The sequence below is a fragment of the Ursus americanus genome, chromosome 19 (genome assembly GCF_024610735.1).
Source record: "Ursus americanus isolate L20-20 chromosome 19, mUrsAme1.1.p, whole genome shotgun sequence".
In the NCBI taxonomy this organism is placed as follows: Eukaryota; Metazoa; Chordata; class Mammalia; order Carnivora; family Ursidae; genus Ursus; species Ursus americanus.
The window spans coordinates 57,082,060-57,154,148 of record NC_142145.1 but is presented as its reverse complement, the minus strand read 5'-3'; the positions used below and the strand labels follow the sequence as shown (position 1 = coordinate 57,154,148).

Here is a 72,089-nt window from a genome sequence, read left to right as displayed (position 1 = left end):
CTCCAGCTTGTTCACAGACAATATTATTTTAAAGAACCAGGTAATAAAATTTATTAGAAGAAAAGAAGGCCTAAGTTTTTAAGACATGGTCAATAAATAGATGGATTTTATTCTGAGGCAATCGAGGATTGCCATAAATTTTTTTCCATATTTTTTTAAAAGATTTTATTTATTTATTTGACAGGGACAGCCAGCGAGAGAGGGAACACAAGCAGGGGGAGTGGGAGAGGAAGTAGCAGGCTCCTAGTGGAGGAGCCTGATGTGGGGCTCGATCCCAGAATGCTGGGATCACGCCCTGAGCCAAAGGCAGATGCTTAGCGACTGCGCCACCCAGGCGTCCCTCTATATTTTTATTCCATAAAAAAAATATGGAATAGACCCTATTTCATTGCCCATCAAGACAATATGTAAAGATATCAGATAAAGGGCTAGTATCCAAAATCTATAGAAAACCTATCAAACTCAACATCCAAAAAACAAAAACTCCAGTCAAGAAATAGGCAGAAGACATAAGCAGACATTTCTCCAAAGAAGACATACAAATGGCCAACAGACACATGAAAAAAATGCTCAACAGCACTTGGCATCAGGGAAATACAACCAAAACCACAATGAGATACCACCTCCCATCAGTCAGAATGGCGAAAATTAACAAATCAGGAAACAGATGTTGGAAAGGATGTGGAGAAAGGGAAACCCTCTTACACTGTTGGTGGGAATGCAAACTGGTGCAGCCACTCTGGGAAACAGTATGGAGTTTCCTCAAAAGTTAAATATAGAGCTACCCTAGGACCCACCAATTATACTACCAGGTATTCATCCAAAGGATACAAACATAGTGATTTGAAGGGGCACATGCACCTCGATATTTATAGCAGCAATATCCACAATAGTCAAAATATGGAAGGAGCCCAGATGTCCATCAACAGATGAATTGATAAAGAAGATGTGGTATATACATATACAATGGAATGTTACTCAGCCATCAAAAAAATGAAATCTTACTATTTGCAACAACATGGGTGGAACTAGAGGGAATTACGCTAAGCGAACAAAGTCAGTCAGAGAAAGACAAATACCATAGGATTTCACTCCTATGTGGAATTAAGAAACAAAACAGATGAACATGGGGAAGGGAAGGAAAAATAAAATCAGATAAAAACAGAGAGGGAGGCAAGCCTTAAAAGACTCTTAACTATAGGAGACAAACTGAGGGTTGTTGGAGGGGAGGTGGTTGGGGAGATGGGGTAACAGGGTGATGGGCACTAAGGAGGGCACTTGTGATGAGCACTGGGTGTCATATGCAACTGATGAATTATTAAATTCTACCTCTGAAACTAATACACTAATATGTTAACTAAATTGAATTTAAATAAAAAATTTAAAAAATATATATGTAAAAAAAATTGATTCACAGGTGTAGTAAGGTCTTGGACTTTCAGCACAAAGATCCTTTCTGGGATCAGCATAAATTGTGCTATTAAATATGAAACATAAGTAACAGTTGTAGAAAAGTTTAGGTTAAAACATTATTGCATGACTGAAAAAGGTAGTATAGAGAACTCCAAAACTACCTCCCCCCATCCACACTCCCCACTAAAGCAATGATTAAGCTAGCAAAACCTGTCAGAATTAACACTTTGGATCTCTGGAATATAACTTAAAAATCTAGCACTTGCCCTACTGGGTATTTACCCCAAAGATACAGACACAGTGAAGAGAAGGGCTGCATGCACCCCAATGTTCATAGCAGCATTGTCCACAATAGCCAAATCGTGGAAGGAGCTGAGATGCCCTTCAACAGATGACTGGATTAAGAAGATGTGGTCCATATATACAATGGAATATTACTCAGCTATCAGAAAGAACGAGTTCTCAACATTTGCTGCAACATGGACGGCACTGGAGGAGATAATGCTAAGTGAAATAAGTCAAGCAGAGAAAGACAATTATCATATGATTTCTCTCATCTATGGAACATAAGAACTAGGAGGATCGGTAGGGGAAGAAAGGGATAAAGAAAGGGGGGGGGTAATCCGAAGGGGGAATGAAACATGAGAGACTATGGACTCTGAGAAACAAACTGAGGGCTTCAGAGGGAAGGGGGGTGCGGGAATGGGATAGGCTGGTGATGGGTGGTGGGAGGGCACGTATTGCATGGAGCACTGGGTGTTATACGCAACTAATGAATCATTGAACTTTACATCAAAAACTAGGGGTGTACTGTATGGTGACTAACATAATATAATAAAAATTATTATTATAAAACTCATAACAACTGGGGAATGATTAAAGAAGGGGTAAGCTACTGAAATTCAGTAAGAATTAGTGGTGGTATTTTTCCTTACCTGCCTGTGATCATCTGTGCGCTAGCATGGCGGCAACCAGGAATCCACAGTGCGGCTCGCTAGAACCAGTGGGAGCAGAGTGGGCCTTGTTATCAGAGGATTGTGCTTGTGGGCTTTCATCTGTCTGGTGGCTCCCTGAAGCTTGGCCCTGGGGAGGCTGGGGTGGGGGTCGGTGGAGGTAACCTTTGTTTTCCTACCTTGAAGGTTTCTCAGGGCTGGATGGCCTTCTAGGCAGTATTTGTCAAGTGTATTCAAACACAAATACACTAGCAGAAGCCACCCACCAAAGGGCAAGCAGCAGACCAAAAAAACAGGGAAGGAAAAGGCTAGGAAGGAGACGCCAAGGGCACCGTAGGGAAACAAGGACTTAAAAAGTTCCTGCGTATACCAGGGAATAGAAGGCCATGCTCATGCCCAGTGCTAGATAGATGTTCAGAAAAGACTGAGAAGACCCTGAACTTTCTCCTCTGGCTGACCATTATGCTCTGGATAAGTGGGAAATGAAGGTTAAGACAGATTTGTCAACAGCCGGGCTAAATGTGGAAAGAGTGTCTCAACAAAAGCCAACCTTCAAACTCAGGATTTTTTTTTCCTTTTGCTCCAGGCATTTAAGGAAATCTGTCTAATGACAAAGCTAATGAAACAGAGACATCAGTAACCTTGAGTAACAATGAATACAGTCTTTACAAAATTCATTTATAAAAGTCACTGAGCAGGGGCGCCTGTGTGGCACAGTCCCTTGAGTGGCAGACTCTTGGTTTCAGCTCATTCTCAAAATGGCAATGGGCATTTAGGAAAAACCCCACAGCTAACATCATACTCAATGATGAAGAACTGAAATCTTTCCTGCTAATATTAGGAATAAGGCAAGGATGCCTACTTTTGCCACTTGTATTCAAAATTTTATGGATTGTTTTATCCATAACAATTAAGAAAAATAAAAGGAATAAAAGACATCCAAATTAGAAAGAAAGAAAGAAAACTATCCATATTCACATATGACAAAATCTTGTATAAAATCCTGCAATGTCCTTATAAAAACGATTAGAACTAATAGATGAATTCAGCAAGCTGCAAGACACTAGATCACACAAAACCAGTTGTATTTCTATATACCAGCAATGAACAATCTAAAGGAGAGTTAAAAAGCAATTGCATTTTTGTAATAGCATTAAAAAGAATAAAACAGTTCAGAATAAACTTAACTGAAAAGGTACAAGATTTGTACACTGAAAACCACACAATATTGTTGAAAGAAATTCAAGAAGACCTAAGTAAATGGAGAGTCATTTGTGTCTATGGGTTAGATGACTTAATACTGATGGGGTGCCTGGGTGGTTCAGTAGGTTGAACATCTAACTTTTGATTTCAGCTCAGGTCACGATCTCAGGGTCGTGAGATAGATCCCCAAGTCAGGCTCTGCACTCAGCCTGGAGTCTGCTTGAGATTCTCTCCCTCTTCTCTCTCTTCATTTCTCTCTCTCTCTCTCTCAAATAAATACATCTTTAAAAAAAAAGACTTAATACTGTTAAAATGGCAGTACTCCTCAAAGCAATTTACAGATCCAATGTAATTCCTATCAAAATTCCAAGAGCCTTTTTTTGCAGCACTGGGGAAAGCCAATCCTGAAGTTCATACAGATTTGCAGAGCATCCTACACAGCCAAAACAATATTGAAGAAGAAGGGCAAAATTGCAGTATTTATATTTCCCAATTTTAAAACCACAAAACTACAGTAATCAAAATAATGTGATATTGGCCTAAGGATATGCTATAAATAAAGGTATACATGAGGTCATATTCATATAGATCATGGAATAGAATCGAGACTTTATAAATTACCTATATATCTATTTTTCAACAAGTTTGTCAAGACTGTTCAATGGAAAAAGAATAGTCTCCTTATTGAACTGTGCCAAGACAATGGGATATTCAAGTATAAAAGAAGGATGTTGGACCTTTATCTCATCCCATATACAAGAATTAATGCAAAATGGTCTGAAGACCTAAATGTAAGAGTGTTTAAAACTATAAAATTCCTAGAAGAAAAGGTAGGAGCAAATCTTTATACCCTTAGCTTGGCAATGATTTTTTACATATAATATCAAGAGTATATTCAAGAAAAGAAGAAAAAAAACATAAATTGAACTTCATCAAAGTTAAAAACTTGTGCATCAAAGAACACAGTCAACAAAAAAAGGAAAAGCTACAGAATAAGAGAAAATATTTGTAAATCATATATTCGATCATGGTCTAGGATACAAAATACATGAAGAACCCTTATAACTCAACAACTAAAAGACAAATAACCCATATTCAAAAGGTGCCAAAGACTGGAATAGACATTTCTCTGGAGAAGATGTACAAATGGCCACTGAGCATATGAAAAGATGCTCAACATCAATAGTCATTAGGGAAATGCAAATTAAAACTACAATGAGATACAAATTCACAACTACAGGGATGGCTGTAACAACAGAAGAAGGGAAATGACAAGTGCTGGCAAGGGTGTAGAGAAATTGAAACCCTTATACGTGGCTGGTTGGAACATGAAGCGAGGCAGCTGTCCCGCAATCAGTTAAGCGTTACTCTATGACCTAGCAATTCTACTCCCAGGAAAAAACACAAGATTTGAAAACAGGTGTTCAGACAAAAACTTGTACACAAATGCTCCTAACAGCACTATTTGCAATAAATCAAAGTTGGAAACAACTCAAGTGCTCATGAGCTAATGAATGAATTAAAAAATGTGGTGTGCAATAGAATATTATTCATCCATAAAAAGGAACGAAGAACTGATGTCACAACATAGATGAACACAGAAAACATGCTGAGTGAAGAAGCCAGACAGGAAAAGCAACATATTGTCTGATTCCGTTCAAATGAAGTATCTACAGTAGGCAAATCCATAGAGACAGAAAGCTGATTAGTGATTGCCTGGGACAGGGGGTGGTGGGTAATGGGAGTGACTGCTTAAAGGTGTTGGTGCCCCTTTGGGGTGATGAGAGTGCTCAGGAACTAAATGGTGGTGATGGGTGCCTAACACTGTGAATGTACTGAATGCCACCGAATGTACACTTTTAAGTAGCTAAAATGGAATATTTTAAGTTATGTGACTTTAAACACAATAAAAACCATTATTATTCAAAGGGTAATTTATAGACATTGTCTACATTGAGTGTCACATTTTTCTGAAAGTGAATATCAAAATGCACCAATAACAGCTTGCCTTAAATGAATGTTATTTCTGTTGTTTTATCAATATTCAACTGCAAACACTTGGAAGCCAGAGTCAGTGTACTAATCTCTTTGCATTTTTCACAGTGCTGCTTTCAACATCCTTAAAGTAAAATGTTTCATAGGGAGGAAAGAGGCCCCCAAATGCATCAAAGCCCCAAAGCTCCAAGATGCACGATGACAAGCAGCATGACCACCGTAATAACATAAATTCTTGAGCACCTATCCTGAACCAAGCACAGTCATCATTTCTAATCTTCACAACAATTCTGCAAAGTGGGTACCACGGGTACCCATGCCACGGGAATGGGGGGGATGACAATTGGTCAGCTGATACCAAGAGTACGTTAAAATGAAAATATTCTAGATGATGATCCAAATTTATGCTTGAACATTTTAACTGAAAACATATAAACATGCATTTACTCATTAATCTTTTCATAAGGAACTAGGAACTTTGCCCATTGGTTCATCGACTTTTTTACAGCTCACTTTTAACACATGACCCAGTTTCCTAATTTCCAGTTTGGGTTTCCTCCAAGAGAAGGGAGAATTTCGAAATACTTGTGAAATCATTAGAGCTCAGATTCCGTCTATATTGTTAGGTCCCACCATCCCAGCCAGTGACGTACATTTGTCTTATTTCCACCTTACTCAGCAGGAACATTTTTCATTCCCTTTTCATGCTGTCTTCCCAACACATTCAATGTCAATTTCATGGAGACAACAATTTTCTTTTTAAATTTTTTAAATCATTATTTTGTTTATTAATTTTTCTCTTTTCTATCATTTTATTTTTTAAGACTTTATTTATTTGAGAGAGAGACAGAGATAAGCAACAGAGATAATGAGAGAGAACACAAGCAGGGAGGAAAGGGAGAGGCAGACTCCCCACTGAGCAGGGAGGCCGATGCAGGACTTGATCCAGGACCCTGGGATCATGACCTGAGCTGAAGGCAGACGCTTAACCAACTGAGCCATCCAGGTGTCCCTCTTTTCTATCATTTAAAAAATCAGCTTTGAAGTTATTTATATAATGACGACAAAAAGAAGAGCAAACATAAAATAAGCATGGGAATAAAGCAACTTCCTAATTGGTATACAAGTCAGCTGGTTGCAGCAGAAGGGCAGAGTAGACTAGAGAGCAAGCTAAAGTCAGACTTCTCAAACTTGAATGCTCACGTGAGAGCAGGGATCTTATTGAAATGCAGATTTTGATTTAGCAGGTCTGGAATGGGGCCTAGGATTGTGAATTTCCTTTTTTTTAAAAGATTTTATTTATTTATTTGAGAGAGAGAAAGAGGGGGAGAGAGAGGGAGAGCACAGAGGGAGAGGGAGAAGCAGGCTCCCTGCTGAGCAGAGAGCCTGACTCAGGGCTTCGTCCCAGACCCTGGGATCATGACCTAAGCCAAAGGCAGATGCTTAACTGACTGAGCCACGCAGGTGCCCCTGGGATTGTGCATTTCTAACAAACTCCCAAGTGATGCAATGCCACTGGTTCATGGTTCCCACTCTGAGAAGCAAGGTGCTAAAGCAGGCTGTGGCATCAGCCAGATTATCTTCTGGAGGAAATGGGAGAGTCCATGAATGCAGGTTACTGAGAAGTACAGGTCTGCTATAAAAAATTTCTGTTCCACCAGGTTATGATTCTCATTATATAAAAGCAGAAGCTGAACACAGGGAAGCTGAAGGACTTACCCAAAGAGGGTATGGGCAGTGGGTGGGCGGGAACTCGAACAGGGAACTGTTTGGCTCTAAAGCCTGTGATCTTACCGAGGGATGTCCTGCACAAGACACTCAGGTAAGGACTGTAGGAAAAGATGGCAGCTTTGCCCAACCTGCTCAGAGGAAACAGCAAAAAGGAGAAAACAGTTTCCAGGGCAAGATCAGTGACTTTCTGGACCTCATACCAATCATTAGAAAGGTCAGATAAAGGTAAGAGACCTCACATTCTCTTCCTTAAATTTATGTATTGTCACAAACATTTAGGGCTTGCAGAGTTCCTCTGAGTTTTTAATTATTTTTATTACCATCATTTTCTCCAACATCCTGGTGCTCTTCAAGTGAATTGCAACTGGAAAGTTAACATATTGGCTCTCTGTTGTCTGGAAAAATGATAAAAACAAACTAGGCACAAATGAACAATTGGGCATAATATGGTGATGTTCGTGCTTACATCATTCCATAGAAGAAAGGTTGCTCCAGAAATAGACGGTATTGTTGTTGCTGTTTTTTTTTTTCAATCAGACTGCTCATTTGAATTCATATTCGCTGCTTTATTATGCTGAAAATTGCACATGACTTTTTTGGATCTTTGGCTCAATAATCACTTTGATGTTTTATTTATTGATGCAAAAAAAGGACTTGCCTTTCAAGTTTGTTATCTCTCATGTCTATGGAATTTTTCAAAGTATTAAGAAACTAGCTCCATAGTACTGTCTACCCCCGTTTGAAATTGGCACAAGATTCTAAAGTGTTATTGGTGCCCCTGGGTGTTTCCTGCCATTTAGTTTCAAGCTAATAAGGAAATGCAGAGGTTGGCTACAGTTTGCTATGAATACTGTAGATAGACATTTGTGCTGGAACACACTCAAAGACGTTTCTTCAGAGAATGCATTTTATTGTACCAGGGACTTTGTTTTTTTGGCTATTGAAATAATTTGTATTTGGAAATCAGAGCTATTTCTCATCTTTGACCAACTCTTTTGTGAAGTTTGAACTTCCATGTTTATGGAGTCTGTCTGTGACATCATTCAGTTGTTTCCATGGCAAAAAAAAGTAATTAAAAAAGAAATTTTAGAAAAAGTCAAGGAAGAAACAATATAAAATATAATATTGTTTTTGGAGAAAAGTCCTTTGTCCATTTTGAAAATTGAGTTATTTTCTTTGTGTTTGGCTATTGAGTTGTAGTAGTTTCTTATGCCTTATATTTCTTAGATATTAACCCCTTATCAGATAGATGATTTGTAATATTTTTTCCCATTCTATAAGTTATCTTTTCATTCTATTGATTTTGCTGTGCAGAAGGTTTTGGTTTGATAGCGGCTCACTTGTTTATTTTTCCTTTTGTTGCCCTTGCTTTTGGAGTCACGAAATCATTGCCAAGACCAATGTCATTAAGCAATTCTGTTTTTCCTTAGGAATTTTATAGTTTCAGGACTTTAAGCTTTTAACCCATTTTGATTTGATTTTTGTGTATGGTAAAGGATCCAATTTCACTCTTTGGGTGTGGATATCCAATTTTCCAAGCATCATTTGTTGAAGAGACTTTTCCCATGTATTCTTAGCACCTTTGTCAAAGATCAGTTGACTGTATAAATCTGAGTTTATTTCTGGGCTCTCTATCCTGTTCTATTGGTCTGTGTCTTTATGCCAGTGTCACACTGTTTTAATTACTGTAGCTTCATAATATATTTTGAAATCAGAGAGTATGATGCCTCCAGTTTTGTTCTTCTTTCTCAAGACAGCTTTGGCTCTTCAGAGTCCTTTGTGGTTCCATATTTTAGGATTTTTTTTTCTATTTCTGCAAGAAATGCCATTGAGATTTAAAGGAATTACATTGAATCTATAGATGTCTCTGGGTAGTATGGACATTTTAACAACATTAATTTGTCTTATCCATGAACATGGATGCCTTTCCATTTTTTATGTCTTCTTTAATTTCTTTCATCAATGTTTTCTAGTTTTCAATGTATAAGTCTTTCAGTTTCTTAGTTAAGTTCATTCTAATGTGAAAAGCAAGCTATGGAATTGGTGAAAATATTTGCAAACTATATATCTGATAAGGGGTTAATATTAAAAAATATAAGGAATTCTTATAACCCAAGAACAAAAATAAATATTCTGATTATACAATAAATAATGAAAAGAAATATGCACAAGGATTAATTGAAATTTACTTCAGGTATGCAGGCCTGGTTCAGTATTTGAAAATCAAAAATGTAATCCATCACATCAATAGGGTAAAAAAGAAAAAACACATGATCACATCAATAGATGTGACAAAAGTCTTGACAAAGTCCAGCATCAATTCATGATAAAAATTCTCACTAAACTAAGAATAGAGAACTTGATCAAATCTCCAACTTGATAAAGACTATTTACAAAAACCTGCAGCTAACATCAAACCTATGGTAAGAAACTGAAATCTTTCCCACTAAAATCAAGTACAAGGCAAGCACATCCCCTCTCACCATCACTTTTCAATATCACACTAGACGTTCTAGCTAATGCAAAAAAGAAAGAAAAGGAAATAAAAGGTGTATGGATTGGGAAGGAAGAAATAAAACTGTGTTCACAGTTGACATGACCATCTATGTAGAAAATCTAAGAGAATCAACCAGAAAACTTCAAGGACTAATAGGTGATTATAGCAAGGTTGCAAGATACAAGGTTAATATACAAAAGTCAATCACTTTCCTACATACCAGCAATGAATAAGTGGAATTTAAAATTAAAAGCACAATACTATTTACATTAGCACCCTAAAAAACTAATACTTAGCTGTAAATCAAACAAAATATGTACAATATCTATATGAGGAAAACTACAAACCTCTGATGAAAGAAATAAGGTAACTAAATAAATTAAGAAACATTTCATATTCATGGATAAGAAGACTCAATATTTTCAAGATGTCAGTTCTTCCCAACCTGATCTTAGTTTCAATGCATTCCCAACCAAAATCTCAGCAAGTTCTTTTGTGGATATTGACAAACAGGGTCTGCAATTTATATAGAGAGGCAAAAGACCCAGAATAACCAACACAATACTGAAGAGGAACAAAGGTGGGGGACTGACACTACTGAACTTCAAGATTTACTTTAAAGCTATAGTAATTTAAACAGTATAGTATTGGCAAAAGAAGAGACAAATAGATCAATGGAACAAAACAGAGAGTCCAGAAATAGACTCACATTATTGTACGCAACTGATCTTTGACAAAAGAACAAAGGCAATGCAATGGATCAACAAATGATGTTGGAACAAGTAGACATCCGTGTGCAAAAAAACAAATTTAGACACAGACCTTTCACCCATTACAAAAATTAACTCGGATTGTAGACCTAAATGTAAAACATAAAACTCCTAAAAGATAACACAGGAAAAGACCTAGATGACCTTGGGTACGGCAATGACTTTTTAGATACAACATCAAAGGCATGATCCATGAAAAAAAATAATTGATAAGCTGGACTTCATTAAAATTAAAAACTTCTGCTTTGTGAAATACAATGTCAAGAGAATGAGATAGACAAGCTGCGGACTAGGGGAAGATATTTACAAAATAAACAACTGATAAAGAACTGTTAGCCAAAATATACAAAGAACATTTAAAATCCAACAATAAGAAAACAAACAACCCAATTTAAAAAATTGGCTAAAGACCTTAACAGACACCTCACCAAAGAAGATATATGGATTGGGAAGGAAAATAAGCATATGAAAAGATGCTCCATATCATATATCATCAGGGAAATACAGATTAAAATGAGATACCACCACACACTTATTAGAACAGACAACGCTAATTGCTGGTGAGGATGTGGAGCAGCAGGGACACTCATTCATTGCTGGTGGGAATGCAAAATGGTGCAGCCACTTGCAAGACAGTTTGGTAGTTTCTTTCAAAACTAAATATACTCTTACCATATGCTCCAGCAAGAACACTCCTTGGTACATAGCCAAAGGAGTTGAAAACTCATGTCTACACAAAAACCTGCATGTGGATGTTCATAACAATTTCATTCATAATAGCCCAAACTTGGAAGCAACAAGATGTCTTTCAGTGTGTGAATTGATAAACACAAGGTGGTACATCCAGAAAATGAAATATTATTCAGTGCTAGAAAGAAATGATCGATCAAGCCATGAGAAAAACATGGAGGAATTTTAAATGCCTATCACTATGTGAAAGAAGCCAACCTGAAAACCCTACATACTGTAGGATTCCAACTACAAGGCATTCTGGGAAATGTAAAACTATGGAGACAGTAAAATGATCAGCAGTTGCCAGGGGTTCGTGGGATGAAATGGCGGAGGGGGGGGGAATGAATAGGCTGAACACAGAGGATTTTTGACAATGAAAATACTCTGTATGATATCATAATGATGGATACATGTTACTATGCATTTGGCCAAACCCATAGAATGTACAACACCAAGAGTGAACTGTAAGGTAAACTTTGGACTTTGGGTGATTATGACATGTCAATGTAGGTACATCAGTCCTAACAAATGTACCATCCTGGTGCCCGGCTGTGGGTAATGGGGTGGGGGCTGTGCATGTGTATGGGTATATACCAGCGCGTATATGGGAATTCTCTGTACCTACCCCTCAATTCTGCTGTGAACTTTAAACCGCTCTAAAAACTTAAAGTTTGAATTTAAAAAATGGGCAAAAGACTTAAATAGGCATTTCTCCAAAGAGATATACAAATGGCCAACAGCTATACTAAAATTGTCAGGGAAATGCAAATAAAGACCACAATGAAATTTCACCTTATACCTGCTTAGATGGCCATTATAAAACCACCACCTCCCACAACAAACCAAAACCAAGTATTAGAGAAGATGTGGAGAAATTGGAACCCTTGTATACTGATGATGAGAATGTAAAATGGTGTGTGCAGCTACTGTGGAAAATAATATTGTGGTTTCTCAGATAATTAAAAATAGAATTACCATCTGCTCCAACAATTCCACTTCTAGGTATTTATTCAAAGGAAACAAAATCATTACCTTCAAAAGCTAACTGTACCATGTTCACTGCAGCATTATTTATAATAACCAAGAAGTAGAAACAACCTAAATGCCCATCAACAGACAAAGGATAAACAAAATGTTGTATATGCATACTATGAAATATTACTTGGTATTAAGAAGGAAGGAAATCCTGCAAAATGTGACAGTATGAATGAGCTAGAAGTGCATTATGCTAAGTGCAATTAGCCACTTGGAAGGACAAATGCTGTAGGATTCCATTTATATGAGGTATACGTCATGGCCAAATTCATAGAATCAGAGATCAGAATAGTGGTTATCAGTGTTCCTCTTCAATAGGCATAAGGTTCCAGTTATGCGAGATACATAAGTTCTAGAGATCTGCTGTATGACATCGTGCCTCTAGTTCACAATACTGTCCTATACATTTCCAATTTTGTTAAAGGGCTAGACATTTTAAATGTTCTTACTACAATAAAAAAATTAATAGATATATATTTTAACACATAGCTTGTCTTGGCATTGAACTTCTCATATTGAAAATAGAAGTATCAATTGACTCGACATCATGGTGACTACATAAGTCCTCCATGGGAAGATTAACAGAGAATGCAGACAAATAGAAAAGAGCTTGGGGTAAAACCATGAAATCTGATCTGAATTAAATGATCGGTTATTCCCCTCCCCTAAATGGAAAGTGAAGTTTGTGTAATACGGAAAGTATTTTTCACTCAGCATCTTCTCGTTCATCTTCTCGTCCACGTCTCTCCTCTTCTCGTTTGTCCATTCGTCCTGTCCAGCAGCTAACCTGCCTCCCTGGAAATGCCACCTGCAGTGTGTGAGGGGCCTCCAGGTGTGGGGGCAAGCGCCACAAGATTGGGTCAGGTGAGGAAGGACTTTATTGCTTAGGAAAGGAAGCAGCTCCTCGGAAAGGCTGCCACCAAATCTGCCCAGATGTCCTAGAAGCGCTAAGGTGTCCTCTGAAAAAAATGATTCAAACTCCTATTTCTGTGTTCCCTCTAATAAGATCAGGTGAGCCACAAAGATAGAAAAACAGAGCTGGTCACCAAAAAGGGGAAATGACTATTCTTTATGAAGGAATGTACCAAATATTAAGGACAAACATCAAGGGCTAGTGCAGTACTCCGGGGGTAGGCCTGATGGGGAGCCATGAAGGGTATGGGAGGAAGGGCTTCCAGAGAGAGCAGAGAGGGCAGCTGTCTGAAGAGGACTGTCTGATAGGAGCAGTGGCTCCAGCAGCTGACCTACAGCGACCCAGCAGGTATAGAGCCAGGGGGCTAACTCCCCCACTTGTCTCCTCCTGCCTTGGCTGGGACCGCCTGCCTATGCCCGTGTTGGCCAAATTTAGTCGGATGGTGGAGGCAAGGGAGTGCATGGCTGCAGTCCATGTGGGGTCCCAGATGGGGAAGGGTGGAGCCCGGGTCTGGACCTGGAGAGCCCAGCAGACAATATGCTGCCCAGCTTACCATGGGTGCCTCTCCTGCACTCTCCTCTGGGCCTATTTTGCTGAGCGTGGCTTTGAGTGCTACATCCTCAAGATGTGGACAAGCCTCCCCATCTGCAATGACCGGGTGAGGGCCTGGCGGGTACAACCACAGCACGGATGGGGGCAGTGGCTCAATACTTGACTTGGGTACAAAGCCTGAAAGCAAGTATGGAGAGCTCACGTGAGTGATTGCGTGGGCGGTGCTTATTTACATGCACAGGCAGACGTAGCTTGACCAGACGTTGTGCTAAGCCAGGGACAAGATAAGCGCCAGCCTGTTCTGACAATTCGCTAAAACACACTTTGGCCCCAGAGAGCGCAGACACTCGTACGCGTACTTCCACCCGGAGATCCCTCATGCTGCACAACATGCTTCTTCTCAGGAGTTTCACCAAGTGCTTTAAGTCTCTCTCCAGCTTGACGCAAGCTGCTCAAGTATCTGTCCGTTGAGCTTGATGTATCGAGTGTGTGCTCATGTGTGCAGAAGCCCTTCACTCACTGGTCTGGAGATCTTGGACCAGGACAGGTCTGGATGGAATCATCTTGGCCTGGCTGAGGAACTGAGGGTCACGGAAGCCTGAGGATGCTTGGAAGTTGAAAATGCCCGCTTGTTGCAAAGAGGGCACGCGTTCTTCTGTCCGGACGGTTCCCGAAGACTTCTGGGACGAAGGAGGCTCCCTTGGCTTCCCAGGCCTGATTCAGGGAGTAATGATTGGGAGTTTCGCTCGCAAAGTTAAAAGCAGAGACCGCCGCTGCCCTAGTTTCTATTCTCTCTCCCCTGAACTCAGGGACTAACGTATGCTTCACCAGCTTCGCTGTGTCTCCGCACGTTCTGGAAGGGTGGGTGATAAAGTCCCTAAAGAAAAACTGGCTTGTTTGTGGGGAGTTAGGACAAGGACACTGCAAACCACACCCGGATTTCCCCACAAGAATTCAAAACAGTAAAGTACTAGGTTGTAGTGAAGATGAAACAAGGTAAGTACGTGAAGAAGCAGTTATGAGGCCGTAGACAGTGTGCATTCCAGACACAGCTGCTGTGCTTGAGAAAGTTGGGCTGACATTCTGGGGCATGGAAAGAACAGCTCCATAAAAACTCTTTGATTCCCTAATCCCTGACTTCAGGGAGCACACCTTTATCATCTAGAACCTGAAATTAGTGATGCCTTTTTGGTCTTCTCTAGAGTCGGTCAAAGCTTCCAAGGAATTCAATGCTCTATTCGCTAGCCTTACTTTAAAACACACTTTAACAACCAGTGAGATATAATCTGGAATGTGTAGTGGGAAAGAAGAATTGATTTGTACACTGGCGAAATATACATATAATTAAAAATCAGAAAGATCTTCACATTGACAAAGGGCGGAAAAAGCATTGAAAATGGATGCGAATGTCCACTGGAATTGGATACTGATTGCTCTTTTTTTACATAAGTGGCAGAGAACTCTGTAGTGAGTGCTATTTCTTTTTAACGGACCATAGTACTCGTATTGGCGTGCTCTCCATTTGATATTGGGAAGAGAATTCATTTCAAAATCTTAATTTATGCAAAGGGCTTTTAAGGCAAAGCAGCCTTATGTGTTACTAAGGTGCCTTTTATTTCCAGGGACAGGAAGGCAGCAATAGTGGAAGAGAGCTCTCTTCTTGCCTATGCGAGCTTCCCCTGCCAAGCTGCTTGCTTCTAACACAACGCAATACACTCTCTTCTGCTTTGAGACGACGCTCTTTTAGGGACTTTTTTTTCTTTAAACGCTCTACTTAGATGCTATGAGTTGAGAATACTATAAGGCTGATTAGCTCTTCTTTTTCATGTAAGTGATGCTGGGAATCAGATATAATATAGCTCCTCTTCCCAAATAAGCTGGAGGATAAAACTGCAACATATCTTCCCATTTTCAATGAGCTATCTCAATGTTTCAAACTGATTCCAGGGCAGACGTATTACCCTGGGCTCAGCGTGTGAGAACATGGACTGCGTTGTTTAGGGAAACGGGAAGACATTCTGCAAATGAGCTTTCTTAACACACAGTGTCCCTCACTTCGCTATTATAACCTTGATTTTCTGAAGGTCAGGTCCTCTCAAATGCTGCCTCATCTGCTGCAGAAAAAGCCTGAGCCTCAAATGCTGAAAGTTTTCAGGACGTACAATTCTCAACCTGCTGAGGATCTTTCTCAGCCTTTCATATCACTTGAGATGGAGAGACTTCATGAGGAATAAAGAGGCTGGAGCCATTCCTGAGCAGCGGACAAAGCTGCCAGGTGCCCCTCCAGCTCTGGAGGGTGAAGATGCAGCTGGTGGTTGACGAAGCTTGGATGCCTGGGGCCGCAACGTGGTGCACTCTGTGCTCACAAACCCTCTGGCTTCCAGATTCTAACAGAATAGCTCTACAAGGCTGATTAGGTGAAGGGGGCGTGGAATTGCTCGGGGGGTGTTCCAGGTGTTCCAGAAGGCATAGGGGTTGCACAGGCGGTTGTAAAGTGGATGTCAGAAACCAAGAGACCCAAATGAATCCATGCAAACCACGGGAGGCTGTGGGTCAGATCCTACAACCTGCTGTCCAGTGTGCCGTGCACTTGAGTAGAGATGTGGGTGTGCCCAGTGTGGCACACTTTGTGCCCTACCACTTGGCATCAGTTAGGTCTCCCCTGGAGCAATGTGATTGTGTCAAGTGTCCAGGTCATCAGGTCTCACTCAATGCAGCAGTGGGAGGGCATAACCTCCCCAGCGTTTTTTTTTTTCTCATGATAGTGTTACTTCTACCTACTAAAACCCCAGGGAAATGGGGTTGTGATAAACTAAGAGCCCCACGGACATGCAGAGATTGTTCACCCTGCAGGCCAAAAACTCTTGGGTCATCAAACGGATTTAAAGGATTCAATTAGTCTTTTAGGACATACGATTCTCTTACTTGTAAGTAAAGAATGCTTACACATTTTTCTCAAGAATCCAGAAATCAGTGAGAAACATTTATCCAAGCTACCTTTACTTCTTATTGATACAGATGTATCCTTATGAAAGATGTTTGGACTCAAAAGCTTAAATGTCTCGAAAAGGCCAGAAAAATCTGTGTCAGGTAGAGAAATTCTCTGTTCAGAGTGGGCCCCCTCTCCGTGTATGTCCACCCATCCCTGCTCCCCTAATGCCACCTCGGGATGCTCCACATTTTCCTTTGAGGACGTGTCCAGAAATGCCCAGTTAGATGCTATCTGTTGGTTGCCGCACTCCATTGCCATCGCCTGATAAGTCATATGGATGGGAGGGGGGTTTACCATTTTAAAATGAAGCATTGCAATGTGTGTGTGGACTGCTTTGGACATCATATGTGTTTTCAAGACCTATTTAAGGAGTTGGGATGGAGAATCTCTTCTATTCTTTTGAAAGCTTTCCCTTCAACAAGGAACCACAGGTCTTATGGTCCAGTCATTTTTACAAGTGTGTGTGAAGCCCTGTCGAGGATGCCCTGACTCCTAGCCTCTCGCGCAGGGATCCTGGGTGCTGGGTGCTGCTGAGAGTTACCCGAGTGGGCTGCCACAGCACCAGGATGCCTTGACAGACTGTTCAGGATGGCAGGAGGGACACCACCACCTGGAAGTCACAGACGCTAGGCATCCACGCAGATGACCAGATTTGTCATGTCTGCACAAATTACCTTTGTTCCATACTGGGTGACTGGGGGCTCCAGGAAGCTCCTTTCTGAGTCCAGGTCCCCCTGGAGTTGACAGGATTTGCCGAAGAAACAACTTTCTGACCCTGACCATCATCAGCCTACTACCCAGGAAGAGAGGAAGTCTAGTTCCAGGCCGGGAAGTCGAGAAGAGCCATCGTTTATTTACTTACTTCTTTCACCAAACCCAGTATTTACAAGGGGAGCTACCTGCCACTGACTTACGGACCCTTATTTGCGTTAATATGACATAACCGAGACAAGATGTGATATACGTGATACAGCAAGCCACAGGCATACATCTCATTGTGCTGAGTATTTGTGAGTAAATTACACTGGCCATTCTCTGTAATGATGTATAGTGTGTCAGAAAGTGATGCGACCCCAGGAATGTCATGTTGTCCTAAGACATATACATACACATACATTATATTCATGTTAATACCTATATGTCTGGATACATGTGTGCATGTATGTGTGTGTGGTGTACTTTTTAAAAAGTGTGAATATCTAAGCCTAGGTGAGTGCCTGTGAATTAAATGGTTATAAATCTAGTCACTTTTATAGCAAATTGCTGACGTATTCTTTAGCAGTGAACACAGTTTTTCACATAATTTTATTATATCCTTTAAAGATAGCATTAGTGCTAATTAAATAGATCCACAGGTAAAATGAATTCTGTGGGAGTATTTTTGACATCTTTGTTTATTAAACTTGGCAGACATTAAGTTAGTATTTCATCCGAATAAACCCCCTCAGTGTGCACCACGACTTAAAATATATTCTAAAGATAAAGCACTTTGGTACTCCATGCTATCCTTATAACTTATCACCACACTGAATGCTACAGCATTTCATAAAGTTAATTTTTAAATATAAGTATGACTCTTGACCTCGACTGTGGTTTCCGTGCTCACTCTGGTTCCATCCAGGCTTTCGGTGACCTGCTATTTCCCTCCGTCGGGCTCTACTGGCCACAGCACTTGGTGTTCAGATAGCACCATCTGTAATGATCCAAAGGAATGGGAAGACATGACTCATGCCCCCTCCCAACGTCTGTGAGGAAGAAGCTCACAGACTCTCCAGAAGGTGACCCTGAGACCCTGTGAGCCACAGAGCAAAGGCAACAGCAGGACAGAAACTGAGTCAATCCGGCACATCCGGTGATAAGGCGGCTTTTCCCAAAGCGTGGGTCTCACACATATTGAGCGTCTAGTGCAGCCCCGGTGAGGATGCCCCCACTACACTCTCTTTGAACAGCCGGGCCCCTGAACAGCAAAGCATGGTCTCTGAATAGTCATCATTGAAGGTAGCTGAGGTGGCCAAGCGAGGCTCCATGGCTCACCCCTAACCAGACACAGCATGAGCCAGGACAAGGGTCCCACGAAGAGGAAACTGTGGAATGAACAGGCACTTTTTAACCACTCAGGTGGCCTTTAACGCACTGTCACCGTCCCGTGCATCGCTGGTCCTGTGTGCACTGCTTTTGGTATCTGCTCGATCACCCTTGTCAGCTGAACAGTCATCAGGCAGCGTGCATTCGGCAACCACCCAGAAACCAGCATTTCACCAAGTCTCCTTTCCCCACAAGTTAAAACAACAGTAGTTTAAATTATGTTGAAACTTTAATTACAGATACTTTTCCACTCAACATTTGAAAGCTGTGATTCCCTCCTTCTTTTGCATTAAGGCTGTCAGGATGGTTAAGCTAAAGCCCGTGTCTTTCCCTATATACATATCTACACTCAAGTCTCTTCTTAGAAAAGGTGTCTTCATGACAGTCCCAAACCAACTCTGCACTGGATTCCAGGTCACTACACAGCTTCAGGGGAGGACAGGAAGCGTCCGCGGAACAGTGGCAGGAAAAGCAGGAGCCTGATTTGTCTACATGAAACTCAGAAACAGAATAATGATTCCGAGGAAGAACAGAAGAGGGCTTAGCCATCACCCTGCCCCCTCTACCAAACACACTAGCTCGACACTCTCTGCGGTCTTAAAGTGCAATTACTGTTGAGCAGGCGCCCGGGCCTGGGATCCCACTGGCCAGAGTTCAAAGCAGAAACTTCAAACAGCGCTGCTCAGGACTCAGGCTGGGAGGGAGGGGGCCGGGCAGCAGAAAAGGAGCCACAGTTCTGGGGCGTTCAAGTGCATCACAAGAAGTAGCGCCCTTTCTTTTTTGTAAAGAAAATCTGTCAATTGTAAGGAATCCTGGTTTGGAAAAATATAGCTTTTTAAAAACTTCTATCTGAGGACATTCCAGTGCGGTAGAGTCAAAAGGCCGGCAAGCGCAGCAAGGAGCAGGGGACAAGCGCTCCGCCCGGGAGCCCAGCTCCTGTACTGGTGACCTCGGTGGTCCTCGGAGAAGTCCTCGGCTCTGGGCGCGGAGGACGCACACTGGACTAGGGGCATCTGGTAGGAGGTGGCTCTCTTCTCGGGCCTGTCTGGACTGGACCCGTCGCTGGGCCTCTGGCCGTTGAAGAGCAGATAGCGGCCACGGGCATCCTGCTCCATTTTGAAGATCTCATATTCGGTGTGAGGTAGTTTGATCCCCAGCGCCACGCAGCCGTTGGTGTGTGTCACGTCCTGCTGGACGCCCACCTGCCAGGAGCCCTCGGCCCCACACTCGTTCCCATTGAAGACGTTGAGGAGTGAGGCCGTGGCCGCGTCCATGGGGGTGACCTTCATGTGGTTCACTGCGAAGGAGAGAGGACAGGTCGGTGACTCAGGGGGTGGGGGGCGTGGGGTGCACAAAACACTCCGGCTGCACAGCCACCTACCGGTCGCAGCCAGCACAGAAGCACCCCCAGTGCAGTGTTCAGCGTGCTGATGTGCAGGGCCATCACCCCAAACATACTGCAGGGAGACCTCACTTGGCGTATAAATGCGGAGCCCACGCTGCAGCCGACTGCCTGTCACTGTGAACTCAAACTGTCACACAGAATGTCTCCGAGGAGTTGCCCTTGGTGACACTGACTCTTTGGCATTGACACAATATTCAACACAAACTGGAATTTTGTTTTTGTGAAAAAGTTTTGAGGCTTTTCAATAGTTTTGGTGTTGAACGCCTATATTAGTTAGCAGTCTTGCAAATTCTTACTGGCCCATATATCAGGCATCTAAAATGAATTAAGCTGCAGGCAAGAAAAATATGAGTGAATACATTAAATAAAAATCCCAGCATGTACAGAGGGCTGTTTCTGAAGGACCCCAGGGGACTTTATGCACACCACGACAGCCTCAGGGTGGAATCAGACCAAGATGCCTGTTCTCTTGGCCACATCTAGCAAAGGTCCATCCTTCCTGGAGAAAATCTTCCTTCCTAAGTGGATGATTAAGATGCCCTAGGACTTATCTGGGTTAGCAGAAATACTTCATATTAAATAGACTGGACCACGGGATGCTATCCTAGAAGGGGTCACACCCAGCATCTGGATCACCTCTCTTTTATTTGTCTGTGACATGACTGACACCATCTTAACAAGATACAGAAACGTAAAAAGAATTTCTAGAAAAAGAGGCCATGAGACCTCCCTTGCTGATCCCAGACTGGTGAATTTCAGCCCTTCTGCTCCTCAGTTAGGTAATCATTACAAATCCTAAATCTCCCAGAGCTCCAGGCACAGGACAACTTTCGAGAGCATGACAAACCCAGCGCTGGAAAGGACAATGCTGAGCACCTGAGCTGTAACTAGCACCTGCTCTTTAGTGCCCACTCCAGAAAGCACACTGAATGCAGCAAGTAAGTGCAATGTATGTTATCACAGGGGCAGGTCAGAATCACCCTGAGCTGTGCACAAGCAGGAAACGTGCAGACGTGAGGCTTCACCCCTCGTCACATGCTCCCTGGCTACATCTGACACCGTGCATAGCAGTGTGGGCCCTCCCGCACTGTGGCCCACAGGCTCAGCCACCCCTGTTGGCCCCATCCTGAGCACAGGGGAACCTTGAAGGCTGATGTGAATGATGACCTTGAAGCAGAAAGGAGTCCCTAATTTCTCCCCCAACATCTCTCCCAGGGGAAAAAAAAAAAAAAAGCCCTTTCCCTCAGGCTCTGCCTGGACAAAAAGTCCCCAAACCGCTCAGTTTTTCACCCACTGGGCTGTTACTGTGGGAGTCGAGGCAGGAGCCCTACCTTTGAACACAAACTCCGTGCCTCCCATGACCCTGGAGGAGTGCACTCCCCGGCTGTAGCGGCCCTTGGCGTAGATGGAGAAGGTGGGGTGCTTGCAGACAGGGTCGGAGTAGTGGTAGTAATGCCCTTCCCAGGTGTTATTGTTGTCATGGAAGATGAAGTGGCGCGTCAGGAAGAGGACCTCGGGCCGCACCTCGCAGCGCTGGCTCACCCACTCGCCGTGCAGGCCGACGGTCAGGTCAGCCTTGGGGGGCAGGAGGGGCGGGCGGTGCTCATCTGACCTGTGGATGATGCGGCAGGCGATGCAGGCGTGGTCGTGGTTCTGGGGACAAGAAACACACGCGGAGAGACCTTTGTCTTTATCACAGAGCAGCGCACATACGCTCCCTTCACATGAAGCTCACCAGTGGGATTGGGCAGGGCCCCAAGGGCACCGTCACTTGTTACCTGGGGACCCAAGAGGTACCTGGAGCTATGCCCTTGGGCACGGATGGGACTGTGGTAGGGTGTGTGTGTGTGTGTGTGTGTGTGCAAGTGGGGGCTGAGAAGTGCACATGTGTGTTTGGCTGACATCAGGGACTTGTCTAAATATTTCAGCTGGGATGTATACTGTCTTTAGAATCCTATCACATGTCCCAGACACTTGACTTTGGCAAGGCTAGCATCACCTCATACCCGCTGGATGGCTGCTATGAAAAAAATCTGAAAAGAACAGTGTGGACAAGGACGGGGTTGGGGGGACTGGAACCTGTGCGCACTGCTGGTGGGAAGATGAAATGGTGCAGGGCTGAGGAAAAGAGCTCCCATACGACCCTGCAATCCCTCCTCTAGTTTATGTCCAGAGGACGCAAGGTCTCGAAGAGCCAGCTACTCATCCATGTTTCTAGCAGTGTATGCACACGGCCAAATGATGACAACAACCCGTATCCATCAACGGGTGAATGGACAAACAAGGTGTGCTCCACACATACAATGAAAGATTATTCAATCTTGAAAAAGGAAAGAAATTCTGAGCTGCAACACAGATGAACCCTGACGACATGATGCTAAGTGAAATTAGTCACCAAAGGACAAATCCCAATTGGTACGATCCCAATCCCACTTCTATGAGGGACCCACAGTGATCAAATTCAGAGACAGAAAGTAGAATCGTGGTGGCCAGGGGCTAGGGGAGGGGGGACGGGGAGGTCCTGTTTAATGGGGACACAGCTTCAGGTCAGGAAGATGAAAAAGTTGTGTGGGTGGATGGGGGAGATGGTCACACAATAGTGTGAATGTACTTAATGCCACTGAACTGGACACCTCAAACGGCTAAGATGGAAATGTTACGTGTATTTTACAATTAGATTTTTTTTCACTTTTAAAAACAATTATGAGACACACAAAACTAAAAAAAAAAAAAAAGACAGCCTTCCAATTGCTGGGACGACAAAGGGAGCTGTGTAGAAAAGCAGGGGTCCTTTCAAAGGGGGGCATAAAGGAGGCCTCCGCAAAGACAGTCTGCACACCTGTCATCCATTTATGTCTGCCGGCCCCCAGGTTAGAAGGTTTATAGGCTTTTAATTTGCTTCCTGCTTTATAGCTTTAAGCCATTTAATTAGTGCAAGATAGCTGCAGCTCTGTCTTTCAGGGGCTGTCTCCCTGACTGTCCCCTTGAGAACACTCCCACGGTCCCCGGACAACGACTGGCTGTCTGGGGCTGTGGCTGAGAAACCCTCCAACAAGCAGAGGTGGCCAGAGACTGCCCACCAGCAGTGCACAAATGGGTTTGCTATCTGTAATTTGGGGATTTAGAAACATCATTTGTGGCCACTTCATTTCTGGCCATTCTAAGACAGGAGTCTCCTTCCCTGACAAGATTTGTCTCCTCAAATACCAATCTCAATTCGGCAACCTCCCAGAAAGCTTCTCGGATGGGGCAGAGGACGCTGGGAGAATAGAGGTCTTCATTCTCACTAGAGCTGCTGCATAACATCAGGGATCCAGTGCTCTTCCGTCAGAACAGGAACAGGCTCGGTGAGAGGAAGCGGTGCCATGGTAGTGTGTGGAGTCCTGTGATGCTGTTAAGAACAATGGCACAGAGGCCTGACCTTGGCGATGGGGACCTGGCTGAATCATTTCTGTTCGTCAGCAGAGAAAAGCAAGCCACAAGCAGGGGAAGCTTGCTATCCATCAGCTGGGTCTGTGAGAATTTAGGGACAGAGTAGGAGGAAGCTGGCCCTTAGGTACTGGTCTTGCCAAATTCCCATTTTTTTATTGTGGTAAAATATACGTGACGTAAAACTTACCATCTTAACCATTTTAAGTGCATAGTTCAGTGGTGCTAATAAGCACATTCACACTGTTGAGCAACTGCCACCACTGTCCATTTCTAGAACTTTTTCCATCTTTCCAAACTGAAACTGTGTGCCCAATAGACACCAACTCCCCATTCTTTCAATCGAGCCCATTCTACTTTCTGTCTCTATGGAGTTGTCTACCCTAGGGACCTCGCAGAAGTGAAAGCACACAGAATCGGTCCTTTTTGTGACCAGCTTATTTCACTTAGCATAATGTCCTCAAGGTTCGTGCATGTTGTAGCCTGGGTCAGAATTTCCTCTCGTTTCAAGGCTGAATAATATTTCCATGTGTGTATGCACCACATTTTGTTTATCCATTCATCCTCTGATGAACTCTCCATTTTTTTGGCTACTGTGAAGAACGACGCTACGAGCACAGACAGGCGTACAATCTATTTCAGACCCCACTTTCAGGTCTTTCGGGCATACACTCAGAAGTGAAATTTCTGGATCACACCATAATTCGATGTTTAACTTTTGGAGGAACCACCACCATACTGGTTTCCACAGCAGCTGCACCATTTTACATTCCCACCCACACTGCACAAGGGTTCCGATTTTTCCACATCCTTGCCAACAATTATTTTTTTCTCTTTTTGATAATAGCCAATCAAATGGGTATGGTGTGGTATCACACTGTGGCTCTGATTTGCATTTCCCTAATGATTGAGCATCTTTTCATGTGCTTATGGGCTACTTGTATATCTTCTCTGGAGACATGTCTATTCAAGTCCTTTGCCCATTTTTTAATAGGGTTGTTTTTCTTGTTATTGTTGAATTACCTAGTAGCCTATTATAACAACTCTTGAGCAGGCATGAAGAAACCAAGATGTCATAAACATGGGTGGGATTTTTGGCCTCTCTGTGGATACTGTCACCAAGTGGACAGTTTTAGCCACGGTTAGATAAGGGAGAAACCTGTTATATTTGACAGATTTTGAATAAATCTAATTTGTGCTCTTAATTCCCACCATCCTTGGCTTGAATAAAACTCAAAAGACCTATAGGAACAATTATGCAGAAGCAGAAATTAAGGCCTATATACTGGCTCTAAAGTTTCTTTTTTGGGGGATGCTTTTCTTAAACAGCAGCTTTTCGGGGTGCCTGGGTGGCTCAGTCAGTTAAGTGCCTGCCTTCAGCTCAGGTCATGATCCTGGAGTCCTGGAATGGAGCCCACATCAGGCTCCCTGCTCAGCAGGGTGTCTGCTTCTTCTTCTGCCTGCTTTTCCCCCTGCTTGTGCACTCTCTCTCTCTTGCTTTCTCTCAAATAAATAAAATCTTAAAAAAAAATAAACAGCAGCTTTTCAAAAAGAACAAATGGGAAGAGTTTTTTGACATTAAGAATGATGTGTACTCTGAAATATCATTTGCTTTATGAAATTCCTCTCTTTTTTGGTCCATGCTCTGATACACGATTCTAAGAAGCTATCCTTTTGTGGGCTCTCCCCTTGGGCTTCTACCTCGGTCCCTCCCTGAATCTTAGAAAGGGCTACTTTAAAGTTAGAGTTTCTACACATGGAAGATCTGAAGGTTAAAGCAGAGGGACCAGAATGTGTTTCCTTGTTGCTACTCTTTACACCAACTATAAAAAGCTTTAATTCTGAAGGAGGAGGGGAGAAAAAAAGATCGCCATGTAATTTCCTAAAAGAAAACAATCAAACTCATTCTAAAAATGAAAAATCAACCTCTAACTTCGTAAGTGCTCAATGTTATAGGCAAAGAGTGGGGTTTTGCCCACTCTGCGTTCTGATTCCTGCCTGGCGCCCTGACAACACGTCAGCTACCCACAGCTTGCACGTAAAGCCATGTGAGTCTAAGGAAGTTCAAGTGCACCATGCCCTTAGCTTACAACCTCTCAAAGAGACCATGGGTACACTTTACAGATGAGGCCAACAAGGCACAGAGAGATAGAATAACATGGCCCAGATGATCTTACAAGCCAAGGTAGAGTCTGGAACATAATTTGGTCTTGGGGCTTGCTGAGTGCTATCCCCTGGCCCCAGCCTGGCCCTGAGGCTGAGAACAGATGTCTCCCTATCAAGGACTCTGGTCCCTAGAAAAGGTCTTCTCTGGCTGATGACTGATAGGGATTCTTCAGGCTCTCTCCTTTCCCTGCCAACATTTATTTCTGGAGAGGTGGTTCATCAACAACATTTGCTGAGAGTATCCACTTGTTTCCAGTATCTTCCCAGAATGGAAGAAATTACTTGATATCATCTTGCCGTGAAGAGACCAACTAGAGAAGCAACATGAATGCAACATTTCTTGGGCTAAAAGTTTTGCCCGAGGAGGAGGAGAAATGGGAACAGATGATGGAAACTTCCTTTCACAGAGTTTTCTTCCATGGGATAAAAAACATATTCATGTGTCTCAGGAAGAAACCTGCCAGTGACTGAAGCCGAAAACCCTTTTTTTTTTTTTTTACACTGCAATTCTCCATGCATTTGATTATATTCTGCTCCAGGTATTCCTACACATACAGCCTTCTGGGGGCCTCTCCATTTCACTGGGGAAGAACTTCGTCAAGCTCTTAGAGGTCAAGACCAGAGCACGCTCCCTTTTTCCTAGTTCCCATGACGTCTGGGGGAGCGCGGCAGGTATGATGAAGGCTCACCAGTGGCAGAGTGATTGCTAGAATGCTGTCACTGGCTATTTAACAATATGAATATAGTAGGCCAGCGGTCATCGCAAATGATGAGAGCTGACCGCCTTGTGGAATGGGCCTCTCGGGGTGCTTTTCAGATCTGGAGTCCCAGGAGTTTATGAACTTGGGCTCATTTTGACGACCTCAATGGGTCATGATGATTGCACTTTCAGGAGGAAGTGGAATAGCCTTGGTCACACCTGCTGTGTGTCTCAAACACTAGCTTTAGGAGCCGCTGAAGGTGGCTGGCCATGAAGGGACAGGGGATGAAAGGATGATGGAAGGACACAAGAACGGTGGGCTGCCAACATCTCAGGCTTCACATTTATCTCCTGACCGTTTAGTGACACAAAAGTCAACTCAACACTGCCCTGGAGTTAAAAAGGGGCACTTGGGTGGGGGTGGGGTCCCTGGGAGCAGCCCTTCATTTTCTAGAAAGAGGTTTTCTAAGAAGTTTAGAATCCAACAAGTTAGCTCACAAAGGCCTTTCCAGTTTACAAAACATTAGTAAATCACAACAAAGATAAGCTTGCTTCCACCTTGCCTGTACACACACTGTGTACAGACTCAACGGCCAGATAGGAACGGCTACGAGAGGCCAGTTCTTTAAAACAAAGGACTTCAAGAATGGTTATGGAAAAAAATTTCTGATTGATGTTTTTACTTGTTTGATTGTTTCTTCCACTCCTATCAATTTAAATTCATTTCAATAAAGTAGATTCATTTTAATAATGACATTAACTCTGCTGTAAATCCGGAAGCCCCCCAGGTCTGGCCCTCTCCCCCTCCTCCACGCTCCCCCCAATGCTGACCCAGCACCCCTGCACACTACGGGTCTGCTCCAGACTTTCTGAACAGTTGATTTCCGGCACGCCCAGGCTCTCACTCCGTCCTTGGGCTCTCTTGCCTTTTAAGGGATGAACTGTTTACCACTTATACTGTCCCTGACAACAAGTATTTCCTGGTCGGCTAACTCCTTAAATAAAGCAACCTTGCATGTCTGTTTATCTGCTGAAATACTCTGGAATCAAGAAATATAACCAACTGTTCCTGCAAAAAAAGTGGCTGTCAGCAATCGACTGCAAGACACTTCACACTCTGGCCCAATCAGAGGTCCATGCGGGCAATCCTTTCCAGGTCAAGACCCCATCATCCAATGTGTACCATTTGCTGCTCTATAGTAAACACCCAGACCGGGCAAGCAGGGTCACACTTTTCTTTAGGATTCATCCTTGATGTAAGATGGGCTTTTTAGGTCATGACTCCTTGAACTCCCCGGTCCTCTCCCACCTCTTCCATTCCCTGTCACCTCCACAAACCTCCTTTCCCTCCAGCAGCAGAAAGAGAAGGAAGGCGAATTCTTCCACAACCACCTTCCTTTCCCAGCTCCTTCTGCCGTTAGTCCTGTGACACCCACTCACCCAGCCACCTGGGAGCCCCGCCAAGCACATGCCTGAGGCAGGGCCCCCTCCGTGTGGCAGAGCCACCTCCTGGGGCTGGGCTGAAAAATGTGCTGCCCGTGGCCACCTGGTCCACAGTCCCTTGGATGTCACAGATGTCAGAGAGTCTCAAAGTTCATCTGTATTTCTCACAGACTGTGAAAAGGCTCCGAAAGGCCAGCTTCCTCAGAAAGAAATGCTCGTTCACAGTCTAGCGATTTCTACAGAATTTAAGAGAGAAAGCACATGAGTATCACCTTCTTCATTTTCAGTGCTCAGCTACTCTTGAAAACACTTCGGTGCCTGTCTTCCTCAGATGTGCCGTGAATGCGCTGGGGCAGAATATTTGAGATGCACGGCTTGGGGAAAGTTGTCTGGTTTTAGACAACCCCTTTGATTTATGACCCTGTGGCTAAATCGGTGCAGGATTTTGGAGAAAGACCAATTCCATTTGCTTACAAGTCTGATCCTGAGGCTCTGGCATTTCCAACAACCCGGGTGATCATTTGCTTTTAATTACTATTTGATTCTACCACTGAAAGAATTCAGCTCACTAACCCTTCAACTGCACAAAAATCTAGGCAGAGGGTGATGGCTGCCCTGATGTTAAACTCAATTGAGGGAAAGCATCTTCTTTCAGGGGTATTTTATGTGGTCTTGATTTTTCGCAGTGAATAGCAGCCAATTTCATCCTGAAAGAATCCTCCCAGCACACCTGATTCTCTTCAAACGCGATATATTTGCCAAAGGACTCTGAACCTCACGGCAAAGCTGTATAAAGCTTAGAAAAACAAGTTGATTTAAAGTTTCTATTTTTACATGGTGTCGCGTTTCCAGAGGGGCTGAGACTAGTGGTTTCAAACTCAATTTAGCATTTAAACTAATTTTCAGCCAGGTCTCTATGGACCGGCAATTAGGGGAGGCAAAGAGTTCAAAGAGGCGGGTGGCAGGGGGGAGTGTGGTCTCTCCGGATGTGCTCCCAGCCCTCCTCCTTCCTCCTTCCCATTCCCAGCGGGTGAGGCGACCTGCCACTGGCCAGCGGGCAGGGAGCACCTGGGGCTCTGCCTGCGCCCAGTCTGGAAAGGCACCAATGGTGAAGCCTGCTTCTTCCTTCTCATAGCTGTCCTGGGGAAGGATCTAAAAGCTTCCTGAGGACCCGGCGGCATGCTGCGGGCCAAGACGTTCAATGCCAGGGACAACAAGAGAAGAACGGGCCCTTTCAGCTCCCAGAGCCACGCAGACCTCACTGGCCTTCGAAGGACGCCCGTGGCCATGCGGGCTGGCAGCGGAAGCGGAGGGCAGTGCACACCGGCCCTGGACGCCCGCCTGGGTCCTCCTCCCAGCCCTGCCACCAGCTCCAGCAGTGGCTGCGGCACTCCTCTGAGCCTCAGAGCCCTAGCTTCCGAAATTTATTTTAATTTTGCATGGTTACTCTGTTTGGATAATACAAGATCATGGCACAAGGTGCAAAAGGTACAAAAAAGGTATACAGTGATAAGCGTCGGTCAACTGTCCCCCAATTGTTCCCTTCCTCAGAGGCAATTGTTACGTATCCCGTGTACCCTTCCAGAAATACTGTCTTTGTAAGTTCGTCTTATTCTTCTTTCATTCTGAGTTTCACACAATGGTATCATACTCTTTATGCTATTCCCGGTCAATGTCACTGTCATTGTCATCCCTCCAGGAGACACGTGCCCAGAAGGGCTACCTACTCCATGGGTGAGGAGAAGGGAACTTTGGTGAAGGGTCCTTTCCAGATGGCAGGCACTAATCCAGTCGATTTTTATATTCTTACCACTTTATAGAAGAAAAATCAAGGCTCCCAGAGGTCAGATGACACCACCAACACACACAGCTGATGGCCACAGAAGTGGATTCCAGGATTGGATACCACCTCCAAAGTCCATATTCTCGCCAATTTATCCAGACAGTGTTAAAAAGAAAAAAAATTAAAAAATAAAAAAACCACATCTCCCACTTTTTTGTTCATAAAAATTCTAAGGTCAGCCTTACAACTATCATCCTTAGTCCTCACGCCAATGGTAACAACTCACAGTCAAGACATTTTTCCTCCAGGAACCACAAGTGTGTGCCTTTGCTCTCCCAACAGACAGGCTCTGTTCAGTGAATGGACTGACAGCAGGAGAAATGCCTCCTATAGGCCCGGGGAGGGAGTGGGAGAGAATCTTCCAGAGCTGCAGGTCTACGAATACTGATTTTACCTATCGGGCCTCCTGATGGGGTGTGCCACCAGAAGTAACAGCAGTAAGCTAAGAGTGAGGGAACGGAGCTGAGGAAAGAAAGATGTCATGGTTAATTCTTTTTTCTTTTCAGTCCTAAAACCTGCCTCCGTGGGCATCTGCAGTTGAGGAAAAGGAATCTGAACCTGAGTGTGTGCAAAAACCCAGCCCAAGGTCAGGTGTGGATGGGAGAGTGGTCAGACTCCAGCCCAGGCAGCTCCGGGACTGCACCTGCGCTCTCCTGCAGAAATTCAGCCTCCTCCCTCGGACTGCCTCCTTCTCACTCAGATCCCTGCCTCACTGCTCTTGTCTCTTGGCTGTTCGCTGTCTATTAGTGTCTCTGCACGAGGGCAAGTGGGCACAAAAAGGACTGCGTGCTGAGCAGATCTTCCTAAAGGTTCAGGGTGGGACAGGGTTGGCGCTCTTGGCTGACATAAAGTTTCTGGATTATCTGTGGGCCAGTTTTATTCATGACATTCTTACCTCCCATTACCAGAGATAATTTGAAAGTTGGCTAGACTGTACTCAGAGGCAGCCAAATGTTCAGACGAAAAGCTCCTTTACCCTGCTGCTCTCGCACACCAGAGGTTTCAAGAGAAGTTGTTCAGCTGCAGGGTTCAGCACTGACTCTAGACAACGCTTCTGTCTGGAAGGGTCCCACGATGGGACGGGGAGCCCATGATTCCTATCTGTCCCCCCGCAAAGCACACCGTTGCCTAGATGCCACCTATGGCCCATTGTCCTCTTGATGCCTTTGTATGATGTGTGGAATGGGTGGAGCTTCAGCTCCTCTGCTCTCCCCTCTCCTGAGAAAGCCTGGGGAATCCCAGGCAGACACTGGGATGGAGGCAAGCAAGAAAGGCCACCCTCTCCCTCACTGCCCTAACCCCCTCTTCCTCCTCCACGCACCTGGAACCTCAGGGCGGGATAAGGGGGGGCTGACTCCCGTTTGGCGCTCGGAGTCATTCTGTGAGCCCAGGGAGGGCTGGGTCTGGGGCCCAGGGCCCTCAGCCTGGCTTCGCCTCACACATGGGGACCGTCCCTGGTGAGGCGCATCTAGAGGAAGCAGCCTCGGCCAAGTGGGCTTCCTCAGCAGATTTCCCACAATTATAATAAAGGCGACTTTCATTACAGGAGCTCACAATAACACAGATAAACAGAAGATAACACCGAGTGGTCTTTGGCAGGGGAAGTACTCTGGGATATCTCCACAAGTCATAAATAAGCTCAAAGGACTAAGAAAAAAAAGGATTAAAAAAATGAATAAACTGTCAAATAAAAGTCAAATGGGGCCCCTCATTTAGAGTTATTTTTCTAGAGAGGATTCCACAGAAGCCAATCTGATGCCAGTGGGGGGAGGCACTGGAGAAATCTCCCTTGACCACCTCCCTGCACGCCCCTCCCTGCCTCAAGCTTCCCCAGCTTCTGCGGTGGAAGATCGTGTTACAGGCTGACACGGATTCTGAGCCCATGGGAAGGAAATGCTTTGTGAATTCCAAATATAATTACTGGACTATCATTCAAGAGAAGACCATTATAAGGTTTTAATTGTTTCCTGCCCCCCTCCGTCCTCCCTTGTGATCACAGTGACTTTACATTTCACTTACTTGAATGGAAAGAATGTGGGGTCTGCAGAAGGAGGTCTGAGTTCAAGTTCCAATGCAGAACCTCACTACCTGGGTGACCTTGGGCAAAAGACAGCCCCTTGAGTCTCCGCTACCTCTCCTTTCTGTCCAAGAGGGTGGCAATATCTGACTCAGGGGGTCGTTGTGAAGACTGAAAGCAGTAGTGTGGGTGGGAGACAATAGGCACAGCCTACAATAGCACTGTCACGTTCCCCGTTCCCCTCAGGCACCTCTCCCTCTCCTCCAGGGTTGGGATCACTCCTGGTCCGGCATCTGTCCCAAGTGTGGTTCTAACATCTCCGAACGTCCTTTATTCTTTCCTCTCCAAATCAAAGATGTTCATGGAGTGTTAGAGCTGAGAAGAGCCTTAAGAATATTCGAGAACCACCACCCCAGGGCCCCTAGCACACCAACAAGCGTCCTGCCATCACCCATGTCATGAGGAAAACCATACCCCCTCATTGCAGAGCAAATTGGTGGCCCAGCCAGGTGTCCTGACTCTGCTGTGTGTCCCTCCGTGGGCAGCCCTCCACCACATCCTCCATGACACTGGGTCCCTTTGGACCCCACTGCCTCCCTACGGGTCGCTTATCTTACTTAATAAAGAACAGCCCGCAGGCCCTGAGTACAGTCAGCTGCATGTGTGTGCGTGGGGGGAGGGGGTGTTACCTTGGCATTCTGCAGGGGGGGCTGGTAACTGGACGGCCGGTAAAACATCCTCTGTGAGGCGTCAGTGTGGATGTCCCCGAGGAAGAGCTCCTCCACCAGGCGGTCCAGGTTGTGCTGGAGGTACTGCTTCTCCACACGGATGAGCTGCAGCTCGTGCATGGCGAAGTTCACGGCCTTGGTGCACTCGCAGCCATTTTCTTCCCGCCACAGGTCGTAGGGCACGTCCTGCACCCAGGGGCCCGCAGCAGGCACGAAGCCCGGGCACGTGCGGTTCACCAGCTGGCTGAGCCTCTCAGCGACAGCCTCTGTGTGGCAGACGACCTGCACGTTGTGCAGCTGGTAGTCAGCCTCAGTGCCCCCGCGGATGATCCAGGAGGCCTGGCGCAGGCGCACCTTGCCCCGGATGACGAGGGTGTAGGTGGGGCTCGTGCACCGGTTGCCACCATAATAGAACTGGTAGGCCTTGAAGGTGTTATTGTGGTAGAATCTGTAGGACCTTGTGATGAACTCTGGGCCTGACCTCACTTCACAGCTGAAGGAGAAATGGGGAAGGAAGACATTTTCAAGCCCAAAGGCACTGAGGAGCAGATTCGTTACAGTGTCAAGAAATTATGGTAATAATAACAAAAGTTTATTCTGGGCCAGACGCTGTTCTGTGCCTTCATAGAAACCAAGGTATTGAATCCTTACAACAACCCAGGAGTGAAGGAGGTATTGTTTCTGTTTTACAGCTAGAGAAACCAAGGCATGAGAGATTAGGGAAAGTGCCCCCAGGCCACAGAACCAGCCAGAAAAGCCAGACCTTGAATCTGGGCAGTCTGGCTCCAGGCTGTGTTCCTATCTCTCTACTCCAGTCTTTATTCGTTCTATGAACAAGCTAAGAGCGCCCAGACCTGCCGTTCTCACTTCCACGGGGGCCTAACTACAGAGAAGCATCCTTCCGGTGGGAAGAAGGGAGAGAGTAGTGCCGGCCTGTAAAGGAAGTCTCCTTATGCGAGCCCAAAACAGTGGGTCCCTGAGCACTTCTGTTGTATGGACCCTGTCTATAGCAGGCAGGCGTTGGGTGTCTGTCGTCCTGAAATGGAATCTAGTCTGGGGAGAAATCACTTAGGGGCAAGTGGAAATTCACCCTCCCGTCCAGTGAAAATTAATCTTCCCTCTACTGGGGAAAAGGGTCCATTAGTGAAAGCAAAGCTAACGGAACAGAAGTAAGGGTTCCTTTTGTTTGTGCTGACTGACAAAACGACAATGACAAAATGGTTTTTGGCTGTGGCTTTAAATCAATGCTAGATTTCTTGGCCAGAAATACTTGGACTAGGCCCACAGGGCTCACGTGGCTGGTAGGAACTGATCACTGCCCCACCTGTGGCCAGTTCCTATCTCTGCAGCCCAGCCCACACCAGGGAAATGCTGGAGGGCTTCCTCAGCATATCCGCCGAAGAATCCGACCTCTGTAAGTGCCCACTAGAACAGAATCTCAGTTACATCATGACTTACACCCATCAGGCTTGGCCCATAACTCTGCTCAAGTCTGTGATATTATATAACAATATAATATCAAAACTCAATATATCATATATACATACATTGTATGTTTTATATATATATATATATATATCATATTTACTATGTATAATTTACAATAATTATGGTTTGAGCAGACTCAGGCTGGCTAAATCAAACAGTGGAACGGAAATCCCAAAGACCTGTTCTTCTCAAAACTGCTAACACTTCCGGTTTTCAGTTAACACACTGATGAAAGGTAAACATCACTCCAAGCAGGCACCTGCCTCTGGGAAAGGCTGTCAGCGGAAGTCCAGTGAGGGCGCATGCACACAACGCACTCAGTGGAACTCTGAGCCCAGTGCTCTGCAGAGAAGGCTTGAGAGGAGCCGCAAAGGTCCTCCCCCTGCGAAGAAGGCCCTATGCCGCGTGAGCAGTGATTGAGGTCTGTTTATAAGGGCACTGATGGTGTGCTGCCTGGCCTCAGGGCTCAATGCATCCCAAGTCCCGCCACCCCCTCACCTAGGCCTCGTCACCTCTGGATGCACCTGTTGCAACCATCTTTTCATTGATCATCCTCCTCTCACTTTTTCTACCACCCATTTGCCACACTGCAGCCCGAGTTCCTCCTGTGAAAGCTGGATCATGTCTTAAACATGGTCCTTGCTGCAAACTCTTCAGTGACCAATGACGGTCCAGTTCTCTTAACTTTAACCCCAATCTGGCCAGACCTGTCCTGGAGCTGGTCCCGCCCTCCCCGGCAGCCTCATCTGAAGCTGTGCCCCCCCGCCCCAAGGTACCTATGCCCAGGTTTACTACTTCCCTGCTACAAGGACTCCAGGTCAGTTGCTTCTCCAACCCAGTCTTTGCTAGTTCTTCCAGATGGAAAGCACTTCCCTGGGTCTTTGCACAGCTAAGGACATCCCAGCTCAAGTGTCCTTTCCTCTGGTAGCCTTTCCTGACCCCACCCCTGTCCTAAAATAAGGCCCCTGGTATTCTCCTTTAGCACCTGTTGTTTTTTTCCCTCTTCATACTACTTCTTTGTATGTTTATTTGTAAAATTCCTGAAGACAGGGACTATGTCTTGTTTTGTTCACAGCTATATACACAAAATCTAGAATAGTGCTGGGCACACAGTAAATATTTGTACACTCAATAAATATGTGTTTAAATAAAATGATAAATTATTTAAAAGTACACCACATTAAGATTGTGCAAATATTTATCATGTGGTTATTTTAAGAAACCCCATCTTTAGGGGAAAAAAAAAACACCACCTCTGGGTCTTCATCATCTTATAAAAATTCCTTTTTTCTCTTCTCTGTGTGCATTTGATCCCTCCCCAAGGTACCTGGAGGCTGCAAGGGAAAAGTGATCAGATCCCAGAGTGAGCCTTGTTAATTCTCAACAATTTAATCGGTAGGGGAAAAATTGCAGGTCTGCCTCTCGGCTATTTTTAAAAGCTCTAATGGAAGATAAGCCAGAGCTCAAACTGGGATAAATCTCAGCTCTGTAGCCTGGAAAACAGTCCAAGAACTACGCCCTGGCTAGCAGAGGTAGTTTAAGTACCTTTCACTTACTCTTACAACCCTGAAGCCATATATTAAATTACCAGAATATGGCTAGAATATTTAGACCCTCAGAAGCTTGCAAGTCATGTTTCAGGGTCGGTGAAACACAGACTCCTAATTTCACTTGCTAATGGTTTCTTTTTATACATGCGTGGTCCCACAGAGTCGGTAAACAAGGACCCATTCACTCACAGCCTGTGGTTAACAGTGGTACATCATCTCTGCTTTAGCTAACATTCCTACAGTCCTTAGCTCTGGTTCTTTACTGACCAGAGTTTCAAAGTGTTGCTTGGTTTTTAGTTAGAACTTAGATAACACGTGCATCATTGCAGATAGGGTAGTCTCTATGCATCTGAGAAGCCCCAAGGAAGGCCTTCACAGCCGCGTGCTCTCTGGTTCCCTCCCACCTCCCCCCCTAGGTCCAGCCCCCGACCCTCTTACCCAGTGGACACCCAGTGGCCTTCGATCGCTGGTGGCATCTGCACGGTGATCCTTGCACCATTGTGGAGATGTTTGAGCATGTGATGGCACTGTGATTCCTTGAAAGCCCTCCAGGCACTTTTCTCTAAGGACCTGGGATGGGATCTGCTGTCTGGATGAAGGAGGGCAGAACCCTCTCCCAGCCCTGGAAGAAAAGGGGAAGTTTGCTGAAAGGAGAGCTCGCAGCAGACAGGAGTCAGGCTGAGGAACTGCCTCTTCGGCAAGAAATCACTGCAAATGGGGGGCACCTGGGTGGCTCGGTTGGTTAAGTGTCTTTGGCTCAGGTCATGATCTCAGGCTCCTCGCTCAGCCCCTCCCCTCTGCTCCTGTTCTCTCTCTCTCTCCCCCTCTCTCTCAAATAAATAAAATCTTTTAAAAATTATTAAAAAAAAAAAAAGAAATCACTGCAAGTAGGAAATGCACTCCTACCCCACCAGGCTTATCACTGTCTCTGCTCTCCTGGAGTTCACATTTCAAAGGCAGATGCGTCCTGGGAGACCATTTCCCGGGTGGGAAAGCTGGGAGAGCGGAGGCCCACAGAGACAACACGGACTCTTGGGAGGTCTCTTAGCTAGTTCCTGGCAAAGCCTGAGCTCAAATCCGTGCATCTGGGCAACGGCAAATAAAATGGTCCATCTAAGTGAGCAGCTTACAGTGCAGACAAGTGAACGTAACAGGGGCTGAAGAGAGAAGTGAATATGTTCCAAAGCCACCCAAGGGAGGGGTAAGAAAGGGGTCAGCAGAAGGGTGGACTCATGCAGTGACACATTGAGGTGAGGAGGGGGAAGAACATGGAGACCAGCCTCAGTGGAAGGGGAATTCTGATGGAGTGGAGAAAGGCCCAGGAATAACTCAGAGGGCTCCTGACACCTGCTCCCTGGCTTGGCTCCCAGCTGTTCCCACCAAGCCATGCATCTTTGGGTTCTCTCCATTTCTTGGATGGACACAGTCTACAGGGCTGTCCATCAGTAGGGCACAAGTCATAGATCCCCCTTTGGTGGGGGAAGTGGGGGACATTTTCCCCCAATAACGTTCCCACTCTAGCCCCTCACACCCACAAAGGCTGTGCTAATATAGGGTTCTAAATTAAGAATAACTACAGGAAGACTACGTATTTTTATTTTTCACAGGTAAAGGTATATTAGGACTAAGTTCATCTTCAGTATAATCAGTTTAGGTTGGCAGACACTTAAACATGCAAAATAACCCTCCAGCCCCTGTTCAGAATAAAGCATGGCCAGCTGAGTTATAATCTGAAAGCCTACTCTTTCTTTTCGAGGTTCACTCCTGAAGTAATTAACACATCAATACGTCTTTATTGTGGACCTACTAAGTATTCAGCACTGTTAACCAAAAAAATAAAAAATAAAAAAATAAAATAAAAACAAAAAACCCTAGACAAATAGACAATAAAATAAAAATATACACAAAATAAAGTGCACCCATCAGAACTATAGTATGAAGAGGCAAATATATATACTTTATAGAGAGAAATATATATATTTATATATTTTATATAAATATATAAAAAATATGTAAATATATGTATAGAGAAATATATAAAACTTTATAGAGAAACCAGGGCTTATGAGGGATCGTCTAAGAATAAAAAGTTAGACCCAGAACATGGTGACTTAGAACAACATAATGAAAATCTACTGGAGAAACTGCAGACCCATATGTTGCTAACATTCAGGTATTTGTAAACTATTCAGATATTTGCCATGACTCAGAGGGCTGAACTAATCTTTTGTTGAAAGTCTTTGGTACTGAGAAGACATGTGGGAACTCTGGGCTTTTCCTCTGAGCAAATGCTGGCCTCAGGCTAGAGCTGCAACCTTGGACTGCTCCTATGGATCTTAGATAAAGCGAAAGGCAGTGAGGCAGAGACATCTATGGGTATCATTCAACTAAATAAAAAGCGTGAAAAGAGATTCTAAAATGAGATGATGGTGCTGCGTTCAAATGAAATGCAACCTCACCACCAACCCTGCTTAGCCCAACCAGGTGATTCGGATCCCAGCAAGAATGAGAAAAACACTGAAACTCCGAAATCCACGTCTGGTGGTGTCAGTGTTCATGGGCTCATGGTGGTTCAGTGAGGCCCTTCCTACCAGTGGCCCCTGCTTCCACGGAGGAAGGAAGAGTTTACTTCTGGGTATTCTCTCCCCATTCCTCATTCAACCCTCCCCAGTGAAGCTATGTGCAGGATGAAAACAGGTGTGTGTGTGTGACTACACTATTCGTCTCTGTCTGCCAAACTGGCCTCTTTACAAAATACAGTTCACCCTTGAACAACATGTTATATGTGTTATATACTGTATTCTTACAATAAAGTAAGCTAGAGAAAAGAAAATGTTATCAAGAAAATTGTAAGGAACAGAAAATACACTTACAGTACTGTACTCTATCGAAAAAAAAAAATCCACATGTAAGAGGAGCCGCACAGTTCAAAGCTGTGTTGTTCAAGGGCCAAGTGCACATGCATTGTGATCAGTGCCTACCCCTGCCATGTAGTAAGCGCTCGACTCTCCAGTTGTTTGGCTGTGGCACTAGGCCAGGTGGAAAGGCTGAAAAATTCAGGGGTGACCTGTTAGCAATCCTACCATGGATATCTGTCTATACTGTGGCTTCTGATTGAGTATTTATCACAGTTCTCATGTTTTCATCCCCATTTGTCTAAGACCTCTGTTGATCTCTCGGTTGGCTGTGAACTAGAGGAGGGAGAGGGGGTACTATGGACCTCTACCAATCCCAAGAGTTGTAACTATCTTGATGATGGGAAGCAGTTCCTGAATGCCATCAAGAAATGAAAGACACTACAGCTTGCTGTCTGGTGGGTCAACTGCCAGTGTGATCAGTTATAATGTGGCTAACTTAAAACAGATTTTAATTCAAGTTATGAAGCATTGGGAGTTGGGGAAGAGTCTGCTTTAAATGTGACACTGAGCTTGTGGTAAAGAACCATCACCTCCCTATCAACCAAGCTATGTTCTAAAAATTGATTTGTAAACCCCTTTACACCCTGCAACTGCTTTTCCGTAAAGATAATAAAAGCCGGGAAGATAGTAGATATGGGAGAAGTCTCTGGAGCTAGGCTGCATGAGTCTGAAATTGGATCTGCCACTTAAAGGATTTCATTGAATCCAAGCCTTCAAGGGTTGTTAAGATGCATCATTATTTTACTCCCAGTGACAAAAACACTTGCAGTTCGATGATGACACCATGCCTGCACAATGGTCCTGCGGTCCCCCTGAATCCTGCACAGCAGCGCCCCACTGCTCTGACATTGCTTTTATCTGTTCAAAGAGATGTGACTGTTTCTTGCCTTCAGTTGCAACGCTTCATGTGTGACAGGTAATGTGTTTGCTTTGCATGTATCTCAACAGCAAAACACAAACACAGCCACATCTTTTTGTGGGTATCTTCCTTTCCATGTAATTGACTGTTGCTATGTGAGAAAATACAGAATTGCAGTTTATTCTTCCAGTGATAAATATCTGCCTTACTGATGTCAAACTCACACTCCACTGCTCTGTTATGAGGACATGCTGATTTTGAAGAGTGAAATTTATGAGAGTTATGGGGAAAATAAGTAAGCACGCGTGGCTCAAACATGTACTCTATTTTCAAAACCGACCTATTTGCAATTAATCCACAGACATAGAATAACAAGTGGCCACATAAAGGAAGTGATGTGATGACGGTATGAGCTGCGCATCCAGATTCACACAGGCATAGCCTGCATCACCCCATACGACTGGTGCCTGCAAGTTAACAGGGACTTGGACCCCCATCGATCATAAGATACACATCCACTGCAGAGATCTTAAAATGGGGGAAAAATGTGTATCTTTCAATCGATGAAACACACCATTAGTGTAGTGACCTGAAACAAATGACTTAACCTCTCCAAGCTTCAGTCTACTCAACTGTAAGGAGGGGATAACATGACCCGTCTCTTAGGGTTGGTGTCAGGATTCACTGAGACTGTCTCCCTTAGCACAGACACAGTTCTCATTAAGGGTGTTATCATTTTAAATAATGATAGGCTTTTAGACTGCCCTCAAAAAGTCCTTCCTAACTAACAGCAGAGTTAAAATAACGGTAAAAGTCAGCCAGAGCCAGGCTCACTCTTTGCTCTGAGAATGACAGAGAGCTCAGAATACAGAAAGACACAGAGCTCCCCGACAAAGTTAACTGGTGACCCTGATGCAGAAGAGGGTGGGACCCAAAGCGCTGGACTCTGTGGTTGTTGACAAGTTCTACTCAGTTTAACAAATACCTATTCACTCTTACTTTGTATATTTTAGGAGCTGGAAGCATGAAGAAGAATGAAGAAAAGTTTTTCTGACCTTGAGGCTCTCAAGGACTCATTGGCCTGAATGTCAAAGAACAAGGGTGGAGATGATGAAGGAGGGTTCTGGGAAGGCAGCTGGGAGTTCAAAGGCAGAGGAAGAGGGAGTGGTGGTCAAAATTTGCATGGGTCGTTCATAAGGCCAGTCACACAGGAAGGGAGCCTACAGTGATGCTTTTTAACCAGGGGTGGAAGAAAAAAAATCCCAGAACCACCAATATGCCAATCATTCAAAAGCAGGCAAAAGATCACTATGTCACTCGGGTTTCTAGAGACAAATCTCCACTTGGCCATCGCTCTTATCACACAACAAGCAAAGGCCACAGACATGGCAAGGCTGTCAGGGCAGAAGAGTGGCAGCACGAGCAGCCAGGTGGAGAAGAACTCCACAGCTAGCACAGCTCTTCAGCGTACAGTGAGTTTAGGGTTTGCACTTAAGGCCGATAACTATATTTTTAGGATAGAAAAAAAATGGGATTGGTTCTCTTTCTATCTTTGTCCTTCGAGTACCCATTACCTTGGCGGGAACAAAATTAAATGCATCAAGTGAAAGCCGGAGCTGCTGTACAGTTGGAGAAACTTGTCTCTTAGGTCTGCAGTCAATTGCCAACAGTGGTCTCCAATATTTACTTGGTTTGTCTGGTGTGGAAACTCTGGTCGGCCTTCTCATGAGTGCTACTTCTATGAAATGGTTTTCAGAATTAAAAGGTCATTTGAAGCACCAAGTCTAGCTGCAGAAGAGGTCAAGGTTAACAGCTTTCCTTATCCCCCACCCTTCCATCTTAGGATCACCCATGGTGTGACCTCCAGGGAAACCAGCCTTAGGCTTCTGGTCAACCCAGGGACACCTGTGTTCACTGTGTTGCTCAGATTATGTCAACTCCAATTTGGGACTGAAACTAGCAACTCATTTATCCAAACCATCAGAAAGGTTCTGAAGGGCCAGGCTTTGTCTAGGTATGGAAGCTACAAACATTATGCCCTGAGAGAGTCTCAGCTGGAACAGAAACCACCCTAAGTGGGCTTGTAGAGGGACTCATAAGACAGAGAGAGCAGACTCTGAATTCATCCTTGGAGGGTTCATGGAGGGGCAACCATGCCTTCAATGCTGAATGGAAGTGATCTGGGCAGAGTATACAGCATATCCAAACATAAAGAGGTAGACAGGAAGGGTTCACATAGGAGGAACGAGGGCCGGGCTCAGGGTGGGGTGACCACAGGGTGGCCCACAACAAAAGAGCAGAAGAAGAGAGGCAGGGCCATGATCAAGAGTGCCTCATAGCATACTGAGTGTGAATTTCACTGGAAAGGTGAAGAGAAACCAAAAGGTGTTAAGCGATGGAACAGCACAATAGGAATTCCATTTTGGGAAGATCACTTTTCCCATTTTCGGAAGTATGGGAAGCAGATGGGAAACAGGAAGATCCATTCTGAAGCTTCTATGATGATGGCTCAGCATATCATTTTAGCCTGAATAAATGAAAAAGATAAGAGATGGGAACCACTCTGGACAAATAGCAGTAAATCTCTTTCCTAGTCTCCGAGTTTTTTGTCCAGTACATCTTTTGCATGTTGTGCAGAAGGTATATAAGAAGTTAGAGTCAAAGAGAGGAAAGAGAGAGGAAGGGAGGGAGAGAGGAAAGTAGGAACAAATACTAATTTAGCACTACATCTGAAAAGAAACTTGTGCAAAATATTTATATGTCACACTTTAATCTTAAATTGTGTAAATCCGTCATCCTGATACTTAGCAATGCAGTACTCAGGGGTGGCAACTTTTAGAATAGCTGCTGAGTATCCCTATTATTTATAATAAATCTGCTTGTTATATATAATAACTTTTTAAAAACCCCATTTAATTGGACTACCTATGTTACTGGAAATGTTGACTAATCACAACAGCTGGCTGTTGAAAATTCTGCCATTGTATGTGGAATGCAGTAGACATTTATGATCATTCGTTCTTTGACGATTCAGGTTCCCAAAGTGGCTCAAGGGCATTTTTCTTTTTAGTTTAAAATTTTTATTTTTTATTTTTTATAATAATTTTTTATTATGTTATATTAGTCACCACACAGTATATCCTTAGTTTTTGATGTAATGTTCCATGATTCATTATTTGCGTATAACACCCAGTGCTCCATGCAATACGTGCCCTCCCTAAAACCCATCACTGGCCTATCCCAATCCCCCACCCCCCTCCCCTCTGAAGCCCCCAGTACTGTCTCCCAGAGTCTACAGTCTCTCATGGTTCATTCCCCCTTCTGTTTACCCCCCCCTTCATTCTTCTCTTCCCCTCCCTACTAATCTTCCTGCTATTTCTTATGTTCCATAAATGAGTGAAACCATAGGATAATTGTCTTTCTCTGCTTGACTTATCTCACTTAGCATAATCTCCTCCAGTCCCGTCCATGTTGCTGCAAATGTTGTGTAATCAGTCTTTCTGATGGCTGAGTAATATTCCATTGTATATATGGACCACATCTTCTTAATCCAGTCATCTGTTGAAGGGCATCTCGGTTCCTTCCACAATTTAGCTATTGTGGACAATGCTGCTATGAACATTGGGGTGCATATGGCCCTTCTCTTCACTACGTCTGTATCTTTGGGTAAATACCCAGTAGTGCAATTGCTGGACCATAGGGTAGCTCAATTTTTAACTTTTTTTTTTTAAAGATTTTATTTATTTATTCGACAGAGATAGAGACGGCCAGTGAGAGAGGGAACACAAGCACGGGGAGTGGGAGAGAAAGAAGCAGGCTCATAGCAGAAGAGTCTGATGTGGGGCTCTATCCCATAACGCTGGGATCACGCCCTGAGCTGAAGGCAGACGTTTAACCGCTGTGCCACCCAGGTGCCCCCTCAATTTTTAACTTTTTAAGGGACCTCCACACTGTTTTCCAGAGTGGCTGTACCAACTTGCATTCCCACCAACAGTGTAAGAGGGATCCCCTTTCTCCACATCCTCTCCAACATTTGTTGTTTCCTGCCTTGTCCATTCTTGTCATTCTAACTGGCATAAGGTGGTATCTCAATGTGGTTTTGATTTGAATTTCCCTGATGGCTAATGATTTTGAACATTTTTTCATGTGTCTGTTAGCCATTTGTATGTCTTCATTGGAAAAGTGTCTGTTCATATCTTCTGCCCATTTTTTGATTTGATTATTTGTTTCCCATGTATTGAGTTTGAGAAGTTCTTCATAGATCTTGGATACTAGTCTTTTATCTGTGGTGTCATTTGCAAATATCTGCTCCCATTCCGTGGGCTGCCTCCTATGGAAAACCCAAAAGACTCCACCCCTAAACTACTAGAACTTAGAGAGCAATTCAGTAATGTGGCGGGATACAAAATCAATGCTCAGAAATCAGTTGCATTTCTATACACGAACAATGAGACTGAAGAAAGAGAAATTAGGGTATCCATTCCATTTACAATAGCACCAAAAATCATACGTTATCTCAGAATTAACTTACCCAGAGACGTAAAGGATCTATATTCTAGAAACTACAAATCCCTTTTGAAAGACATGAAGAAGACACAAAAAGATGGAAAAATATTCCACGCTCATGGATTGGAAGAATAAACATAGTTAAAATGTCTATGCTACCCAGAGCAATCTACACTTTCAATGCCAATGAATCAAAATAGCAATGACATTTTTCAAAGAATTGGAACAAACAGCCCTTAAATTTGTGTGGAACCAGAAAAGGCCCCGAATCACCAAGTAATTGTTGAAAAGGAAAAACAAAGCTGGGGGCATCACATTGCCAGATTTCAAGCTGTACTACAAAGCTGTGATCACAAAGACAGCATGGTACTGGCACAAAAACAGACACATAGACCAATGGAACAGAATAGAGAACCCAGAAATGGACCCTCGGCTCTTTGGGCAACTAATCTTTGACAAAGCAGGAAAAAACATCACATCCAGTAGAAAAAAGACAGTCTCTTCAATAAATGGTGCTGGGAAAATTGGACAGCTTCATGCAAAAGAATGAAACTTGACCACCATACAGTAAAAGAGTGCCTGTGAATGTAGTCTTCAAGGTGGCTTTGGGTAGGTCATCTAATATGTGCCTTTTACTTGTATGAAAGTAAAAATTATATGAATGGTAATAATAACTAAAGTTTGTGTAACACTTAACAATTTACTTTGTGTATATGCTATCTCATTTATCAAATGCCAGTTACTACCAAGGTACAGAAAGTTGTAAGCAGAGAACCACTCTTTAATGGGAAGGGTTCTATAAACTGCCAGTCCATGACACAGACTAAGCTGGAAGCTCTCCACAGCACTGTTCCCTGTCCAGCAGAGCTCTGAATCTGGAAAAGGACTTCCCCATGGTCTCCAAGACTAGGGGTGCCAGGGCCTGGGCTCAGATAAAATTATGATAACAAGTGGGTCTTTCTTTCAAGTAAGTGTGAGAGAAAATAGTAGACTTCGGAAGGAAATTATTCACCTGTTGAAAAAAAATTAATTCCTGAAGGCTTGAGGGTATAATTGTACAGACTACCACTTCTAGAGAACTAAACGAGATCCTGGAGCTCTGGACGGTTTATTCACACACCTGCATGCGTGTGCGTGTGCATGTGTGCGTGCGTGCGTGTGCACGAGTGATTTACTCCCAGGGAATAAATCATTTTGTAGCAGTAATCCAAAATGACTGCAGAATGACCTTAACTACTATTATAATTGTAATAGTCTACCATTCAGAGACTGAAAACTCTCAATGATATCAATAAAAAAAAAACAGATTTCCCAAAATGAAAGGAAGCAGAGGGTTGAGCATTTATGCAGAGATTGACACCCTAAATACAAAGCCCCCGTGATGAGGTGACTATTTCCCCCACTGAATTCACCAGATTACTCATTCAGAAGGCAGTCCTTAACATAGTTGTCAAAGGGAATGAACATACTACTTCTGCTATGGTCATCGGCAGCAAAGCTTGCTCCTAAACCCATGGTGTTTTCAGGAAGCAGCCAGTCCAGGGACAGGGAGGGACTAAACGGAACAGTGAAGGGTGGGGCACCAGGGGAGCAACCAGTGAGTGACTATTTGCCTTTTTTTTTATTTTATTTTAATGATTTTTTTATTATATTATGTTAGTCACCATACAGTACATCCCCGGTTTCCGATGTAAGGCTCAATGATTCATTAGTTGTGTATAACACCCAGTGCACCATGCAATACGTGCCCTCCTTACTACCCATCACCAGCCTATCCCATTCCCCCACCCCCCTCCCCTCTGAGGTCCTCAGTTTGTTTCTCATAGTCCATAGTCTCTCATGTTTCATTCCCCCTTCTGATTACCCCCCTTTCTTTATCCCTTTCTTCCCCTACCGATCATCCTAGTTCTTATGTTCCATAGATGAGAGAAATCATATGATAGTTGTCTTTCTCTGCTTGACTTATTTCACTTAGCATTATCTCCTCCAGTGCCGTCCATGTTGTAGCAAATGTTGAGAACTCGTTCTTTCTGATAGCTGAGTAATATTCCATTGTATATATGGACCACAACTTCTTAATCCAGTCATCTGTTGAAGGGCATCTTGGCTCCTTCCACGATTTAGCTATTGTGGACATTGCTGCTATGAACATTGGGGTGCATATGGCCCTTCTCTTCACTACGTCTGTATCTTTGCGGTAAATACCCAGTAGTGCAATGGCTGGATCATAGGGTAGCTCAATTTTTAACTTTTTAAAGGACCTCCACACTGTTTTCCAGAGTGGCTGTACTAACTTGCATTCCCACCAACAATGTAGGAGGGATCCCCTTTCTCCACATCCTCTCCAACAGACTATTTGCCTTTTGAAAGTCAGTATTCATTCATTCACCAAATAGCTGAAGTGCCTACTACTTGTGAGGTTCTCTCTTACACACAGGCTGTTGTTTTTAAATGAAAGGAAAAGTGAAATAGAAGGAAAGTATACCCCATGTCCAAATCCCCAATTTTTCAATAACATTTTAAAAAATTTGAACTATCTAAATATATGCCAGAGTTTCTCACCTGCCAATCGAGATGGAGAACCAAAAGTTCCAAACCATTTCACGTGTAATAAAATGTAAAATCAGTGGGGAAGAAAACAATTTTCAAGCACACTTGGGACTGAACTAATCTTTGATCAGGTCAGTCTCTATAATATGTAGTTCAATGTTTTTAAAAAAATTTAAAAGGCTAAATAAGCATATGTAAAAATATTAACAATGGTTTGTCTCTGGGGAGGGGTTCTGAGTGATTCTTTTCTTGCTCATTTTGCATGCTTCTGTTTTAAATAATGTGACATGTATTACTTGGATAAGCAGAGTGAGAAAGTATTCTCAAGTTAGAACTGGTGTGATATGTAAGAACCCAAAGCAGATAAAATGTGACTGATTAGATTAAATGCAGGTAATTACTTAGCCATGAAATTGCCCTGCCCAATCAAATAAGCAGTCATTACTGTAAATGTATGCTTTACCATGGATTCTGCTAGATAAACTTCAGCACAGCTTTCCATGTGTTGGAATAAAAGCCTGTATGCATTGCAGACAAACCGGATTTTACTACCATGTGCGTAGCTATACCTACCAAGCTCTTATTTTTATTTCCAAATTGTTTTTTGAGATAAAAGCTGAAAGAGCTGCTCTTGCCAATCTTTAAAGCTTTTTATCTAAAAGTATTTTTCCCTTTATGAGAAATATAATAAAGTCAAGATTTCAAATTCCTGGCTCCATTCAACCGTAGCTGAAAACGAGGTAATTTTCTATGTCATTTTCATCTAATGCCACGGTCCCCAGGCTAGACACTGGGGTTGAACCACAGACTGCACCATTTGCATGTTGCATCCGTAGCTGACTGCTGCTGCCGCACCCACGCTCTTCAGCACGGTTGTGCGCATGTGCGGGCACGTGTGGCCTGTGTGTGCGTGGTGTGCGTGGGGTATATGCACGTTTGGTGCTGTTTGGTGGGATTCTCAGCAGGTAAAGTACTACACTCACCCAGAGCATGCCATCCTCCCAGCTCTGGGGCTCTGCAACAAGCTTTCTTTCCTCACCCCCTAGATATTCTCTGGGGCTCTGCAGGAAAGGGAGTATGCGGCTCCTCACAGCTCCTGTCCCTGGCATGCAGTGGTACCTAGCACACAGTAGGGCCTCATAAATGTACTTGCTGAATGAATGAAACTGGAAAATCCTTACAGAACAGAATATCCTTAATAATTTTAGGATGACACTGTATCATTTCTTTAACCTTGATACCCATCATGTGACTTTCCAGAATAATTCTATTCCCAAATTAGAACTAAACAAGGACCCGTAAACGTAAAATCTTGACAGTAAGAAGGCATGTGTGGACAATGATGGCAGGGTCTATCGAAGACATGTCCTGCTGTGTGAGCTTTCAGCAGATGTATACAATCACTAACACAGCTTTTCATCTTTCTAGTCTTAAATGTTTTATGCTTCACTTTAATTGATTATATCAAGTTGTCATCAGTCTGTCGCTGAACAGTATGTAATTACACAGTCATATCATCCACTAAAGGTTTAGCTCTCTTCTCATTTGGGGAGAAAAAGAATGAACATGGCTATTATAGATCTGCCTAGCCACACGTTTGAGGCAAGTCAATTGATTTCGCAAGAGAATATTTAACATCTAAGACCCTTGCTCCCTGTTATGTACCAATGAGTCATATTTCTTTTCAAGATTTCATTTTATGACCAAGGGGGAAAGGGTGCAGGAAACACAATGTTTTCTTGGTTACAAAAACTGTCTTCTTCAATAAAACAGTATTTCAAAGATTCCTGTTTTTCCCTATTTAAGTGTTTGTCTGATTTTATTGGGTAAGCTCCTATTTAGAAATTTACAGTTTTTTGTTTTTTGGGGTTTTTTCCCCATTTTGCTAGAATATGCTTGAATGAAAGAATAGCTCAAAATTGCCTTCACCTTTCAGAAAAGTCAACGAATTCTACACAAGTAAACAGCATGGGGGGATAGAACATCTCCCCCAACATCAGTTCCAAAACTTAAAATCAAGTACTTCCATTAGCAAGGAGAGTCCGCCCTTCTCTGTACATTAAAGCACCACTTATTCTGGAATACCTCATGCTAATCTGTGTTTCTGGAGCCGAATGATTTTTGTGGCTTTTCATCTAAGCAAAGAAAACAGTGACAATGGACATCTTCCAGCTGCATACCTCTGTGACATTCAATAGGTTTTATTTGGATTAAGAAATTCAATTGTTTTCAGAAGTTGAAGGAGAGGAAAGTGAAATTGACATGTATACTTTTATGCCATTAAATTCTGAACTTCAGTCCTGCCCTACATTTACAGTTTAAAAAACAGCAAAAACAAACAACAGGCTCAAGTCTAGCCAGAGCCTAATTTACTAACCAGTAGGGCACAGGAGTGATTAATGACTTGCAATGACTTGAAATAAAAGTAACCAACAAACTGAGCAAAGACTGGAGGCCAAACATCATAGTTTCTATGTCATCTTTACACAGAATCTTCATGAAAGCCGTGTGTACTGTTTAATTGTATTAATGCGACTTGCTAGTGTAACAATCTATAAATGATGTCTGAAACTACACTTACTGAAGTTTGTCACAAATACACTCCTAACCCCAGATAATCTCTTGTTACTTAACAATCGCTACCATAAACAGACAAATAGTGTCCTATGTTTAGTAAAATAAGATGCCTGGGTATCAGGGAAAAAATCGTTAACCCATTCTAAGAAGATTTCAGGTAATTTCCTTCGACTCATAACTATTAGAATATATGATTGAGCTTATCTGTTGCTACAGAATTTTTAAATGCTTGTAAAACCTCCGACTACAGAGGAGGACACATTCAACAAGCCATTCTCGGGTTAAGATGATTAATACCCATTTTCAGTTAAAATCACTTCAATCAGGGAAAATCAGGAGGAAAAAGGGGAAAAGAAGAATACTCAATTGTTTCCTGGTGCTTTACATTATCCTAACGAATTATGACAAGCCTTTCTTAAATCCCAAGGATTTATACATTGAACAACCATTCCATCTGTTTATTTTTTGTTCTAGAGTCCAACACTCCCTGCAGGATCCAAGTTGATCTTTGAGCAACTTCAGCGTTAATAACTTTGCCATTGCAGATTGACTTTGAAATTGGATAATTTTTTGCAGGGTATCCATGTCATCCCATTACAATTTGCAAATGCCTTTTTTCTCTTATATCCTCTTCAACACACACGCACAGGCACGCACACATGCACAGGGTCTGATGCCCCCCTCCCTCCCTCAGGGTTATAGTGCAGACTGCCCCCTTCCTTCCTCCCTTCCCCCACAAGGTTCTCCTCCCAGCACAACTGGGTCTGGGTAAATCTCTCATCCCAAGAAGTTCAGGCCAACACAGATTCAAATTTGGAGATTTGGGGCTATACTCACAAGGATATACTGGGCCTTTTATTACCAACTATTAGTTCCTATCAGGGTAGGAAGTATAATTACAACACCCACCTCTGAAAGGAGGGAGAAAGCATTCAGAATAAGCCGGTCCCAGTTGCACATCTAAGGACCACTTTTGTAGTCCAAAATGCAAAAAAAAAAAAACAAAAAAACAACAAAAAAAAAACTTTATGCCAAATTTTCAAGTAATTTCTCATTTTATCATTCGACCATCCTGCCATTTTTGTTCGCAGATATTACAACACATTTTTTAAGGGGACAATTTTCTCTGTTTCATCTCTCTCACCCTCTTTCTTCTGGTGTGTGTGGCAGCTGCTGTTTGATCTGTTCATTGGCTCTGATTTGTTTCATGTTTCAGCCAAAGATTAAAACTGCTCTGTAATTCTAAGCAGATGGGCCTAGGAGTGCAACCCTATAATTACACATTCTCTCTTTGGCCCTCAAACTGCAAGCCTTCCATCCTGACTTTTAAAGTCTGGGATCACTGGGGCTCAGTGGACACACCTTGGCAATCAGGCAGGTCTGGCCCCACCAGACACCTTAGCTGGGCCTGCAGCGCTGGAGCTGTCTGCCCTGAAGCAGGACTACAAAGAAGAGAGCCACTCACAGAGCTCCCGGATTCACTGGCTGTGCCTTCCTAGATCACACAGGGCGGGGGGTGGCGGCGGAGGGGGGCGGGGGTCGCAGCCTGGTCTTCAGTGCTACCTCCGATGCAGCAAAGCATTCTAAAGCTCCACGGAGCTGCGGGTCCTGCTCAGAAAGTGAGTGTCCTTCAGGGCGCTCATCTGACCTGCAGGGGTTTTGGAGGCTTGGTAGTGCGGAGGAAGGAGAGCCGTGCTCCTGGTGGAGACGCTCTGCTGAGATGTCAGGTGTCCCCCATTAGGGAAAAGTCACTCAGGATTTCTGAATCAGCACAACGTGTTCTGCCACCGCCTGCAGCGAGGATCAACACCAATCCACCACAAAATCGGCCTTACGTTTCTGCATGCAATTCCTGGAGCTCTTTGAAAGAGCTGATGTTCCCTGGCTAAGGGGTTTACTGGAGCCCCTGAGGAAATGTGGCCCGTGGGGCGCAGAAACAAAACCATCAAGCAAGAGTCTGAAGGAAACAGGGTGTCCAGTTCCGGAGAACCTCAGGAGACTGGTTTGCATGATTGCACCTTGGCTATTAAGAGTCCCCTGCTCCTTGAGACTGCACCAGTCCACTTGGGGAGAGAGCCCCATCACCACACCTTCAGCAAACACTCGTCCTCTCCGAGGGCACACAGAAACGCGCGCGGGCTGTTTTTCCCCTTAAATGACCAGTTTCGCTTTACAGACCCACAAAAGCTTGGACCACATCGAGAGCCCCTCCGGCAGGCACTCTGACACTCTGAAGACGGGATCGTCGACCCCGCGATTTCATGACAGTCTACTTTGAAACGCCAACGGTACATAAAAGTTTTCCCTGGAACTTGATGGAATCCATTCAGGAGCTAAAAGGTGTCTGTGTGTGAGCTCTGCACCCTTCCAGAAAGCAAGCTCCAACCGCAAACCAGCTCCCGGCGCCGCCGGGGGACCCGCGAGCCCCCTCTCTCGGGGGCGGGCAGGGGGAGCAGCGACTGTGCCCCAGCTCCCCGGCGCCCGCGCAGGAACTCACCGTGAAGCAGGAGGGCCGGGAACAGGTACGAGAGCAGGAGGCGGCACAGACCGGACATCTCCAGTCCTCCTCCGGGACCGCCCGAGCCGCCCGCGGTCCAGGGACGCCGCTCCCCGGGAACGGCCGCGGCGCCGCGCGCGCTCTGTCCCCTCGCCTCCAGCCCGGAGGACGCGACGAGGCGGCGGCGCCAAGCAAGGCGAGCGCGGCGGCGCGGGGACACGGGCGGCCGGCCCAGGCCCCGCGCGTCAGGCTGCCGCGGCGCGCCCCATGCCCGGGGGGCGCGGCGCGGGGGCTGCGGGGCGCGCGCTCCCTGGGCGCCGTCGAGCCCCGCGCTCCCGGCCCGGCCCTGTCCGCGCTCCCGGCCTCCCCGCACCCGGGCCCTCTGCGTCCCTCCCCGGCCGCCGCCGCCGCCGCCGCCGCCCCGCGCGCCGCTCCGAGCTGCAGTGGCCGCCACCGCCGCCGCAGCTGCAGCTTCTCTTCATATTTCCCGAGCGCCGCCGGCGGGGCAGCCGGGCCGCGGGCCGGGGGAGGAGCCAGGGGAGGAGTCGGGGCGGCAACGCCGCGCCACCGCCTCCCCGGCCGCCGCCGGGGGCAGGGGGCGCGGAGACTTGAAAGGGCGCGAGGGGCACCGCCTCTCCTGCCTCCCTCTCCAGCCTCCTCCCGCGTCCTCCACTCCAGCCCCTTTCCCTCCTCCCGCCTCCTCCTCCCTCTCCCTCCCCGCCTCCGCTCCCCCTCTACCTTCCCTCCCCCTCCCAGTTCTTAACCTCCTCCCTCCCGCCAGCATCCCCCTCTCCCAGCCCCGGATTCAGCGCCCCGTTCCCTTCTCCCCTTCGGCCGCCGCGCCCCCGCCGGCCAGGAAAGAAGTGCCCTTCCGGCCTTCACCCTGGGCACTGTGGACCCTTTCTTATCCCGCCGCAGGGGACCACTTGTGAAAGGTGTTCCTAAAGGGGGTGGGGGGCGCTGCAGGGCTAGGGGACTCGTGGAGCGAGTCTGAGAAAAGTCCGCTTGCAAGGATTGGGGTGTGTGTGTGTGTGTGTCCGTCCCCACGCGCGCGTGTCCGGGCGCAGAAGAGAAAAAGAGACTAGGAGAGACGGGAGATAGTGCAAAGAGGAGTTGAGTTCTGGAAAATTGCTCAGGGTGGGGATGAGGCAGCGCCTGCTCCCTCAGGGGTGCAGTGCGCGCCTTCACCAACAATCTACCCCCGTGAGCAAGGAGCCCTGTCACAGGCCCCAACCTGTGAGGGGAATGGTGTAGGCAACAGGAGCCCTTGCTCTTCTTCCCCTTCCAGGAGGCAAGTGACTTGTTGAAACACGGGAGGAATCTCCGAGAACACTCGCTGGCAGTCCCCAAGAAAGTACACAGTGGCGCCTTCTCTGGTTCCTCCTCTTTCCCAGCCCAAATCTTGATTTTATCTGTGTTCTGTGGGCCTTTGGGAGTATAGTCAATTTTACAGTGTCTTTTAAGACCCAAAGGCAGGAATGGCTTCCACTCTCTTAATTCCCCAGGGTGCTGGTACAAGCTGTTCCTGTCCATGGCAGCTCCCCTGCAGGGTTGATGTGCCAGGGCCCTGGGATTTCTCTGGAGGCCTCTCCTCTGCAGAGCTCCTCCATGGGCCATTCACCAGCTCCCAGGAGCTTTATCCAGCCTCTTAGGCTAAATGTCACCTCCTCCTCACACTGGGATAAGGAGCAGCCACGGGACCAGATGGAATCAAGAGAACATTTCTTGACTCTGCTAGTGTTTTTCATAAATAAAACACTTAAAAAGAATGCCTAATTTCCCAAGAGAGTTCTTGGCCCCTTTGAACAATGTAACAATTCAACTCCTTATGCTCTAGACTTTCAAAACTAGTGGGACCTTAGCATGGGCGTAAAACTTAGTAAAATAGATAAGAATACATTTGACAGTTTCTACTTTTCTGGTTTTTTTTTCTTTTTTTTCCATGAGAAAGCCGTGGGTCTTTTGATGGGATGGTGCTGATACCGTTTGATGTGCTTTAATTTTTATCACCGTCATTATCATCTTTCCATCTTCAATATGAGGGATCATAACATGTACCACCTGCCTGGCTCACAAGGATGTTGTGAGGATTCCGAGCCAATGTTTGCAAGTCTCCAAGATGAAAGGCTCTGGCTGTGTGAGAGGAGGGCAGGTTGAGCAGGAGCGTTCTTTTGGGCTGGGCTTGCTTTCCAGCATCTCTCCTGGGCCCACTTTGTTCCAGGTCTCTCGGGCTTGTCCCTGTTCGGAGCTTTGGGTAGCAGATTATGACTTGTTGGATTTGAATGTTGCCCAAAGGTCAATCGTGTTTAAAGCAGGAACTTGGTTTCCTCACGAATGTTGGGCAGTTGGAAATGATGTAAACAGCATACTTGGCTGCTTAAAGCAGAACATTAGCCTTGTCACCAAGAACACATACTAGGCAGTGTTTAGCTTTTCTATGCCTTCTAGTCATTTGATGCTTTTTTAGTCTCTCGGCGAATATTTGAAAGACTCAAACAACAGGAGAGAACATTAGGGATGGTGTGTTTATGAATAAGCAACGGGGTCGATAGTACTTGAAAAATGTTAAGGTCATTCATCACATGTTAGCAGAAAAATTAGGTAATATATTTAGTTAAATAATTATTTGGTTCTGTTATTTAAGAAAAAGAGGAAGAAAACCAGCAGGCCAGCCAATAATTTGGTGTCATCTTGACAGTCAAGTTGATTCAATTTTTGTTTTTCCAACTGGTTTTACTGGTGTGGTATAAACATAGCCAGAATGATGTCATCAGTTTAAAATGTGTTTTGCCAGTTTATTTCCTACATGTAGTGTCATAGATTTAAAGGCTCGACCCTCAACCCTCAACATAATATCCAGCCAGAGTCGCTGCTCCCAGAAATTCCCTCATCGCCTTCTGCCTTGTCTTGGCTGTAGGGTTCACTCTCTGTATTAGTTTTCACTTTTGCCCTGAGTGTGCTCACTTCTGGGAGGGAATAATGAAAACAACAGTAGGAATTTGTCTTAGAGTGATTACATAGTATGTGGCTATCCGCTGAGAGTAATAAAATTGGGATGAGGGCCTTTTCTGGGAGGTAATAAGGTGGCTGTGAGCTCCAGCTCAGAAGCCGGCCCCTGCAACCTGTGCAAGGAATTTCCCCAGGCCATTTGCAAGGACCAAGCCTTGAACCTAGCGTCTGTAGCTAGGTCCTGGTGATGATGGGAGAGTCCCTGGCTGGGGCCCCTGGACCAGATACCCTCAGCAGTATCAACCCGTGTGTTACAATAGTCAGAGCTACTCATAACTAACTTTTGGCATGTTGATGCGGAAAAGGAAAGTCAAAGGGGCTGAGTTCTTAGGCACGTGGCAAATCAGAGGCACACTTGGAACTCCTGTGATTGTTCTGTCACCAGCTCACGGGGCTTCTCGTGTGCTTAGGGAGTGGTCTTTTCCCCCAAACACTGTTGATCCTAACTCAGAGCCTCTGCAGTTGGCTCCATCTCTGAGTCAGAACCACACTTTGCTCTTCCCCAGTTACTCTGAGTCATGAGCACATTTTCTGGAATGGACTGTGCTTGCCACATAGCTCAAGTGATCACCTAGGCTTGATTTTCTTAGAAGGGTGTCTCAAGTGTTAGTGAGCAGAGTAGTGGACAGCTCAACTGCATCGTTATCCCAGGAGGCACAAGGACCAATGTCCTTTAAAACCTGTGCCAAAATTTGGTTTCCTAATCAGTCCTTGGGAAAACTGATGAAAGGTGTAGAATCATGCAAGTCATTTGCAGCCTTGGAGATTTCTCAAAGAAAATGACAGTTTCAAGAAGGGTCAGAGGAATGAAAGCATGAATTCTGAAATGTATTTAACTATGATTAAGACTGAAACTATTTTACTATTGCTGCATCCTCAGAAGATGGGAAGTGTCACTGGGAATAGACTTTTCTCAAAACTTGCTGGACGTCAGTGCCCAGCCTGCGACACTGTAGAAATGCCTCTGAGTGTGAGAGGCTGGAGGCTAGGAATGGCGTCTAGTCATGACTCAACCCCTCCGAGCACCTGCGTCGGTGTTTTCAGTCTTTTGCCACCAGCAGAACTTCAATAGTTGATAAAGACATTACATTTAAAAAATCTTATACAGCTTCTGTAAGAGGCAGAGCTAGTAACATTATCCTGAGGAGTCCTTAGAAAGGGACATACGTCCGAGTTACATTTTTAAAATATGTTAGTTAGAACAAATTATTTTGAAAACAAAGTATAGTTTACATAGATATGTTTCTGAGTGACATGGTCTTCTGAGCTTCAGAAATTAAAGGTTACATCCCATTGTATCTTCATAGCGGTTATCTGAAGAAACCACTAAAATGTTTGTAAGCCTAACATTCATTCATTCATTCATTCATCCAGTCATCCATCCAACATGTACATATGAATCATCCCAAAACAGGGAGAGAGATGCGTGAGGATGGCCCAGCTTACCCATCCATTCATCCTGTGTCACAAGTCTTCGCGGGGCTGATGACAAGACTTGGGACCTTTAACGCCAAAGGAAAATATGAGATCAACGGGAACAGGAGGCAATAAGGGACCTCAGTAACATTTTTGTCTATACTTTCATGTGCCCCTTATAATATCCTTTCTTGTTGGGCTGGTTGCCCTGTATGTCTAACTGCTTTATCTGCTTAACGAGATTACTTGGCTTTTTGAGGTCAGGAAGAAAATTGGGTATTATGTTTGCCTCTCCTCCCCCCAGTCCCTTCACAAGTCTTTCCATAATGGGCATTTGTTGGGCTGATAGATGAGGCAGGATAAGATCAGACCATCAAGAAAGAGTCTTTATGAGACCAACACCACCCTAAGCCACCGCAGCACACAACTACAGAAACAGGAAGACACAAAAACACTGGTATTCAATCTGAGCACGCCCTGTGTTGTTATGGCGCACATAGCAACGCTCAAACATGTTTGTCAAATGAGAAATGGGAGGCAGTGTGGCGCGCTTGGTAAGGAGCCAGGTTTGCCAGGCTCAGGTCTCGCAGCTCGAGGACCTGGGGCAAGTTACTTAACATGGCTGTGAAATGGGGATAAGAGTAGCATATATCTGCACAGAGTCAAGCGCACCCTAAAAAATAACTCACTGACAATGATGACTTCAGACTAGACCATACATTCTCAATGATGGTGAAATCGCCCGCAAGAGGGTGAAAACTGAGTTTTGGTGGGGAGAGGGTGTTGAAAAACAAAACAAAACTAAACTAAAACAATACTAAACACCTCTTATGATTTGTGGTTCTCCAAAGGGGCACATTGCTTAAACAGGTGTACTGTATATCCACATTACTTACAATTTAATGGGGGCAGGAGGCAATTAGGAATAAATGTCTAAAAGCCTCCTTGGGGGCCAATAATGAGAGAAGTTGGAGCACGAGTACTAGAGGAATAAAGTTAAGATTAGTCCTGTTATAATTAATCATATAGCAAATGTTTATCATAACTTCATTTCTTTAATTCACTTGATATGTTTTGATTATATGAAACCAAATATGTTTTACTTCAACTGACCATCTGGTGTGGCATTCTACCATCTGATTACATCATCATAATATCACATTCAAATATTGTTTATCTTCGATTTAGATACTTGAACAATTACTAACTCTCTTCACAGATGGGAAAGCTAAGGCCAAAGAGATTAAGTGGTTTGCCTAAAAGTCATACAATCTTCGAGGGGTGGAATTGGTAGGGTTCCTAACTTCCAAAGAAGGTGCTACCTTCAGCTCTATGGCCCTACCACCAAAAATAAATGCCTTTTACCTCTTGGAAGTAAAACAAAACGAAACAAACCAAACTTTGAGTTAGATGTGTTTTGAGACATGCAAGCTAGAAAGGCAATGCCCTTGAGGATATTTGGACATTTCTTGCAACTGTCATCTGGATGGTTGTTGCTGCAGTTCCCTATTTTACATGTAAAATATGCAAACAGTCTAATTTCTAGAACAGATTATTGCAGTCTGTAAGATAGGCGGGCTGAGCAGAAGGTCACCAAAGTGCTGCCCGCTACTGCGAGTCTCCGAACTTCTCAGCATGAGGGCGTGCCCAGCCCCATCAGAACGTCCACGCCTGTGTTAGTGTGCTTTCGGTGGTGTATGTGCACGGTGATGAGCTGTGCAGGCATAACCGTATATGCTCTCATCTCCTCTCCCTGAAGTGCAGCTCTCTAAAGCAGTGTGGCGCTTAAACAGAACAGTCCTCCCGGCCATCAACAGCAACATCACGGAGTCCATAGCGACGCTTAACTTCCATGTTTGTGTCACACTTTGTAATTCTCAAAAGACATCCAAGTACATGGTCTCTTTTGATCTTCATGCAATTTGGTGAAGGCCAGAGGACCGCCAGGGCTGTTCTGATGTAGGGATGCCAACTCGAATTTCAGAGAGGATTACGATGTCTCTGCTAAGATCTCACGACGCAGAACACTTCACAATTTTGCATCTCCATGCACTGACAATATTACTTTAGCTATATCAGGGCACAGCAGGCCCTAGCTTAGGCCTAACTGTTTTATTTTTTATACAGAACTTGGTGTCCTTGCTGCCTCTATACTTATGCAGGCAGTAAGGGGAATCTTTTATATATAGACACAGGATTCAAAAAGCACTAGAGTTTGGTTAAAAATAAATTAATCAGGGACATCTGAGTGGCTCAGTCAGTTAAGTGTCTGCCTTTGGCTCAGGTCATGATTCCAGCGTCCTGGGATCGAGCCCCACATTGGGCTCCCTGCTCAGTGGGGAGTCTGCTTCTCTCTCTGCCTCCCCTGCTTGTGCTCTGTCTCTGTCAAATAAATAAATAAAATCTTTTTTAAATTTAATTAATCATATTAATCTAGGAAAGCTATAAGGGTATATAGTTTATTTTCTCGCATTTTATCTCTCGATTTTTCATATACGTTAGCCTGGTGTTTAAATTAGTAGTTGTTTACAGACTCAATTGATTAGATGGGATCTAATGTTTTACTGTAATGGATCCATCAAGTCAAATGAAAAACAGCAAATATGCTGGCAAATCATGCTGGAAAATAGACAAGGAGGTAAGAAACTGAGTCATGCACACCAAGCAAGCTTGTAGAACAAGAGGTCAGCAGACAGTCAATCCATCCAGAACAAAGCAGCATGCTTAGGAAGGAGTCTCTGGTCGTAAAAGTCTAATGCGGACCATTTGGCTGACCCCACACCAGTGGAGATGCCACCCAATCGTGCAGCAGAATAGCACCACTAAGGACGGCTGCACAGCCACCCGCAAGCATAGTGTCTGCAGGTGGACTTGGGCAGGTGGTCAAGCCGAGCAGTTAGGCTGTCGGCCTTGAGGCCAGAACTCACTTCTTTCCTGTTGGAATGGGAAAAGGGTTGAGTAACTCCAAAACAGTCGAAGTGAAACAGCTTCTTAGAGGTCGGACGGCTTTCTAGAAGGCCATTTGAAGACGGCTGACCCCACATATTATAGTCCAATTCAGTAACTCAGGTTTAAAATCTTAATCCAATCCCTTGGACACAATTTTGCACAGAAGACTCTCCATTCCCCCCTCCCACACACACTTCCACTGCTCTGTCCTAGAGATGTGACCTTCCCATGGAGCCCAAGCACTTGTGCCAAGCTGAGCCTGGCTGCAGGAGGTGGGTGCTAGAGCAGAAGAGCTACAAAGCACTGTACAGACAGCAGTAGTTATTACAACGAGTGCCAGGGGACAAGTCCACACATGCAGGTGTCTGGCCCAACACTTAAAATCTTCACCTTCAAGTGTCCATCAATAGATAAATGGATAAAGAAGATGTGATATATATATGTAGATATAGATACGTATCTATATAAAATACATACCATTATATATAATATATATTCCATCATATATAATATATTCCATTATATATATACCCATTATATATAATGGAATATATTATGGAAATCCATGTATTACATATATATAATGGAATATTACTCAGTCATCAAAAAGAATGAAATCTTGCCATTTGCAGCCACATGGATGGAGCCAGAGAGTAGGATGCTAAGTGAAATCAGTCACAGAAAGACAAACACCATATGATTGCACTCATATATGGAATTTAAGTGACAAAACAAATGAACAAAAGGAAAAAAAAAAGACACAGACCAAAAAATAGACTCTTAACTACAGAGAACAAACTAATGGTTACCACAGAGCAGGTGGGTGGGGCGATGGGTTAGGTAGGTGACAGGGACTAAGGAGTGCACTTGTTATGATGAACACCGGGTGATGTATGGAAGTGCTGAATTACTATATTGTACACCTGAAACTAATATCACACTGTATTTTGACGATACTGGAATTAAAAAACTTAATTAAAAAAAAACAAAACAAAAAAGTCCCCCTCTTGGATAGTAAGTTCCATGGCTGGCCAGCTCAGCTCAAAGAGATAAGTTGGTGGTTAAGCATGTCTCTGAGCAGAGATGTCTGCACAAGCAATCACAGAAATCCTATTATAACAAAATAATTTGAAAACAAATAGCAACTCTCTCCTATAAGCCAAAGAACAGGGACAATCTAAGAATAAAGGAGAAGGAAAAGAAACATTACTGAACAATCTTAGAATAAAGCTGCCATATACAGAAAGCCAAACACAGAGAAAGGAAAACATTCAAAACCTTTTTTTCTTTGTTCAACAAATATTTATTGAGTCTTATTTCTCCTCTTACACATCCCTCAGATCTGAATTCAGAGGCCGCTTCCTCCTGGAAGCCTTCCTGGGCCTCAGACCATCCCGCACAGACTATTTTTGAATATTTTTGAGAATATTTTTGAAAATTAAAACCTGCGTTGCAAGTATAGTTACACATGTGGGGGAATCACTACCAGCAGAAACACTCCTGGTTTGAAAGCCATTGGTTTTCTAAAATTTCCCCTGAAGATCTACTACATCATATCTAGGCCCTTTCCAAACACGTAGGATAAGAGTGGAAGGAACCATACTGATACACGTGATGGCATATTTTCACTTTTTCTACAACAATGGAGGCAGCATAGTGGGCTTTGGGTCCTGGCCTACTGATTACAGTTCCGACTCTACCACCTGTGAGCCCTTGTGCAAACTGAGTCTCAGGCTTCTCATTTGGGAAATGCTCATAATAGTGAAACAGCTACTTTTGGGGGCTGGTGGGTGGATGAGGGATGTGAATTATGTATAGCACAGTGCCTGGTCCCCAGAGGAGCCTCACTGATGTTTCTCTAGGAATCAAAAGGGGTGGGTGCAAGGGGCTGCAGCTTGGGCTTCCTCCTTTTATGCCCTCCCGTGTCCTGGGCCTCCTATTATAACATTGCTCGAACAGCCTAACAGCCTTCGGGGTCTTCTTTAAATCATGCATTCATTCGATAAACATTTACTTAGCAGCCACTGTATTTCAGATGCTGTTTACATAAGTGCACCACTATTTTCATCAGAAAAACACAGAAGGGTCAGGATTAGACGAAGGAGTCTTAGAAAGATCCCCGTCTCCCTGGTGCTGCCCTGGGTCATGTTCAGCACTCATCTGACTTGGCCTCCTTCTTTCCTTTACCCTGTCCTCCCCAGATATACCAGAGTACCCTTATTTCCTCTGCCCTTATTCCCTAACAAAACAAGAACTGCATAAAAACCATTCATACTAAAATGCAAATAATTAATAAGTCTGAAGTGTTAGCATTTAAACAGCAGATGGAACCCTGACCCAGAATGAAACTGAAGAGGTGGAATTTCAGGAATCAGTTGGAAGTAGATGGCTATCCAAGCACTATCTTGAGTAACCACCCTGACCCCAGAGCATCTCAGTTGGAAGTAGAAAGAGATCCAAGTACTATCTTGAGTGACCACCCCAACCTCACAGCATCTCAGTTGGAAGAAGAAGGACATCCAAGCACCCTTTTGAGTAACCACCAGATCAGAGGACATCTCAACTTCTCAAAGCACTCACGTTGCCTGTGAGCCTCTGTGCTTGTATTTAAGAGGCTGCTCACTCCCTTGTGGGTGTGTGAGTGAGGGAGTGGTGGAGACTTGGCTTTGCTGTGTTTATTTTGAACTCTGGGGAAGCCAGATTTCTCTTTCGTTTACATTATGGCTGTGGTTGTTTTATGTTTTATTTCTCGCTGGAGGTGGAGAATTTGGTGACACCACTGGAGTGTTGTCTTCTGGTTTTGTTCTAACTTGTAAATGTTATCTCGTTCTATTCTGTTTTCCACTTTATGTAATATAACTTCAGTATCTAGATTACCTGAACCATTAATTGGGTTGCAAAACCCTTCCCTTTCCCACGTGAAAGCAGAGAGGAATATGAGACATGGCTACAGATAGTTGCCATACGAATTTAGTTAGATTTGTTGTTTTTTTAAAGATTTTATTTATTTATTTGAGAGAGAGAGAGAGAACACGAGCAGGGGAAGGGCAAAGTGAGAAGCAGACTCCCCACTGAGCCGCGAGTCTGTGGCAGGGCTCCATCCCAGGACCCTGAGATCATGACCTGGGCTGAAGGCAGACGCTTAACTGACTGAGCCACTCAGGCTCCCCCATATTTAGTCAGATTTGTAGGATCATTTGCTTCTCACATGTGAGAAGGTTCTGTCCTCTCCTCTCCTTTTACTATCCCTTGGCTAGCCACTATCTTCTCTAAAGTATTACTGGGGAAAGGCTTGGAATGCACAGCATGACCGGAAGCTCTACCTGGTTTTCATTCTCTGTTTTGCTCAGATTGCTGTTATCTTAGGTTTCCCAGTGGCGGTTTCCCCATCATCAGCAGGCTGGGATGGAGATTCCTGGCTCCTGTTCTCTGCTGGCCAGTGACATCACGGATGAGTTCTCCTGTAATAGATAGGGAAGTTGGTACATTTCAATAGCTGGTTGGTGGTCCCATCATTGAATATGCTGATGGTCTTCCCTGTTGTCCAAGAGCATTTTATGAAATGGGAAAATGTGGATGACCCCTGGAAGAAGCACTTTGTGTCAGGATGGATTGCAGGCTCCAGAAGACTCTCAAGGTGGGTCAAAGACCCTGAAAGTGATTATGGTGGCCTGGGGCTGGGGTTTGCCTGTCCCGAGACCTAAGACAATTACTCTGCTATTTCAGTATTAACTAAGGAAAATTTAAGAGTCTATTTTCACCTGTGGGACTTGGTATGATAAATGTCAGCTATAACAAATTTATTTATAACTCATTATAAAAATTAGTGTACCTGGTTTAAATAAATAAATAAACAGGACAGACTCTAGCAAACAACTTACTATCACTTCTTTTGTTTGGAAAGAGGTTTGCCCTTTTGAGGATGAAAGCAGAGACATTTTTGTATCAGAGTTCCAAAATAACTTTTTACAATTTCTATTCCTTTTGGATGCAAAGCTCTTTGAAGTTAAAATAAATAGAAATAAGAAGACAGGAAACAAACAGTAAAACAAAAAAACATTTCTCTGGATTGCAGTAAGCCTTGTGATTCTTTATGAGATAGGAAATGCAAAGAAAAGTGGTATGTATTTTTTTTTTGTCCTACTGAGAGGTGGGCTGTCCATGTTTATTTAAAATTTCCCTCTTGTTTACTTTCTTCTTTCAAAGTAGAGCAACTTCTTCTAGTAATCTGAAAATGTAGTATCTTCAATGTATTCAGGTAATTTCCAGTGGAAATTGAAGTTGTTACAAAGGAGAAATGGAGTAGTTTAGCTTCAACTCATTTGCTTTTGGGGGCTCAGTTTTACTTATAATACATAAAATATATACAGCATGGCTAAAAGCTAGCCTGAAATTACACACACAAAGAAAAGTAATAATCACATTAAACTACATTGTATCTTACTACACAATGAAGCGATCTTCAGGCAGCTGCCAAACAATCAAGCTTTGTGTGGGTGTGAGGGTGGGGGGCGCCTGCTTCATACACTCACGGAATACACATGGTAATATGAATAAACTGGAGAAAAACAAAACAGGACTGGACGAAGTTAATATGCCAGCCAGTTGACAATCTCCTGTGAGCATTTTAGCACTAACATTCATACAAAGAGGGACAATATTAAAACCATGGCTAAGAGAACCAACTCCTTTTATGAAGTGTATGAAGTGTAGATGGTGTCACTAGATTAGACAACACATCTTTGTAAAAGTAAACTAAACCATCTGCTCAGCAAGACCCGTGCACGGGGCGGCCTGACCGGGGCTAGTATCTGCAATGAATGAGCATTCAGTGCACTGATTTTCTATTGTCCCAACGTCAGTGATGGCATTGCTCAGCCTCAAGACAGATGACGAAAGAGATGTCCGATTAAGTAGCACCAATGTCATTGGGACTGCTTCAGACAAGGCAGGAAGGCTGCTGATTGGATGTTTAGGAAAAATGCTAGTAAGTCTCCTGGTAAGTGTTCGGTCAGATAAGATCACTCAACCACTGATTCATTGATCTGGCCCTGCCGGAGTGATCTGTCCTAGCAGAGAGAACCACAGACCACTGTGAGGTGGAGACAGGTTTCTCTTCGGCTACTTAAGGCTATGGAGTCAACCACGGCTTAGGCAATTTTTTTTTTCAGTGACGCTGAAAGTCATGGCCACAGCTACAGTGACCGGAACTGGCCAAGTTGACAGCTGTTTCTCAAACCTGCATTGTGGCAGCAAAGCTCTGAATGTCTAGGTTGAAAACTGCTCCCAGTTTTAAAACTAGTTCATACCGGATCAAATTGTGAGGTCCAGTCAGGGTCAGGAATGTGGTGTTGGTCTGCATGGTGGTAGAAAACTACACATCTGGGGGAAAGAGAAGGCAGGACTGGAGGTCAGTGCGTGGACTTGGGTGTGTGAGGGGCCCAGCTTCAAATCTTTACTATAGCTGTAGGGCTTTGGCACATAATTCAATCTCTCGAAAACCTTGTTTTCTTGTTTGTCAAATGGCAAAGACAGCAGTGAGGATCTCATAGCATGGTGTGAGGATTAGCTGAGATGACACAAAAAGCTCTGTGCCCCGTGCCTGGCGCCTAGCAGATGCCAATAAATGAGTGTTTAGTGGGAAGAGCTGAGCAGCCTTTGAGATAAGCTGGGAAGATGAGTTCCTAATGGTGCTAGCTCGTGCCAGCAGCCAGTCTGAGAGCCCATGGCAGCTCTTCACATCTTCCTTGCAATCTGTTTGAATCACTAATTGTACAAGCTAGGGTTCTTGGCTGTAAAGCAACACAGACCAACTTTAGTTCATTTAAACTGAAAGCACACAGCTGATCTGGTAAAGACACAGCCACGGCTGTCACTAGACCAGGCCATGAAGATTGCCCTGTGGACACCACTGACACTGAACCCTAGGAATGACCACTAGACCTACTGCCCCATCCCCTTGAAAGTGGTGACTAACTTCACCTGCTGGCTTCACCCACATCAGAATGGATTCCTAGAGGACCCTTTTTGTCACCATGAGCTCCAACTACAAACCTGGGGTGGGTGAGTTGGATTGGCACCCTTGGAATCCCTTGAAGTCACTCTTTGGAAGGATAGGCTCTTCTTATTCAGGTGTTCTGCACTACTGCCCCTGGGGGCTGCCTAATTCTGCAGTGGGGATCAAGTTCATTCCAGCGCCTGGAAACTGTGGCTCAAGAAGGGTTATTTGAGGACTGGATGGTGGCTGGGCTCTGGATGTTTCAGCCCACCCATCTGTAATGGTCACAGTCTTCCCTGAGGCTTAGAAAGTGGGAACTCATGGGTCTCCTTGCAGAAGACACCTAGGGGGTTAAATGACAGAAAATATGGTGGGAGTAGAAAGCAATGTGTGGGAATATCAATATAGAAGAGGACATCACTGGATTTTGAGGAGGGAAGTCAGCCGAGGGAACAGGCTCAAAATCCCCAGCATATCACTGGTGCAGGGGGAGAGCACCTGGGCTGCAGGGAGGTCAGCGCAGAACAGTTTATGCCTTGTTGCATGGCTCCAGCATGGATTGTCCCAACCCTGTGTATGATGAGGGTTGAAGAAGCTCCGTGTGCCCCTACTGGGTGCTCATGGAACTTTTACTCCTACTTAAGTCAGGAAAATCCATGAAAGATCACCAATGCTTTCCCTACTCCCAGGTCCATTATGAGGAGAGGAAAGAGTTGCCACCATCAGCGTTCTCCAGATATAACTGGCAGGGGTTGATTTAACATCATATGACATAGTTATACTTTTGCGTAGTCCCAACCTTAGATTGGAGATGGGAGGATGGAATACACAAACATGACTGGGAAAGCCACAAGAGAGTGATTTCCAAAGTGGTCCGTGTGCACTTCCTGCCTCATGAGGGGGGTGGAAGAAGATAGCAGCATTTGTACTTACTTTTATTCTTGTGTCAAAAATAAGAAAAAAGATGAAGGTTTCCTAACTTTTCATACAGAGACTGACCCATCACCCTCATTTGGTCTGTGTGTCAGGGGGTCTCAGGGCTCAAAAGCGCAGCCCTGGCAGGACCCTCACAGGTACTGGCTACAGCCCGCTGGGGCACAGCTGTGCACGTCCCAGGAGTCTTTGATTTGCTGTTTTCACAAACTAAGAACTTCAGATGGGGAATGTTCATAAAACTCTTTGGGGAGATTGTGAGTGAACATATCTTTCGTACCACTCTGAGGCTGAGTGTTAGTCTTATGGGAACGTTCTTAGGAGAGTTATCTACTACAAAATAAGTAGTATCTTTTTTCTTATTAATAAGGGACAACACACTTGAGAAACTCTGACCTTTTCTTTAACCATAAGTCCATGTCCGTGGAAAGCTACCTAGCAGGGGTTTTGGGGGGGACAGATGGGGAAGGGGCAGATGAGGGAAGTAATCTCTTGAAAAAGCAAGGCTCAAAAATAAGTAATCAGCAGTTACTTATTACCCTACAAGCAAAGGTGACTTTAAAAATAATAAATGAGGAAGAAACTGGTTTTCAAAAGAGACTATTCTACCCCCAAATACTGAAAATACATCCTTGCAATTGTTGTGATCACTATATGATTTTGTTGATAACATAGTATAAACACCCTCGTATGTCTACCACTGAAACACTTGGAAAGAAAACTTCCTAAACTATCCAATTAAATGCCCAAATATTAAAGTGCAAAACTTCCTGATTAGTTTACAATGAAACAGAACTGTTCAAAGTCTTTTTTTTTTCTTAGATTTTATTTATTTACTTGACACAGAGAGAGACAGCGAGAGAGGGAACACAAGCAGGGGGAGTGGGAGAGGGAGAAGCAGGCTTCCTGCTGAGCAGGGAGCCCGATGCGGGGCTTGATCCCAGGACCCTGGGATCATGACCTGAGCTGAAGGCAGACGCTCAACGAGACACCGAGGCGCCCCAGAACTGTTCAAAGTCTTGATTGATATAAGAGAATGGAAATTTTTTAGCCAATTTCAATGGAAACTTTGATAAAATTGGTAGATAGGATTGAAAAATGAATGTCATAATTTAGAACACCCAACCAATACAAAGTTTCTTCCATTTGGAGAGATGTAACTGAGTATTGCCTGCTTCAGCAGCCAGAGCTCTTATAGCTAAGAATGAAGACAACCATTTAACTCTCTTTATCACAAAATATTAAAGCAAGATTTTCAAAGATTTTTCAAAAACAGTATGGTCAAAAAAAAAAAAGCACAGTCAATCATAAGACAAAAAGATATTGTTTAACACCATTAGTAATGTTTAAGATACTGTTTAGTTTAACTTTATTTCATCCTTTTAAAAATCGTCTTTATGTAGGTTTTCTCGAGGATATAGTATAGTGTTGCTTTTTTTTTTAAAAACTGTTGGGATGTAGGATCAAAATGTTAAGAAATCTCAGCTCTAGATGCTTAATAAAACTGGCAGAAATTGGATCCCATCCTAGAAGAAAAGGCAAGTGGAAGATGGTCTTCTCCCCATCCGTTAGAGGCATATACCATATAAAGCTAAATTTAAAACCTCGAGGGGTGTAATTTTGTGTCTCAAAAAGTTGAGGACAAAGTTTAGCGTATTAACTTGAGAAAATGTGTATAATTTTACATGTTGAACTATTTATACATATGTTATTAAATTTTTTAAAATACTGCCTGAATAAGGGAGGGTCGAAAATAGCTGGTTGTAGTTGATTGAAAATTATAAGAAAGACATAATTGGCCAATTGAATATAGTAAGAAGAATTTTAGCCTGTTTAATTTCTATTTATCTTAAAATACTTATTTTCAGCTTCTAATTTTGATACATTTTAGATAATGGTTTGCTAAATATCAGAACTTTTTTTTTAAAGGGTTTTTAGAGCATAAATACTATGCTCTAAAGCGGAAGTTTGGGGAATGTTTATGCCACATTGACTTGATCAAAAAGATTTATATGTTCAACAGGTTCAGTGAAATCTAGTTATGTCCATTTAGCTCTTCATGATTAGCATTTGACTTGACTTTAATTACAGAATCCTGTGGAGCTAGTAACAGCAGCATTTGGGTTTTTGGTCTATTTACCTGCTTGCTTTTGATTCATTAAAACATTGTCACTTCCAACTAGTTTCTCCTTAATCACCACCCACATCTATATATCTATATGCTCTTTTCATATTATGTCCCCGAATATAGCCAAACTGGATGACCCTGAAATATCTGGCCTGTTCAACTCGTACACACAAAGTTAAGTTAAAAAGGCAATATAGTACAAGATAATATCTGTTAGGAATTTACAGTAATGATTGAACAATTACTAAAATATCCAATCTATCCAGGATCCGTAATGAATCAACCAGTTTCAGCAACGAGCAAATAAACAAGTAAGGCAAAATGCTCATTTGACCTGGAACTAATACATCACTACATGTTAACTACCTTGAATTTAAATAAAATCTTGAGAGGAAAATAAATGAATAAATAAATAAACAGGGAAGAAACAACAACAAAAAAAACCCAAAATGCCCATTTGAGCTATCATAAAAATAGAACATTTTCTGTATGAACTCTATTGTAGGTAATGACATGATTGTATATGAGTTTATTTTGTGTCTCTTCAGCAAAATGGGACAGATAAGCCCTTTCAACAAATATCAATGACCATGGGTCAAGCTGTACAAAGGTCAAACAAAATCTCAACCATTGCAAGTGGTAACTTTAAGATAATTTTTAAATGAATTTTTCGTATTATTGACTTAAAAGCTTTCCACTTAATTATGACCCTAAATTTTCTGACTCCTTCAGAAATCCAGGGCCCTGGCATAGCATTTGCTTCCTATGGAGTATTGGGGAAGTCCTGCCCCAATTACTTCCAGATGTCTCTCCCTAACCCATACCAGCAACTCTGGAACATATGCACTTGTTTGGGGGAGGGAATAATCCTTTTGAATCAGAATCTGTTTTTCCAATGTTCAGTATATGAAACGGGACCATTAAGACTTGGACATTTGATGTGGTCCAAATTGCATCTCTTCTTCTCATGTATTTGATGAATGTTAATTAGTTGTTTTAGGTTTTCTTCTAATGATTTACTTTTAAAAAAATCTCCCCTAATGTATACTCTTTCAAGACAATACCATATAAAACATACATCTGAAATGTCACATGTGGTTTGCTGAAAACAATTATGTTTCTTCATTGAAAGGTTTTTCTTTCTTCTTTTCTTCCTTTTTTTTCTTCATAGTTTCACTCTTAAAATGTCAAGTAAAAATGCTAGGAAAAAAATCAGTTAAATTATATTCACATGAACAAATAACAAGTTGCCTCAGAAGGCAGACTATTTGACCACAACATACAAATATCTGTATCAGGGTAAACGCGCACACACATATGCTTATGTGTCTGCTTAGATCTGTATCTTCAGACACCAAATGGCAATCATAAACTTTGGAGATTAAGTCTATTTTAAAAAACAAAACCAAGAAAAAAAAAGAACTATAAAGGGGAAGAAAGCTTTGAAACATGTCTGTAAACCATGTGAATTGCATTTAGGTTTTTCAAAGAGAATTGAAGGCTTTTAATTTCAACAGAAGTAAATTGCTGTCATTATTAATAGCAGACATGTGGCAATGTTTTTAATTGAGACCAAAAGTGTGGGTTCTTCATAGCACAAAGACGGTGCAAACTCAGAGGCTGTGAAATCTTCAAAATCAATTTTTAGTCCCCCGGAGGGTTTTTTTTTAATGCCTAAAAATTTAGTGTGCAGACTTAGAGCTCAAGGAATAAGACATTTTGAAAAGTAGTGATAATCCTTTGAGTAGGAAAAGAATGCCTATCATTACAATTAAATGAGGGTAGCCACGAATTGTGGCTTTTAATGAGAATTAGGGCAAAATCTACTCCTACAGATGCTTCCAGGCAGCACGCGAACACCTGCTTCTTTGTCATTCTTTGACATTCTTTCTCCTAGGATTACACACTTCTCTACAACATGGTTTGACTTAGGGAACTAAATATAATTTAGTAAGTCTGCTTCCTTCATAAAAGAGTTAATAAAACCGCCCCAAATTTATTAACAGACTGATATTACCTGGAAAGCAACAGAAATTGGTGAGGCTACCTTCAAAGAACTTTGTAGTCCTACTGCGGAGGTAGCTATGTGCAAATAATTGCAGTTTAGTGTGGAAGTCCAGTGATACAAATGTGAACTGGCCTCCTGGTAATACAGAGCAGGGAGTTGGCAAGGCTGCTGGGGGAGGGGCCCTTGCTCAGGGAAGGTTTCTGGACTAACGGTTCTCATACTTCAGGGAGCATCAGAATCCCCTCAAGGACTTGTTATAACACAGACTGCCAGGCTCCACCCCAGAGTTCTGATTCAGTAGCTCTGGGGTGGGGCCCAAGGCTATGCATTTCTGACATGTTCACAGGGGATGCTGAACCTGCTGGTTAGGAGCCCAACCTTTGAGAACTGCTGCCCCAGATGATGAGGTCCTTTCCTGGGTTTTTGTAGGAGAAAAAGAGGATCATTCTAGGCTTACAGAACGCCAAGGGTGAGGGCCCCGATAGGGAGCCTCTGGGGAGCTATAAATAGCCCTTAGGGCTAGCGAAGGGCTGGTTGTTCAATAACTGGGAGGTTCCCAGGATACAAGACTAAAACCAGGACAACTTGGGTGAACCTAGATGGTTGTTCACTTGGGAACAACAGGGGATGAAGCCAGACAGGGAGGCATAATTCACACCCCAGTCTGCCCTGGAGCCAAGTCATAGGGCTTCAACTCCAACTGGGAAGCCACGGCAGCCATAAAAGGACCTTTAGCAGAGAATCTTAATAACATTTATGTTTTAGGAAAATCACTTCAAAAGTCCCGTGGATGGTCTCGATTTAAAGAGGGAGCAATGGAAGGCAAGCGGGGAGTTAGCTGCTGGGTGAATTCAGGGACCCAGGGGGAGCCAGCATGACCTGAGGCAAGGTTGCCTGAGTGGTGACTGGGAACGGGGAAGGAGGCCAAATACGGTAGCTAGCCATGGCATTACTGGACCTGCTGCCCTGGGCTCCCAGTTTTGAGCTTGGGGGCTGAGTGGACGGTGCTGATAAACAGTGCATCCTTTCACGGGTGGAGATAGGAGACTGTGAACATTTGAACGAGTGGCCCAGGTTACCATGTCCACTGGGGAAGGAGCTAGAACTGGATATTTCCCGACAGCACGCATTTGCTACCACAGTAGTCTACCTCTTTGTTCACTGTGCGTGCTTATGCAGTGACTTTGACATCCTCCTAGGCCAGGGGTGGTGGTGGTGGGGGGTGACAATAGCCTTCTTCTGTCCTTCATAGAGCACTAGGATGGGGGAGGAAGCGCGAAGCTGTTTCAGCACTTGTGCCCAGAACACTCTCTACGCCTCGACTTCCTTTAAGGGAGGCATCTTGCCCCTTCAGGAAACACCCTTTATTCTACTTCGTTTGTGGCTTTTTTACCCCCACTCTGACCCTGTGCGTGCTGGTTCGTTCTAATCTTTGTTCCAAGTTTCCCATCAGGGAGGCGGCGTGCAGACTCAGGCTTTGTCGGCTTTTGGGTGTACCCTAAAGTGACTAATATTGGTTTTTAAATGAATTTCTATTGCTCCGAATTAATCCCTTATCCATTTTGGCCCGCTGGGTAATAATGCTTCCAAACCCAAGCTTTGTGAACCATGTTGACACAGTGGGAGTGTTTCAAGGCTGTCTGAGGAGCACCTTCTACTTAACATCACTGCTAATTGGAAATAAATCCCCAGTTTCAGCGTGAGTCAGCTAGCTTAATAGGAGCTCGGGGCCATTTCTATACCACTGCTGTGCAAACAGAGGCCAAGCAGGCTTTTTGCCTTTGGCTAGGGTTAACCAGTTTAAAATCTAGAAACAGGTGAAGGTCTTGGAAACGGCTGTGTGTACAGAGTGACCAGCCTGGATATATTCCCTCCCCTGATCAAAAGGAGACCAGCACTTGCTACCTAAACAGACTTTTTCTGGTAGCTCTTAGGCATCTATGCCTTGGCTTATTTCGAGGGGTGTGTCCTACAGTTTCAACAGGGGCAAGGCTAGCTGAAGACAGGGGAATGTCTGAAGAGTAGGAGGTTGATCTTCGGGGCATGATTACATATCGCCCTTCTCTACAAACACCCCTCCTTTCAAGGCTATGTGCTGCCC

General features: G+C 44.0%; 1 protein-coding gene across 1 annotated transcript; it reads right to left on the bottom strand.

Annotated features, from left to right (window-relative positions):
* Positions 1-17,619: 17,619 nt before the first annotated feature.
* Positions 17,620-52,043, bottom strand: APCDD1 (APC down-regulated 1). Its single transcript, XM_045793884.2, has 5 exons — positions 51,548-52,043; positions 36,079-36,262; positions 32,564-33,095; positions 21,608-21,929; positions 17,620-20,168 (listed from the first exon to the last, which is right to left on the bottom strand). The coding sequence occupies exons 1-5, from the start codon at positions 51,603-51,605 to the stop codon at positions 19,717-19,719; spliced, it is 1,548 nt and encodes a 515-aa protein (XP_045649840.2). The 5' UTR covers positions 51,606-52,043; the 3' UTR covers positions 17,620-19,716.
* Between the last annotated feature and the right edge of the window lie 20,046 nt (positions 52,044-72,089).

What these genes read in the sequence shown, in the direction of transcription:
- APCDD1 (XM_045793884.2), bottom strand. Translation starts at nt 51,605, where the DNA reads ATGTCCGGTCTGTGCCGCCTCCTGCTCTCGTACCTGTTCCCGGCCCTC. An exon ending in CCCGGCCCTCCTGCTTCACG is followed by an intron (nt 36,263 to 51,547) that starts GTGAGTTCCTGC and finishes CTTTTCTTCCAG; the next exon opens with GGCTGGGAGAGGGTTCTGCC. An exon ending in GGCCACTGGGTGTCCACTGG is followed by an intron (nt 33,096 to 36,078) that starts GTAAGAGGGTCG and finishes TTTCTCCTTCAG; the next exon opens with CTGTGAAGTGAGGTCAGGCC.